Source organism: Sorghum bicolor, chromosome 1, assembly GCF_000003195.3.
Source record: "Sorghum bicolor cultivar BTx623 chromosome 1, Sorghum_bicolor_NCBIv3, whole genome shotgun sequence".
NCBI lineage: Eukaryota > Viridiplantae > Streptophyta > Magnoliopsida > Poales > Poaceae > Sorghum > Sorghum bicolor.
Genome location: NC_012870.2, coordinates 76,074,917 through 76,127,811, shown reverse-complemented (window position 1 = coordinate 76,127,811; position 52,895 = coordinate 76,074,917). Strand labels below are relative to the sequence as shown.

Here is a 52,895-nt window from a genome sequence, read left to right as displayed (position 1 = left end):
CAGACCCATAAACTATCTCATTTTTTGTTGAAATAAGAGAGAGTCTTTTTTACATTTTCTTTCTCTTTCACATTAGAAAAGTGCTGACATATACTATTCCTATAAATTAGCTGAGGTAGTACAAAATTGACAAGGGAAAGGCAGGCTGCAAAGAGAGGAGACAAGCGCGAGAGCGGAACATTGGGGGCGGCGCCGGATGTGAACGGAGGACGACGACAACAATTGGACAAGTGAGGGATTAGCTGAGGACGTAGGTCGGCTGGCGGGAGGCCAGTCACTGTTCCATAGAACAGGCCATCGGAAGGTGCAAGAGAAAAAAAAGGCGTATGAGCCAAATGGAACAAAGCAGTTTAAGGTTTTTTCGATTCTTCTCGCTAAATTTTAACTATTAAAATAAGTTACTTTTGGATAACTAATGAGACTAAATTATTTTAGCTTCTTTTTAGTTAGTGTGTTTGAAAGTTTAGTTACTAAAGTGATTAAAATTTAGTTGGCTAAAATTTAGCAAAAGATACTAAACAAACCTTTAGCATCGTCGTCTAATAGGCTCATAGGCATGATATTTTTAAGCGCCTTATATGTAACATGCCCCTTAGAGCATCTCATAGGGTTCTCAAAAAACTAATTGGTAAATCAATTAGTTTTTCAAGTGGCTAAAAAAGTTGGTAGTATATTTGGGTCCTTATATAATTTTTAAGATCTCGCCCCTAAAAGAAAACAATTTGACAATTTATCCTAACCACTTTTATACTTTGTTTCTCTCTTATACAATTAATATTAGGAATCATGTCTTACTCTTATCGTTCTCCACATTCTTCCACCTGTATTTTATTGTGTGCACAGATTCGCTTGCCTCCTATAAATAAAGTCCTGCAAAGGATCATTAACATAGGGTGTGTTGGGTTCTCTTCCCTAACCAAGCCTCGCTAGTAAATCAAACCAGGCTAGCTCTGGCTAAGTTTAACCAATGTAACTGTCACTTGTTTGGTTGCTTTGGTATAGATAAGCCTATATCGATTAGTTCTTGTTTTGGTTGCCAGACTTATTCGGGTGCATCCACTTCGTCTTTGTATTGGTGAACTCACCTCTGCCTTCTCTGGCTCAAGCATTTTACCGAACATGTCATGAGCACCGATAGCACCACTCCACGAAAACCACAGTAGCACCTGTAGCAGTCGGGCTCGTCTTTGTCTTCTTTCTCTCACACCTGCTCTTCCCGTCCACACTCACGTGCTTCTCCACCTCCTCCGCGCACACGACACACCTTGTGTGGCCCTCTGAGCTCGCCAACACACCATCCTACGATCGCACACCGCTCCTCCCATTGTGCATCGCTCCGCCATATGCACGAGTCGCTCCCATAATGTAACTGCAGGTGGTCGCATCAACGGCGAGGAGGGTCCTTCGAGGCTTCAACGAACTCCGTCGTGTGCGCCCCCACTCCCGTCATGGAAGTCTAGGCGACCGCATCACGGCGGCAGAGGGGTGTGGTCGGTTAGAGTGAGATGCATGCAAATTTAGGGAGGTAATATGATTCGAGCGACATCTTAGCAGTGCATCCAAGAAGCCCCTCAACCAAACAGGCTTATACTTCTCTCGATGTTAATTTCCCTAACAAGCATACGATCCATATACCTACATCGTTAAACACCCACACATACATTCTCATATACATCTTATAATAATGGATGTGTATGGTGTCATATGCCCTTAAGCGAAAAAATGTCTTTAAGAACACATGTTCTCTTGTATATCTATTATTGGATACATGTATGCCATCACTCTTATTTTATTTTGTCACAATTTTTATATCTATCAGTCGCCTGATTTCCTTTAGCCCGTCGTTGAGGATGTCTCTGCAAGGTGACATTGTACATCTTGTGTATAGAAATGTATTGATTGCTTTTGCTGCACTTCGCCATCTTTTGCCCCGCTGTACTAATGACGTCCATCTTGACAACTATCGTTACAACTTACAATGACATGACAAGTGTGTCCGCAGCACTTACCAGCACAGATTAAACTCTGATGACCAGTGGCGAAGCTAGAGCAAATCAGAGGGGGGTGCAGTTAGCTTGTGGGTGCATATACATGAGTTTTAGGGGGTGCATATATAGTAAAATCTTAATTAAATCTATTGTTTTTGAAATTTTTGGGGGGTGCATTTGCATCCCCTACTTACAACACAGCTTCGCCCCTGCTGATGACTCGTCGACCTCTTGTGGTTTGATAGTTGCCTTTATATATTACTCCCTCCATCTCAAATTGTAAGTCATTCCAAGAATTTTAGAGAGTCAAAAGCATTTCAAGTTTGACCAAAATTATAGAAAAAAAATAAAGTTTTATGACATTAAATAGATATACTATAAAAACATAAGTAATGAAGAACCTAATGATACTTAGTTGATATCATAAATGTTATTATTTTACCATATAAATTTGGTTAAACTTGAGATGCTTTGACTCTCTAAGATTCTAGGAATGACTTATAATTAGGATGGAAGGAGTATAATATTTCAAATTTGTCCTTATCCAACTACGAAAACAATTATAAATTACTCATTATATTTGTGTCGATGCAAATAAGATTTTATCAAATTTATGATTTTAAATTATTAGATCCAAAAATTGCATATTATACTATAGAAATTGCAAAGAACTCTGCAATTTTAACATAAAATATATAATAGATATGAATTCGGGCAAAATTTTTTTTGGGTTTTGTGCTATCATTTTGCAGAATAAACTAAATAATATCTTTTTTTTGTAAAATAGTTGTTAATCTATATTTTGTATTTTGATCTTAAGAGACAAAAAAACCCCAAAAGACGGCCAAAAAAAGAGGAAATAAACACCTCAAAAATTTCACATGATATTTAGTTTCATTATTATAACGGAACATTGAAATTTCTCAACCAAACCCGTAAAAGGGCCACGAACCAAAACACATGCGGGCCATTAGCAGGGCGGCCCAAAGTGGTTGGGAGCAGCATCGTGTATTCGTGTTCCTCGTCCGCAATCTCTCGCTCGCCTCAGTTCCGCCTCCCCTGACTCACTAGGAGTCTAGGACTGGCTGGGGATTCGCTGATCAGATGCGGTGTGCGGGGCCTTGCTCAGCGGCGGGGCTGGGAGGTCCGAGCGGAGTAGACGTCGATGGCATGGCGGTTCCTCCGCACAATCCGTTTCCGGTATCTGAGGTAAACGAGCGAGGGCTTTCATCTCACCACCTGCACTGATGTTTCTTTCGCTCTAATTGATTGATTCAATCAATTCCAACCCGGGTGTCAGGCGAGATTCCAAGATTGGAGGCCGAGGGTTCACCAATAATGCCCCGGAGCTGAGTACCAACAAAGGGAGTTTGTTGAGGGATGGAAGCAGCCGCGTCGTGGAGAAGCGGAATTCAATCTTTGCTTGCGCTCCAGAGGATGCTGGCTTCAATTTGGAACAGAAAACTGGAAAAACGTTCCAAGGTGATGCCCATTCTGCACTAAAATCGTGCTCTGGTATTGGGAGTCTAGTTATAGCCAAGTGCTCTCACATATTTGAGAGAAATGGGGACACCTTTGATGGAAAGTGCAGCTTGCAAGATGCTCTTAAGCCTGGTTTATGGCTCTCACCGGAGACTCTCCGCCGGTTTTGGCGTGTCTCTGAGCTGAAGCCTAAGGATTTTCTTGACATTTTGATTGGTTTTGGACCCACTGCAGCAGAAGTGAGAAATGCAAGATTTCTATGGAATTTGTACAGGTGGGCATCACAGCAGAGCAAGGAGTTCCAGCATCTGCCAAGGTCAAATGAGACGATGGTATCCATGCTTGCAGATGCTGATATGCTCAGTCAAGCTGAATCGCTACTGCTCTCATTGGTTGATCATATGGCTCCGGCTGTTTCGAGTGAACTATTCAGTCAGATTATCCAGGCATATTCAGAAGCACGCAATCTTGAGAAATCAGTTGGACTTTATGATTATGCAAGGAGCAAGCATTTGATTCCTTCAGTTTCATGCTATCAAGCACTTCTTCATTTTCTAACCAGAAACAGGAAGGATGAATTGATTTTAAGAGTATATTTGGACATGCTTGAAGTTGGATTCGGTTCTTGCACCAAAGGAGATATTCTTGATTCTGTTGTCATGGCTTTAATCAAGAAAGGTAAACCTTTGCAAGCTCTTGGTATTCTTCGGCAATTAAAGAGTTTGGGTCTTAAATTAAGCAAGGGAGCCTTGTCAAATATAGTTGAAGAATTTAACAAGAAAAAGGATATTGGGGATATGATGAATTTCTTGGAAGAGTGGAGGTGTCTACCGGAGTTGCGTCTTTGCAACAGAATACTTGCGTCTTCGTGCACAAATCTTGGTACTGATCAGGCATGGCTAGTCTTCCAAAGGTTGGAGGCCTTAGGGTTTGCTCCAGATGCTACGACTTTTGGAATTTTCATTTTTCATAGCTGTAGAGAAATGAAACTGAAATCTGCACTTGTATATTTATCAGAGTGCTTCGCTAGGCATGTCGAACCTAGAGTGTGTGCTTATAATGCTATTTTAGGTGGTGTTTTCAGGGAGGGACTATATAGACATGCAAAGTATGTCTTCGAAGACATGGTTGAAAGAGAAGTAACACCCAATCTTTCAACATATCAGATAATTCTTGCAGGGTATTGCAGGTATAGGCAGTTTGATGATATTGAACAAGTCTTGAGGGATATGAAAACTAATGTTGTAAATGTTCTTCCCTCTGGAAACTGTGCACTCTCCAAGGCCTTATCATTCTTGGGGCTAGATCACCTAAGGGTGAAAATCAAGAGAGATAATGCCACTGGTTTCCCAAAAGCCGAGTTTTTTGATTCAGTTGGCAATGGACTGTATTTGGACACTGATTCCAAAATGTTTGAGATTTCATTGGCACAGATTTTGGATAGTGCACTTCACCCAGATATTAACTCAGAGCTAGTCAGGGCATCTCAGCGAGGCGATGTTACAAGTGCTCTTCTTGTGAAAGATGAAGCTTTTCAATGGGGATATGACATTTCACCAGCTAGCTGGTCTGAGCTATTCAAGGCCTTATGTGTGAGCCGTAATGTAATAGATGTCATTGACCTTATGGAGGAGATGCCAGATATATTTTACAAACTTGATGCTCAAAATCTAGATTTGGTCGCCCAAACATTGAGTAGCAATGGGATGTCTGCTCATGCAAAACTGGTTTTAGAAAAAATGTTGAGAGAAGACTTGTCAATCAGTCACAATACATATACTTCTTTAATGATAGGCTTATGCGAAGAAAGGAACATAGCAGGGTTTTGGGAATGTTGGAATCTTGCAACGAAGTACAGATGGTCACCTGATTGCAAGGATATGATGGACCTCATCAGTTACTTGTGCAAATGGGGAGTGATTGAGGAAGCCCTGAAACTTATGAACCTTTTATTTGACTGCTATCATGATCTGTTTTTCAGTGCATATTGTGTACTTCTCAAAGAGTTGTGCAGGACAGGTCATACCAGCATTGGATGTGCAATGTTGGAGGCTCTCAAAGAAAAGGGTGTGGCTGTGGATCGATCATTATTCTTTTATGTGATGGAGGGCTTCCTAAAGGAGCAGAAGACTGCTGAATCAATTGGAATGCATGACATGTGGCTTAGCAAAAGCAAAGAACTAGATGCATTTTCTTACCGATCTGTGTTGCCTTCATTACCATGGCTGGATGCAGATCGAGCCAAGAACTTGGTAGAGTCTATGCTGACCATGAAACTTACTGAATTCCCATATTGTGGTTGCATCGTGAAGGAATTAATGCAAACAAGGAATATAAAGTGGGCCATGCCAGTCTTGCAAGAATCAAGTCCTGGGAAGCTCAGTGCCACTTTGTTAAATTCCTTACTTCAAGTCTATGGTTGGCTAAAAAATTGGAGAAAGTTAGATGCAGTTCTTTGCAAGATGCTAAAGATGCATGACACCCTTTCTATATCTAGCTACCGCTTTCTTGTGTGCAGAATGTGTGAGCAAAGTCGGTTTTCTAGTGCTTCAAGCCTTAGAGCACTGTTCCAATATGCTGACAAGTCAAGAGAACTAATTGCATGCAACATTCTAATATTTTATCTTTTTCAAAGAAGAAACAGCTCACAGATTCATGATTTGCTGAAGGACATGACAGGTAATGGTATTTGTCTCGACAAAACCACCTATGACTTCCTTGTCTATGGATTTCACAAATCCGGGGATACCAATGATTCAGTTAATGCGCTTGATGCCTGTATTGCTCAGGGACTAAAACCAAGCAACCGCAGTCTCAGAATTGTGTTAAGTCATTACTGCAGGCTAGGAAACCTTGAGAAATCACTAGCATTATTTCACTTGATTGAGCGCAATGGATGGAGGCATGGTTTAATCATTAAGACCACCCTCACTTCATGTCTCCTTTCATTTGGGAGACAATTGGAAGCAAAATCATGTCTGAACAATCTGAGCAAAAGTGAGTTTATCGGATGTTCAAGCAATTTTGATGATCTCATCAAGGAATTCTGCATACTAGGAGATTTGAAAATGTCTCTTTATCTGCTAAATACAATGTTAAAGAAAGGCAGACTTCCTAATGAAGCCAGTTACAGTTCTGTTATATATAAACTCTGTATGTTGAAAGAGTTTGATCAGGCACTTGATTTTCTGGCTGAAATGCAGTTTGCAAGTCTAAAACCAAGTGAGATCTCCTGTGATGCACTTGTACGTGGCCTTTGTGCCATGGGAAGAACTTTTGATGCTAGGAAGGTTTTGGAAATGCTAACCACCTTGGGATCTGCACCATCCTATGGCATGTATAAAGTTGTTTTTGATAACTATTGCAGAAGTAGCCATCTACAGAAAGCTGCGGTACTTCTGCATGACATGCAACAAGCAGGACAAGTGCCCAACTTTGAGATGCATTGGTCTATCATAAGCAATTTCAGCAGTACCAATGAGAAAACTGAAGGACATGGAGAACCCATTTTGAAAAACCTTTTTCTTTCCGCAAATCCCCCATAAAGGTCAAAAGGCGATATATGATTTCCAGAAAATGGTGAACTGATGATTGTTGTCAAGTTGAACCCTAGTGGAACTGGTAAAACTCAGTGAAACCAAGGTTATGCAACACTGGGACTAGAACTTTGTACTCTAGGATCGATGGTTCACAGAAATGTGGGAATATGTAGGAAAAACTATGCATCTTTGATTTAAGTAGCAAAAGAGGGAGCTTGAACTCATTACCTGATCCATCACAACTTTCTTCTCTGCAATTTGACTACAGGTTGTGCCCCTGCTAAAGGGATCATGCACAGGTAATAGCATCATCTCTCTTAGAATGAAAACAGTAATATTGAAAAGTTGGCTTTTCATTACTGGCATTGTGGACTACTGTTTTTTGTGTTAAGAAACAACACTGATATTGTCACCCCAGCAAAGGTTTTTGCTCCTGCTTTTTGTTCCTTCAATATACGTATGCATAGTCAGTTGCAGCTGATGTTTCTTTCCCTGTGGTATCGCCGGCAGCAGGTTAGCAGCTGTGAGTGAGAGACAACCATACCACCTCTTCATCACAATTGTGATTTGTGAGGTACTACTTCTCCCTTATAGCAAACTATTGGTGGTATCAAATGCAAGGATTAAATTTTGTGTAACAATTCTGCTAGTGTTAGTACCAGTGCAACTTTTCTGGATTAAAATCACCATTACAACATTATGATCTGTCTCGTTGAATCCTGCATTTTATATAGTATATGATGTGTGTTGTTTTTTTTGGGTTTATTATGTCTTCTGTTGCATTTTTTTGGCTCTAATGTCGTGTAAGGCCTTTCTATTTCCTTTTTATCAATTTTTTCTCCACTAAGTTATAAAACTAGAAATGTAACATACAGGGATGTATGCCTGTTCTGGTCTGTTTGCAGCAATAGGTAAGATTGCCTTGCTGGGTATTCAGGACTCAAAAACTTGGGAGTTAGTTTGTGCTTGTGGTTACTTCAGACTTATGGTGTGCTTGGATGAGGCGGATTGCTTTCAAAATAGGCTCTAGTTAAAATTTGAACTGAATCATAAGAATTTGAATCCTAGACCCTCCCTGAGTCCCTGTTCTAAGTGGATGTTACAGTAGTAATTGGCATGCTCAACTGTTTATGGTACATACACCGTTGGAGACACAGCCTATCCAGCGAATACTCAGTGAGCTCGGCACACCAGACCTTCCATGGCTAGTCATCTTGAACCATTGCTGGACTGTCGACAAGCTGTCCAAGTGCAGGATGGATGCTGGACCTGGCAAGTTGCCAACTCTGCAAGGAATATACATAAAGCATCTGCTGACGACCTATGTGTTCGCGTAACGGCGTAAGAGATCTAGCATCGCCTCTTCATCCGGTATGGCCTCCCAGACCAAGCCTTGCATCGGACAGAAAGTTCGCAGAATGGTAGCACAAGGCTGAACTTATCCTTAGCAAGGAAAAGTGCAAAGGGTTCAATTCGCTGGTCATTTTGGCCGCTTGGAACATTGAGAAGCACCAGAATGACTGTGTGTCAACAATGTCTCACCATCAGTTCAGCGCATCTTGCAGGCGGTGATTCGGTGAATGACAGTATAACAGTGCTGCCTTGCAGGTGCCGAAGGCCTAGCTGTTCTGGTAGGAAGTAGTGGGTAGTTGTAATGCTAAAGGTAGTTCATGATTTTTAACAGGAACAAATGTAACTTAGGAAAACTTAAAGTCAGCTTTAACAAACTCTATTTCATAATCCATTGACATGCAGTTCTTCTTTGTGTTCAAGAAAAAAAACAGCATGTGGTAACTGATAGCGTCATTTAAAATTCTTTGATATTCAAAATTTGTACCTATTTTATGCTTATTGGCCCTCAAATTTTTAAATATAGGGCCATTATAAGCGCATATGGGCCATAATCTTTTGAATACTCAGCTTCTATGCACATACATCAAAACTATCAAACTGGGCAATCTGCAGCATACTGATTTAGTCATTGCTGGGTTCAATGGGGCCATCATCTCTGTCCATTTTCGGTGAAGCATCACTTGCATTTGAGATATCAGTAGGTGGGTCAGCTCTTAAGTTAATATTCGTCCCACCCCTTTTCTGCTGCTTGACTCTCAGTCTGAACCCCATGCTTTTTCAGAGCATCTTTGAACTTATGAATCTGAAATAATATGAACTTCTTACTTCTTAGTTTAAAAATAGCTTAACAGTGTGTATACAGATTCGACCATCCAATCTTACAGTTGAAATTGTGCAGCTGAAGCTACAAATACGACCTTCGGCGCCTCTGTAAAAGCGGAACAATGGCAAGACACAGACATGGAGCCTCTTACAGATATGTGTCTGTTCATTACAGTTGACCATAAGAAATTGCAGTCCTGGATGCATCTCGGCAAACTGATGTACCTTTTTGGAAATTTGACGAAAAGGTATTATGTCAATATTATATTATGTAAGACATTTATTTGTTTCTCCTTTTGATAATTGTAAAATTGTTGAATCTACATGCTTGTCTTCTTTTACCTTAGAGTGTAGGGCCTTGCAAGCTCCACAGCTAGGTGAAAAGAAGTGCACCACTGTGAATTTATCTCTGGCCATCAGAAGCTGTTCATCAAAATCGTCCTGTGATTTGATATTTATCACGTTGTCCTTCATGTCTATCTCCCACCACTTTGTTGTCATACGGAGGTGAATGCCCTAATACCATTAATAAATATCACTGCCATCTTTGTCATGCTTCAGAATGTGTTGTAATGAATGTCTGAGTTATATCATTTTTTAACGTAACTATTAGATTTCTTTGTTTCAATACAAATTTTACAGTAAGGTTAGATAGTGAAGGCATCTTAAACCAACAATTTTGTAGAATTTACTTTTCATTGTGATTTACAATTTTCTCTCCCTGAATGGACAAATGATTATTTTTGTGGATGCTCTATTAAGGAGCAAAGAACCGTGTTGTTGTAATGGTATCCGGCCAATGAGACTGTTTGCTGCGTGAACTGGCCATCAACACATATGTTCGATGCCCCCATAGCAAAATATGACAAAATAAAGAGAACATGATTTTCTCAAATTTAGATCATTTATCCTCTACTTGGAAATGCATTACTTGATAGATTGATCTGGACTGCATAATCTGTATTGCCATTATTCTAGCAGGATAGCCTTTATTGGCACTTTTCTGTTTGTGTGATTCAGTTATCTCCAAGCATTAAAGTCAACATTTTTTTTTCTATTTTTAAAGGTAACATAAGGGCATAGATCATATATAACAATTAGTTCCTTAGCTATAAGGAAATTACCTTCTTGGGATCTTTTGGTACAGCTCGGGTGATCTGCCAACCAGTCAGAGCAACCTTTTCTCTGGGCAAGAACTGCTTCCCCTTGATCACATTGTGGTTCCAAGTCAATACCTTGAAGCAATCATCAGATCTGTTGCTCATGTCATGACGGGATGAACCGCTAACAACCCAATGGTTTGTCAAAGCTGAAGCCATTGACATCATTGAACTAAAACAGAAAGGAACATTTAACAAGTCAGCACCTTAATGAAAAAATGCTACAGAAAAGGGCGCATTTAAAAAGCACAACATGCCTCAAACTAACTGGACAGGCTCTAACAAGATCTGGAATTGTTGTGATGGTGAAATGGGATGGCCCATGCTGAGGTATTTATAGCTGAAGAAAATTTTCTTTCAGAAGGAAAGTATGCCTCATCATCCTTTCGTTTTAATGTTTATCATTCTAAAGAGTGGTTCTTTTGCTTGTCGAAATGCGCATAGGTACAATCAGAAGAAGTGTTGTTTCTTGTGGTCATTTTTGTCTTTGTTAGGGGCTTTGTTTCTTCTGTTACATATCTCCAAGCTTTAGCTTTGGTGCTTGTTACACCCTCTGCCAACTTTTATCTGAGGCGGCACGGCAATGCTCCAGAATGGAGAAGCTGATGTGTATTTGGATAAAAAGATGACCTTTTTATGAACAATACTCATCTCTTTGGTGTCAATCTTCATGCATTGTGGATATATGACTGACAGTCATATCTATATCTAAATGTGCTCTACTGGAATATTGGATTTCTTGCTTAAGTATAAATAACTAATTAAGGAAGTGTATTGTGGGTGAATTCCCTCCCACAGGAGTCGAAACCAAATGTTAGAGGGGCCACTAGTCGTAACCCTAGACTATGAGCCTTTTTTCAAAGTTTCGCAATCTGATAGTGGCAATTATTTGAATCCCTTGAAATGATGCTTTGCAAGTTAAGTGGTATACTCAGCAATTTAGTAATAACCTTAACGAGTAAATAGCTATCGCATAAACTAAAGCAATAATTCCTTCTCTTGCACGAGATAATCATTTATGCCGTTGTATCGCCTGATTTTTGTCACTCCCTTAAGACGACGCAGAACTCCATCCAAAATCCAAACGCATAGATCCTGCACAAACTTTTCTAATGCTTTGCTGCTACATCAGAAGGCCTATGATCATGCCACATTACCCAGCTCATAGTTCTGTGGTTGAGTTCATGCAGGATTGCAGCCACCCAGACCACCTAGAAAGCAGTACAGGTTTGCAAATATCACTTTTCTAATGCTTTGCTGCTACATCAGAAGGCCTATGATCATGCCACATTACCCAGCTCATAGTTCTGTGGTTGAGTTCATGCAGGATTGCAGCCACCCAGACCACCTAGAAAGCAGTACAGGTTTGCAAATATCACCATCACGTTTGAGCTAGTTCTTGAACGCCTCTTTTATGTGCTTGGCTTGACTGTTAACAGCAACATGCATCAGATCATATACAGTGGAATGTAACTGGTTTTCGTAGTATGGTGTACAATATTCCCAAGATCAATGATTTCTGGCTGCGTAGGTTAAAGTGTGTTTTCCTTGCATGATTATTGTGGCTACATAGATCATGGATTTAATATTGAAAAACAAGGATAGCTGAATGCACATGTATTAATCAGACTTACATGCCCTTCTAGTTGGATAAATCTGAAAGAATTCAGCAATGTCTCAAAAACGATTGGACACAACGAGTGATACTGGGCATTTATCTCTTCATTGACAAAAGAGCAGGACGAGGTGTTCAATTTATTTCCCTGTAGCTGGAAGCTTGATAGACAGATGAAAAACTTTTTAAATACAGAATGCAATTAGAACAGTCTACAAGATTGTATTAGTCAATTACATCCTTTGAACTGCCGTCTACAACTGCACAGCCTGCCTCCTTGTTGACACCACTGTCGTCCATCAACTTTCTCATATTCTCTGACCCCAGCCATTCTCCAACTGAAGCATAAATATTCGACAGAAGCACAAAATCCCCACTTGCATCACTCCTTGCCTTCAGAAGTTCCTGATTCGCATGCTCAGCCAGTTCGAGCTCACCATGGATCCTACAAGCCCCAAGAAGGGTCCTCCATATGACAGGATTAGGCTCGATCTTCATTGTGCCTATGAATTCAAACGCTTCTTTGAGCAGCCCAGCACGACTCAGCATGTCAACCATGCAACCGTAGTGTTTGACATTGGGCTCAATCATGTATCTTTGTTGCATCAAGTTGAAGTACTCATGCCCCTTGTCAACCATTCCGCCATGGCTGCACGCAACAAGGACAGCAACAAAGGTGATCTCATCTGGCTTGACATTCCCCTGCAGCATCTTCTGGAACACATCTATGGCCTCTGTGACATGTCCATGCAATGCTAATCCTCCTATGATCGAGTTCCAAGTCGAGACATTCTTATCTTGCATCAACCAGAACACCTCTAGTGCACTCGTCATGCTCCCACACTTTGCATACATGTCGATCAGCGCGTTTCCAAGAACAGTGCTAGGACCAATTCTAGAAAACCTCCCTGACAGAAACCTGTGCAGTCTGCGGCCAGCGTCCATATCACCGGAGTCCGCACAGGCTGACAATAAGCTGAGCATTGTGACAGTATCCGGCTTTTCTCCCATGGCCTGCATCTGCTCAAAGAGCTCCATTGCTTGCTTGTGCGAGCCGCACCTCACGTACCCAGAGATCATGGCGTTCCACGACACAACATCACGATCAGGAGCCCCGTCGAAGAGCTCCCTCGCCGGGGCCATATCTCCCAGCTTCGCATATGCCGTGATCATCACATTCCAAGACACGAGGTCCTTCACAGGGCTCTCGTCGAACAGCTCCCGGGCGGCACCAATGTCCCCTCTCCTCGCGAAGCCGGAGATCATCGCCGACCACGCCACGGCGTCCTCGCGCGCTTCGCCGTCGAACAGCGCAGCCGCGGCACCTAGGTCCCCGCAGGTAGCGTGCATGCCGATGAGCGCGTTCCTGACGAAAGCGTCCGACTCGCACCCAGCCTTGACGACGTGCGCGTGGACCTGCGCCCCGGTTTCGCTCGCGCCCATGGCGGCGCAGGCGCGGAGCACGAACGGGAAGGTGCGCTTGTCCGGCCTCACGCCACCGCCGCAGCCGGCGCTGTGCCGGGCCATGCGCGCGTAGATGGAGACGGCGTCCCGGGGCGCGTAACTGTGCGCGGCGCCGCGGATGAGGGTGTTGTACATGAACCGGTCGGGGTGCGGGATTCGGTCGAACACGAGGCGGGCGTGCGCGGTGCCGCCCCGGACGCCGACAGAGGAGGCAAAGATGAGCTCGCGGAGCGCCGAGGGGTCCGAGAGGAAGCCCCGGAGGACCATGAGCGCGTGGACCTGCTTGATCTGCCGGAGGCTGCGGCATCGCCGCCATAACGCCGGCTGCCGGCGCTCAGTGCCCGACTTGCGCAGCATTGCTGTCACAAGCGCGGCGCAAATGGTTTCAGTGTCTGCAAAGATCGCTCCGCTCTCACTGCTTGTGGGCTTGTCGTCATCCCGAATGACGGCACCGCCCTGATGAGTTGTTCCTCCCCTCTCTCATTGTCACGCGGCTGCGGCCGCTCGCCAATTGTTCGACAAAACGCTGCAGGATGATGCAGTCTTCTATGCCACAGTGTGTTTAGTCCATACCTCTAAAGGACTGTGATCTTTTTTTTTTTTTGATAAGCATACCTATATTAAAGCTAAGGAGAACGTACAAAGACCCATAGAAATACAGGTATGACAGAGTAGGATACAGAGGACAGCTGTCCAAACCTATTTGCACATAGGGACCAAGACAAAATAGAAATTGCAAACAAGCCCTTGAATCCTGTGTTTGTCCTTGCCGCCTGCAACGACCGCCACCGAGCTTCGCCAGGAGCCGCCGCAACCAGGCGCCACCATCCCCAGAACCGAGATGGCCCCATCGCGCGAAGGCTTTGTGTAGAGCCAAAGTAGACACTCGTCCGGAAGAACGAGATGAGCCGCCGTTGAACACCAATCGGCCGGGGCCACGCCCCGAGCGCTCTCGGCCTCGGATCTGAGCTTGTCGTCAGTGACGCCAAACACCACCACGGGGGATTCGAGCACGATCCGTCCTCCACGCCGCCGCAAAACCCACAGCTTCCTCTCCATCCTTGAAAACAAAAAGTCGACACCGTCTTACCTCGGCGAACGCCGAGAAGAATGGGCGTCGACCGAAGACTCCGGTACAAGGACTCCACACAGGGAGTACCACCTCCACGGGCTCGCCGTCGTCGCCGGAGTAGAGCACCAACAGGGCGAGGAAGAGACCGAGAGGACTTATTCCGCCACGACGCCGCCGCCATCGCCTCGTCGACGCCGCCAGGAACCCTAAACCTAGAGACCCTAGGACCTAAACTACAACCTACCCTACTCGCCGGCAAGAGACCAACGGCCTCCGCCACCTCACAACGCCTCGCAGGCTGTCTGAGGCAGAGGAGACCGCCGGCTCCGCCAGCGACACCCAAATCGCCTTGTTTTGCCCTTTTCAACTGTAGCACGACGAGAGCCTTCTAGGAGAGTCGATGAGCAGAGCTAAAGGACTGTGATCTGGGAACAAATAACCAGACAGTCATATGTAAGTCTCAGCGTGGTTTCATATCCCCATTTTCAAGATTATCAATGCAAGGCTTTAGAAAATTATTCTGTTCCATGGAGACATAGGTTTCGTGTGACTACTACTATTTTTCCACTGCAAGCACATACTTTCAACTCTACCACAGTGGAAGCATTTTTCCCCCCCGGGGCTTTTACATATTTACCATCAGTGGCCTCTCACCTGATTCCCACTCTTAAAACACACCATACATATTTACCATCTTTAAATGACAACTCTTACATTTAGACCACATTTGCACATTTGGCAGCCCAGGCTGACTGACATGGTGGTGCTGACTCAGCATGGGCAGGCGAAATGACGACACTGCCCCTGGCCTTATTTTCTTCCAAAAAAACATGGTCAAAAAATTATGGTATCTCTGGTGTTTTTATATGGATTTAACGTTCGAAAAATTATGGTCAAAGACCCACTTGAAATCAAGGGTATTCAGTTGAATACCTATTATTTTTTGCTAATAAAAAGAATCTATAGTGTACTATGCATGAATGTGTTTGTTTTAATAAAAAAAAGTGAGGCCAGGGGTAGCATGCCACATGTACAAATATGGTTGAAATGAAAGAATTGTTGTTTAAAGATGGTAAATATATATGGCACATTATAAGAGTGAGAATCAGGTGAGAGGCCACCGTTATGATGGTAAATATGTAAAAGGCCCCTCACTCTCTTATGTGCTATCATCTCTCTCCGAGGACATAGCAGTCTCTGTATGTCACACTGACACCTATGGAGCACCCAACTTTTGCACTGGTCAGCATTCGAGCCTAGTTAGCCAGACAAAGCCACTAGCAAAGCCACCATATGTTGGCGCTGGCCTAAGTGGTTTGTAGAGGAGAATAATCACGATGGTGAATTGGCGATACAAACAGACTGTACCATGATTTGGGCAAGCATCCGGCGAAGAATGAAAATTTCTTAGTAGGTGTATTCTTATATGATGAACTTGTATGCATAACTTGGCATCTACCCACCATGCACTTACCATGCTCGTTCCACACTTCCACTGAGAATGAAGTACAAAACACTGGTGGTGGTCGATCGTTCTCATGCATGATCCGACGCAATTTTAAGACCAAACCACCAATGAAACCCATCATTTCCCCTTACATGCATGGAAATATGTAACATGAACATTATTTGGCGTGGATTAAGGCATTAAGCGAGTCATCATATATGGCATCAAACGGCCCTGGAGACGCGGACCTTGAGGCCGTGCGCCATGGAGAGGATGGTCATCATGCGGTACTGGACCGGGTGCCCCTCCAGCAGCTGGAAGCTGTAGAAGCGGAAGAGGATGGCGAGCGCCATCTTCATCTGCAGGTACGCCGAGTCCTTGCCCAGGCAGATCCTCGGCCCCGCCTGGAACGCCGTGAACTTGAACGGCGACGCGTTGCGGAACGCGCCCTCCTCGTTGATCCACCGCTCCGGCCGGAAGCTCGCCGCGTCGGGTCCCCAGTTGTACTCCATCCGCCCCATCGAGTAGGGCACGTACGTCACCATCCCGCCGGCCCTCACCTTCGTCCCGTCCGGCAGCACGTCGTCCTCCAGGATCCCCTTGGGGTCCTGCGTCCAAGTGCATTTGCATTGCAGGTTTTCACTCTCACCCAGCAGCCACATCTGCATCGCATTGCATCGGACCGGAGTCCGGTGGTCGTGCGTGCGCGCTCACCTGAGGGACGGCGGGGTACAAGCGGAGCGTCTCGGTGACGCAGGCGTGGAGGTAGACCAGCTTGCCGAGGCTGTCGTAGGTGAGGAGCCCCGCGAACTGCGCCACGCGGGCGGCGAACGCCTTGTCGTCGTCAGGGCCGCAGCAGGGCACCGCGACGCCCTCCTCGCGCGCGCGCTCCGCCTCGAACGCGCACAGCTCGCGCCGCAGCTTCTCGGCCACGTCCGGGTGGGACATGGCCATGTGCGTGAACCACGACAGCGTCGTCGCCGTCGTGTCCCGCCCGGCGATCACGAAGTTGAGCACCACGTCTCGGAGGCTCTTGTCGTCCCCGAAGCCGCCGTCGTCGCCGGCCTCGCCCAGCTCGATGAACCGTGACAGGATGTCGTGCTTCATCTGCCCATTTAATTTTCCCTCACAAGTCACACACATATATAATCAATCAGGATCAGGTTCGTCCCAACCAAGATGGTGAATTGAAGAACGAAACAAGCTAACCTTCTCCTGTTTGCCGCTGGCCCGGGCCTCGACGATCTCGGCCTTCCTCCGGCGGATCACGCTGTAGGTGAACTCGTCCACGAGCTTGATGCTCTGCGCCAGGAGGGCCTCTGAGCCGACGTGGAAGAACCTCTTGACGCGCCACAGCGGGTCGATGAACCGCAGCGTGACGATGATGTTAGCGGCATCGAACGCCTGGGCGAAGCTGTTCTCGGGGAGATCCGGCGACAGCGTGCCGATCTCGACCCCGAACCCAACCTTGCAGATCGAGTCCAGTGTCATCCTCATGTAAAGTTCCTGAATCACAAAGTAGCTCTCGTGTTAATTAGGACGTTTGTCAGTCTCAGATTCACAGTGAGTGAGAGTGCCCAAGAAATCCTCATGCTGGCATTGGCAAGGGAGCAGTGAGTTCACCTGCATGTCAACAACTTTGCCTGCCTTGGATGCCTGACTCAGTATGCCCGACAGCTTCAGGGAGTACTCTCTGAAAACATTGGCACTGAAATCCCTCAGGTTCTTGGAGGCGAACTCGAAACTCGCCGTCTTCCTCTGCTTCCTCCACAGCTCGCCGTCAGCGTTGAATATGCCGTCACCGAGGAGCACATCCATGTAGGATCTGTACACGTCCCCCTGCACAGTGTTCAGGCATTGGAATCAGCTTTCAATTCTGATTTCTGAACCTTTAGCACAGCATCACAGAAGACTGAACATCGGTGAGTTTAGATCACTGACCTTGGGGTAATTGGTGAAGTTAGTCTTGAGGACATGCTCGACATTCACCGGGTCAGCGATGTAGGTGTAGGAAGTGAACGGCATGTCGACGGTCACTGTCTTGTGCCGTGACAGGTACCCAACAAGCCAGTCGTGCATCCGGTGGTAGTTCCTCAGCTGCTCCAACGTGGCGCCAATGACCGGCCATGATCTCGGGCCTTTCTGCTTCCTCAGGCTCCACCTATGGACCAGGGCCCATGAGAGGACAACGAGGAGGATCGCGATGTACTTGTGGAGCCCTGCTAGTGGGAACAATGGTGTCGCCGGCATGAGGTGAGCTTCCTCCATGGTGCTCTTGATGAAGGGTCCAGTCTCCAAGTGATGGATGTTATGTATGTAGTGTTGTCTGGGTTTGTTAGGTGATATATTGGGTATTGCTGTTACCAACCTTGAGAGAGACAATCTTGGTGTGACCGGAAATTAAGATTTCTTTCATTCATATGGTATCCATGACCTAACTCCCGGACAAGTTGGCGCTTAGCCTTTGTGTTCCTTTTTGTGATCTGCCAACCAAGAAAATGAGCCACTCTTATACTGTATTTGCAGGTTATTCATTGTTATTACAATTAGGAGTTGCCAGATTATGTTATCATACTTCGGATCCAGAATGTGATCCATCAGCTTGGTACTGAAAGTCTGAAACTCAGCCTACCAGAAATTGTCCACAATTCTTTAAAAATTTAGGCACAATGATACATTCGTTGTTCCTACATGAAAGTTCAAGTGAAAAGTACATCCTGAACAAGAATTTGTGAGCCCATTGCGAATTATTTTCTTGCAAGTTAATAGCTGATGAAATATAGCCATGTAGTTGCCAATCTACCAAAAAAAGGATGGATATGAGATTTAACGAACCTAACTTCAAAAATTATATGGATCAAATTGATAAAATTCTTGTGAACACTGAAAGAATAATCTGAAACAAAAATCAAGAGAGCATGAAAATACAGCTCTCATGGATGATCTTTGATTCGGATCACCTACTTATTATAAATGTCAAGCAAACAAGAATATTTGCTGCATAAGTACTCATTAACATGAACCTGTTGGAAGTTGCTCAACCAAGGAATAAATTAGGAGTGACAGTATCAAAATCTAGATGTTAATTTTGTTGGTGGCATCCAGTGTAAGTCTGAAGAGATCTCTCATTGCGTGTCTCTTCACCAACTTGCCATAGGTTGCCCTCCCAATCCTCACCACCTTATCCTCCACCTCTAGCCGATTGCCGCAGCCATTGCCATCCCTGGAACCCCTCAGCATTGCTTTCAGCACGCTCTCATTCCCGCTGACCACATCAGCAACAGTCTCTGCTACAAGGGCCTCGCTTGGAACTCGCCTTCCCCATTTCCTCATCAGCTTATCAGAATCATACAAGGCAGAGTATGCGCTCCAGAATGACGCACGCAAGAAAGCCTTTTGCCTTTCCCTCACCACAGACTTCCTCATCTTCTCCTCCAGCCGCACCACCACTGCTCCTATGTCTCCTCCACTGGCCAAATCTTTCTCTGACTTAAGGATTTCCTGCCTAAGAATGGAATCCTCGGCTTCAAACCTGCACCGATCACACTTGCATTCGAATCCCCAAGCTCTGGATGCCTCCCTGCGCTTGCTCACTGGCACAAGCACATCAAAGTATGGAAATGTGATCTCCTCCCCGGCTTTGATGTCCCTGGACGCGTGGACAATGGCATGGTCCCCGATGTGAGTGCGCCGGGCATTGGGGTGGCAGGAATGGTTGATGAACGACGGCAAGACCCAGAGTCCCACGCCGCAGTTGACGACACCATTGTTACCAAGCACATCGGCGGCTGGCGCGTCCTCAGTCAAGCAGTTCACGTCGAGCACCTTCAAGATCCTGTCCACATGAGCAGCCTCCTGTGTCCCCATCGCCCTCGCCGCGCTGGTACCATCACTGAGACTGTCGCCCTCAGTTTCATTCCTGAAAATTACCATGTCCGGGACGACAGGCTCGTCTTGGTGCTCCTCGCCGGTAGACAGAGTATAGATCAAAGCCGCCGTCTTCGGACATTTCTCGGCAGCTTCGAGCACCTTGCCGACAAAGTCCTTCCATACGAACATCTTCTCGTCGCTGTCGGCGGCATCAGGAATCACCCCTCTCCCGATCGCCACAGCCTTGGCGATTATCAAAGTAGCCCCCGCCTCGACGTTCTTCACGGCGAAAAGCCCTCGGCCGCCGTGCGGGGACCGGCGCACCTCCACGGACCCGACGTACTCCGCTAGATCCGGGAACTTCCCGGCGAACCCTGCGAGCACCCACTCGGACAGGTCCACCACCCCGCTCTTCGCCTGCGCCTCCAGGCGCCTGCACTGCTCGGCGAGCTCCCGCGCCTCGTCCGCGGCGGCGCCGCCGCCTGAGGCGAGCGCTGCCGCGCGGAAGCAGTCGGCCGCGGCGGCGTACCGGCCGAGGCCGCGGAGGAGCGCGCCCTTGGAGAGTAGCGCGCCGGGGTGGGCTGGCTCGGCCGCAAGCGCAGCGTCGCAGTCGGCAAGCCCGCCGGCGGCATCCCCGAGCCGCGCGCGGGCGTCGGCGCGGTGCGCGAGCGTGGAGCAGAGCAGGCGGCGGTCGTCTCCGGAGGAGGCGGCGTCGATGATGCGGGAGCAGACGGCGACGTACTCCCTCCAGTCCTCCTTGAACAGCAGCTGCGTCGCGCGGCTCCGCAGATGCTGCAGCGTGTCGTTGTCGAGGCCGTCGTCCTGGATTCCGGCCATATCTCCGGTGCCGGGAGGCTGCGGGGTGGGGGCGTCGTGAGATTAATGCTTTTTTGTTTGGGCTTGTTTGTTGGTGGCGGAGCTGGGAGTGCGCACTCTGCGTGGGCGGCTGGGCTGGCCGCGGCGATGTCGGAGTTCTGTTTCTGGGTTGGGAAAATTTGAATCCGATGGACTGTGCTACTGGAGCTGGAGTAACGGCTATCAGTTTGTCAGTGTAGGTCAGCTCAGTAATGGTGTTTTTTTATTTCGTATTAAATAGTCATTATTATTTCAGGATCTAGAACGATTTGATTTTTATACCGCTGGCAGCAATTGATCGCTCCATTAAACCTGTTTCATCCAAGAGTTATTTTTTAGCTATCTAAAAACTCGATAAAATCTAGTGAATCCTATCCAAAAAGCTAATAGATGAGCTAATTTTGAAACCAAGTCTTCAATTAGTTGTTAGACAATTAGCTAGAAACCACAACTAATCTGGGATTAATTTTTAACTCTAGCTGGGTACTCGCTGCAGCTTGTTTACAGTTGCCTAGAAGACGTTGTAGGCATGGTTGCTCCTCGCGGATGACCACGCCGTTAGGGTGCTTCCATAGTTCCAAGGAGCAAAGAATTAGAGCAAGTTTAATAATACAGCCCCACTTGCTGCTTATAAGGTTTCTTGTAGCCTTCTCCCAGCCCACCCATACAATAGTTAGCTATTCATTATTAATACATGGTCCACTTATCTCTCTCATAAGGTTTTTTGGTTCCGGTGCCTAAGCTGGCTGTAAGCTTACAGCCTGCTTCTCCTCTCTCTCCTCCCTTCTCTCCTCCACCTCAGCATTTAGCCAGGTTACAACCCACTATAATACTTGCTCTTAGAAAGGTGCTAGCAGTGTGTGTTGATAGGGACAAAGGGAAGGTCGATGTCCACAGCTTCTTGGCGGGGGTGATGTGAACGGAGGTGCCACCGATATTTAGGAGCCTAAATCTTTCCAAGATATAGCGAATGATCCGATAGTTAAAGCAGCCTCATCGTCCACCTTCCTCCCCCGCTTCTTTTTTCCTTGTTCCTTACGTCACCATATAAAAAACAAAACATTTATTTTAAATTACTATACTTTATAAACGGTGTGTCTATTTTTAATTCCATCTACACCAGTGTGTTCAACGTGACAAGACGAACAAAAATAGATCCTAATTCCATATATTTCGAAGATTTTTATTTTTAGTAGCAATTTATGTATATTAACTTATAACATGTAATTATGCTCTTAACTTATTCTGCTAAGTTATGTTGCTAACCTATTCTGCTAAGTTGTACTGTGTAACTTATGTTTATGTAGAATTACTTTTATAAAAGCACAACTTTCTATATACACTAATATATTATTTCGGTAACTTATGTACATAAGTTGTATTGTGTAATTTATATACTCCCTCTATTCTAGATTACTACATCCATCTACAAAAGAATGCTAACTAACGTATTTCATTAACTTATTGTACATAGTTATATATCTAACTTGTGTTTCATGTGTATGCCATCTTAACTTTATTTGATGAACTTACTTTATTTAGTTTCATGTGTTATCACATTATATTAGATTATTTGCTATTAACTAAAGTATTTCTTCTAGTCAACTTTGTTATTTGAATTTATTATTTTACACATTATATATTTTGCATTCTTCCAATTAAAAACACATAGATGCTGAAAATCATAGTTGTATAAGTTATGCAAATCTATTATGTAATTTGTTATATAGCTTCGCATTATCTATATGAAAGTTATTGTGTAATATAATGTGTAAAAGTTATTTTTATTTTACTCTTGCACCCTTTTTAAAATCCGTTTTTCTACATTCCTCAATGATTAATTTCTAAAAAAATCCGTTAAAACGAAAAGAGAATACTATTCTCGCAATTGTTTTAATAATATAAATTTTGCGCAAAAAGAGAAAAGTAATGTTATATAACTTAGAACTACTAAGTTAATCTTAAAAGTTATGTTGTGTAACTCAGTTTTCTAAGTTATGTGTGTGGTTTTAAAAAAAAATACGAAAGTGAAACTACCGTCGCTCGTGTGGCTGCACACAAAAAGAAAAAAAGCGCACGCAACGTCTGCCCGAAGGAGTCTGGGAGTCGCATATTTCTAGGTCCGTCTAAAAATGGTATCATATGGGATTAAGTGCTTTTCTAAAAAGGATAATTTGATTGATCGGAGATCGTTCGCTGGATTCATTTTAAATGAACGTTCGTGAATTAGTGTGGTCGATTTATGAGTCCAAAAGGCAGGGACAAATATTTTGAGAGAATAAATCACTTTTTGTGTCAGCCAACAGGCTCTATATCTTTGAAGTTTGAAGTGTACAAGTCAATGATTTTCGAAGAAAGCTGGGCAGTTGCATTGTGCACATGTAGTGATAGTGATTAGCATATAGAGGCACCTTTTGTTTTTATTTGCGTTCATTGCTGGGAAAAGTCAAGCGGACTTCAAAGGTCATTCTGAGATTAAAGCTGTTATTGTCAAAACTCAAATGACGATCTTTCATGCGAAAAATGATCATTGAAGAATACGTGCCACGTTTTTTTTCTGCCTCCAGTTGTTCCTTGGTCCCTAATACTCAGTCAGTCAGTCGCTCGCTCTCGGATGCGTAGGAATGTGACTAGGGGATGTTTGATTGGAGGTGTTAAAATTTAATAGGTATTATAGTATTTTCGTTTTGTATAGCACTGTGACGGAAGAGTGATGGATCATGCGTGGTCCAAGTCAGTCAGAGCAATTCTTCAGTATTTCAGCATGTCGTCGTCGTGTGGTAAGAGCACCAACAACGTAACCGGTTGTAGTCTTAATGAAAAGTAATGCTCCATGTAAGCTCTAGCATTTTAAGACCACTATACCAATAGAGTGTAAGGCCTTGTTTAGTTCTCAAAAAGATTTGCAAAATTTTTTAGATTTTCCATCACATCAAATCTTTAAACGCATGCATGGAGAATTAAATATAGGCGAAAATAAAAACTAATTGTACAGTTTGGGCGGAATTGACGAGACGAATCTTTTGAGCCTAGTTAGTTTATGATTGGACAATATTTATCAAATACAAACAAAAGTGCTACTATTCCTATTTTGTAAAATTTTTTGGAACTAAACAAGCCGACCACTATACCAATAGAGTGTAAGCCACATTTACTATTTTACTGTGACCTCATGTCTTTGCTTTTTCTCAGGCCTTGTTTAGTTTTCAAAATTTTTCAAGATTCTCTGTCATATCGAATCTTGCGGCACATGCATGAAGCATTAAATATAGATAAAAAATAACTAATTATACAGTTTATTTGTAATTTATAAAACGAATCTTTTGAGCCTAATTAGTTTATGATTGGACAATACTTGTCAAATACAAACAAAAATGTTACAGCGAAATTCAAAAAATTTTACCAACTAAACAAGGCCTCACTCCATAAAGTGCAAGCCACATTTACTATTCTATTGTGACCTCATCTCTCTGCATTTTCTCAATCACTTCCATCTCTTTTTCTCTCTCGCAAAACAGCCAAGGTTTGCTTTTAGAAACGAGGCCCACAGCCTCTACAAGCTAATCTAATAATCTGCACGAGCCGGACAAATGCATGGTAGACTTGCTCCTTGTTTAGTTCCTAAAAATTACCAACTTTTTTTAAAAAAATTTCGTCACATCGAATCTTACAACACATGTATGGAATATTAAATATAGATAAAAATAAAAATTAATTATACAATTTAACTATAAATCACGAGATGAATCTTTTGAGTTTAGTTATTCTATAATTAGACAATATTTGTCAAATAAAAAACGAAAGTGCTACAAGAACCGAAAACAAAAAAATTTTGGGAACTAATCAAGGCGTTGGGCATGGCCTCATGCCGTAAGCCTACGGTTGTCCAGTAGTCCGTTAGTCCTGGCTCCTGGGGCAAGGAAGGAACCGGCCACCCGCGAGGCCACGATCCCTTTGACCGCCATGGCCGCGTCGCTGTCACGACGACTGACGCCAAGATGCGCCAGCGCCACCGCCTTGTCGCCTGTATAATTCCTCAGCTATCCAGCCGTCGCTGATTTCCGCGGCAGGCGGCAGCGATGGAGACAACACCGGACTGGGACTGGGAGGAATGCCTCATTTTCTTCCTACACGGCGTGAGCGCCGCGTCCCACCTTATCCTGGCGCTCGCCGTCACGGGGCGCTTGCTCCTTCGCCGCCTCTCAGCCGGCCGAACCAAGGACGGGGAGGTGGGTGGAGGAGATGCTAGCCGCAGTCTTGGCCGGTTTCCGTACTGCTACAGGGTCTCTGTCTGCACCACGTGGGCTCTGGCGGCGTTCGAGGTGCTCCTCGCCGCCTACTCCTGGTACGCGGACGGCGGCGCCGGGTGGTCGGGCGACGCGGTCGCTGAACGGGTGGACGCGGCCGCGCGCGCGGTGTCGTGGTTGCTGCTCGCCGCGTACCTGCAGTTCGATGTCGGGCGGCGTCGGCGCCAGGAGCGGTTCCCCGCGCCGCTCAGGATTTGGTGGGCGCTTTTCACGCTGCTCACCGTCGTCGCCGCCGGCGTTCACGCGGCGACGAGTCTGGACGGGTTTCCCGTGCCCGGTCGGTCGTGGGCGCTCGACGCAATCTCTGTTACTGCAGCGGTGGTTCTACTCTCAGCTGGGTTCCTCGGAAGGAAGGAGGGAAATGGACGCGGCCATGCTTCCGAGGAGCAGGAGCCTCTGCTTAACGGCGCGCACGGGGCGGCCGATGACGACGACGAGAACAGCAGCAGCAGCGCCGCCGACGCATCCTTGTTCACTGGCGCCGGCTTTCTTAGCGTGCTCACCTTCTCTTGGATGGGGCCTCTGCTCCGCGTGGGCCACAGGAAGACCCTCGCCCTGGAGGATGTCCCGGGCCTCGAACCAGGCGACAGCGTTGCTGGCATCCTCCCGCCCTTCAAGGCCAACCTTGAGGCGCTCACCCGCGACGTCAACAGCGACGGCGGCAGGTCCAGCAAGAAGGTCGTCACCGCGTTCACGCTCACCAAGGCCCTGCTGCGCACCATATGGTGGCACGTCGCGGTGACCGCGTTCTACACGCTGGTCTACTGCGTCGCCGCCTACGTCGGGCCGTACCTCATAGACTCCCTGGTGCAGTACCTGTATCTCAGCGGCGACGAGAGGTACGCGGGCAAGGGGCAGCTTCTCGTGCTCGCCTTCGTCGTGGCCAAGGTGCTCGAGTGCCTGTCGCAGCGGCACCTGTTCTTCCGGCTGCAGCAGGCGGGGATACGCGCGCGGTCGGCGCTCGTCGCCGTCGTGTACCAGAAGAGCCTCGCGCTCTCCAGCCAGTCGCGGCGGAGCCGCACGAGCGGAGAGATGATCAACATCGTCAGCGTTGACGCCGACCGCGTCGGCATCTTCTCATGGTACCTGCACGAGGTCTGGCAAGTACCGCTGCAAACAGGCATGGCGATGTTCATCCTCTACTCCACCCTCGGGCTCGCCTCGCTCGCCGCGCTCGCTGCCACCGTGGCCATCAGCCTCGCCACCGTGCCCCTGGGAAGGATGCAGGAGAGGTTCCAGGAGAAGCTGATGGACAGCAAGGACGCGAGGATGAAGGCGACGTCAGAGAGCCTTCACAGCATGAGGATCCTGAAGCTGCAGGGGTGGGAGATGAGATTCCTGTCCAAGGTCATCGATCTGAGGAAGACGGAGGCGAACTGGCTAAAGAGATACCTCTACACGTCGGCCACCATGACCTTCGTCTTCTGGGGCACCCCGACCTTCGTCGCCGTGGTGACCTTCGGAGCCTGCATGCTCATGGGGATCCCCTTGGAGACAGGGAAGCTGCTGTCTGCACTGGCCACGTTCCGCGTGCTGCAGGAACCGATATACGAACTCCCTGGCACCATCGCGATGGTGATCAAGACCAAGGTGTCTCTTGCCAGGATAGCATCGTTCCTGTGCCTCGACGAGCTGCCCAGTGACGCTGTGCAGAGGCTTCCACGTGGCAGCTCTGAGGACTTTGCGATCAGCGTCAGCAACGGGTGCTTCTCATGGGAAGCCTCACCTGAATTTCCAACACTGAAGGACCTCAGCTTCCAAGCTAGGCCAGGCATGCGCGTTGCAGTCTGTGGGACGGTTGGCTCCGGCAAATCCAGCTTGCTATCCTGCATTCTTGGTGAGATTCCAAAGTTATCAGGAGAGGTCCGGACCTGTGGGACAACAGCGTATGTCAGTCAGTCGGCATGGATACAAAGCGGCAAAATTCAGGAGAACATACTGTTCGGCAAGGAGATGGATACAGAGAAGTACGACAGGGTCCTCGAGTCATGCGCGCTGAAGAAAGACTTGGAGATCTTGCCGTTTGGTGACCAGACAGTCATTGGCGAGCGAGGCATCAACCTTAGTGGCGGCCAGAAGCAGAGGATTCAGATAGCACGCGCTCTGTATCAGGATGCCGACATCTATTTGTTTGATGACCCGTTCAGTGCAGTCGATGCGCATACCGGATCCCACCTGTTTAAGGTACATGATTTATTGATTTGTTCAAATGATTATGCTTCGTGTCTTATGTTTATTCAAAGAAGTTTTTTATGACATAACATATTGCTAAGTTCTTACGATTTTTGTTTTGAAGGAATGCTTGCTTGCTGATTTGGCTTCAAAAACAGTGGTTTATGTCACTCATCAGATTGAATTCCTACCCGCCGCCGAACTCATTCTTGTGAGAATTTATTGGTGAAGTTTTAATGTATGACTGTTACCATAAAAAAATATGACTGTTCTTATAAATAAAGCTTGCGATGTAGGTCATGAAAGATGGGAGAATAGCACAGGCAGGAAAATACGATGAAATACTGGGTTCAGGCGAAGAGCTCATGGAGCTAGTTGGTGCCCACAAGGAGTCTCTAACAGCACTTGATGTGATCGATGGCATGAACGAAGACAATGCATCCTCCTCCTCTCCCAGTGGCAGAGAGAAGCAGAATCTGTCCAGATCACTGTCATTAGCTGAGAAGAAACATGAAGCCAACGATGATGAAGGGAATGATGCTCAGAGTGGGCAGCTAGTGCAGGAGGAAGAAAGGGAGAAAGGCAGGGTGGGGTTCTGGGTCTACTGGAAGTACCTCACGCTAGCTTACAAGGGTGCTCTTGTACCCTTGGTGTTGCTAGCACAGATGCTTTTTCAAGTAATTCAGATTGCGAGCAATTACTGGATGGCTTGGGCTGCTCCGGTGTCAAAGGATGTTGAGCCTCCGGTGAGCATGCCGACGCTGCTCAGTGTCTATGTGATGCTGGCTCTTGGAAGCTCGTTGTGCATCCTCGTAAGATCACTGCTCCTTGCAACAGCTGGGTACAAGACAGCGACTTTGTTGTTCAACAAGATGCATTTCTCCATATTCAGAGCTCCTATGTCTTTCTTCGATTCCACTCCGAGCGGGCGCATCTTGAATAGGGCAAGTCATCTTCGTCGGACTCGGATCAAATGTTGTTAGTTCAATTCATTTTCTTGTACTATGCTAATTCATGTATTCAAATTTTTTTTGCAGGCTTCAACTGATCAAAGTGAAGTGGACACCAACATTGCTGACCAGATGGGCACTGTTGCATTTTCCATGATTCAGCTTGTTGGAATTATTGTGGTGATGTCTCAGGTTGCATGGCAGGTCTTTGTTGTTTTCATCCCTGTATTTGCTGCCTGTGTCTGGTATCAGGTAGTATTTTTTTTTACCGATCTTATCGTCCTCCATGTTAAATAAACTGCAGGATCACCCACATCTCATCGTACTTAACTTGTTGCAGCAATACTACATTGACACGGCTAGGGAGCTGCAAAGGCTAGTAGGAGTTTGTTATGCTCCTATCATACAACACTTTGCAGAATCAATAGCAGGGTCAAGTACTATTAGAAGCTTCGGCAAGGAAAATCAGTTTGTGACAACTAACAGTCGTCTAACAGATGCCTACTCTCGGCCCAAATTCTACAACGCTGGAGCAAGGGAGTGGCTATGCTTTCGTCTGGATGTGCTGTCATCTCTTGTATTTGCCTTCTCTTTGATCTTTTTGATCAATCTACCAACCGGTCTCATTGATCCAGGTACATAATTATATATCATGTTAACTTTGAACAATATTTGTAGTTCTACTGGTACTGGATGGATGGCAGTAAACTGGATAGAATTTGATGTTGGTTCTTAAGCAACTTTCAGGTATTGCTGGTCTTGCTATCACATACGGGCTTAGTCTGAACACGTTGCAAGCACAGGTTGTCTGGAGCATGTGCACTTTGGAGAACAAGATTATATCAGTGGAGAGAATTCTGCAGTACATAAGCATTCCTACAGAACCCCCGCTTGTCATGTCAGAAAATAAGTTGGCTCATAACTGGCCTTCAAATGGAGAAATTCAGCTTCATAATCTCCATGTAAATCCCTCATCCTTTTATCGTCATGTTCTATCCTTTTTTTCTCTGTACTAGAATAGTGTTCTAAGAAATTAGTGTGATGCAAAGCAATACTATATATTTTTTTGGTTTGTTGCAGGTGAAATATGCACCACAGTTGCCCTTTGTTCTGAAGGGCCTTACAGTCACTTTTCCGGGTGGCATGAAGACCGGTATAGTTGGAAGAACAGGAAGTGGCAAATCAACCCTCATTCAGTCCCTCTTCCGTATTGTTGACCCTACTGTCGGTCAGATACTAATCGATGGCGTCGACATCTGCACAATTGGACTACATGATCTGAGATCCAGACTGAGCATCATTCCACAAGAGCCGACGATGTTCGAAGGAACTGTCAGAAGCAACCTTGATCCCCTAGGGGAGTACTCTGATGATCAAATCTGGGAGGTAGTTTCACCTCCCAGATTTTACCTAAGCTTCTATGACATTCCATTTTTCTCATAAGGAAAGGAAATAGTTGAAATATCAATGTTTTGCTCTTGATTTCCAGGCTTTGGATTGCTGTCAGCTAGGGGACGAAGTTAGGAAGCAGGAGCTGAAGCTTGACTCACCAGGTCTGAATCTGATATATCCTTACATCGAGTCATGCAGTTCAGAGCTACTACTTTTCTTGTATCTTTGACATGATTTCGATCGTAGTGCTAGTTTTGCCAAAATGATAGAATGGAGGCACACGGTACTTTTTCCAAAATATTTTGCAAAATCGACACTGTAGCTTTTTCGTTTGTATTAGACAAATATTATCCAATCATGGACTAACTAGGCTCAAAAGATTCGTCTCGTCAATTTCGACCAAACTGTGTAATTAGTTTTTATTTTTATCTATATTTAATACTTCATGCATGTGTCTAAAGATTCGATGTGACGTGGAATCTGAAAAATTTTGCAAAATTTTTTGGGAACTAAACAAGGCCTGAATATTCTTGGCTTGGGTTGCAGTTATAGAGAATGGCGAGAACTGGAGTGTGGGCCAGCGTCAGCTCGTGTGTCTTGGTAGGGTAATTCTGAAACGGAGCAAGGTTCTTGTTCTGGACGAAGCTACCGCCTCAGTGGATACTGCAACCGACAACTTGATCCAGAGAACACTGAGGCAGCAGTTTAAAGAGACGACCGTCATCACGATAGCGCACAGGATCTCGTCCGTTCTTGACAGCGACATGGTGCTGCTTCTTGACAACGGTTAGTGCCACAGACAGCAGTTACTACCTGATGCCTTCGGGTCTTCTGTTTGTGATGACGCTGTGCTGTTGCTTGCACTGCAGGCGTGGCCGTGGAGCACGACAGGCCCAACAAATTGCTGGAGGATAAGTCATCTCTGTTCTCAAAGCTCGTAGCAGAATACACCATGCGGGCGGCGCATACATAACATAGCAGACGATTGAAGATGGTTCTTTCGTCTACCCATCGGTTGAGGCATACCAAGTCATCGAAAATGACCAAAATTTACTATTGCCAGATTGCGCTAGTCCAAGCACAACCATGGCGATCTTCTCAAAAGAAAAACCCAACTACAAGCAGCGAGAGGGATTACAGAGCAGATGGGTAGTAGTTATTACCACATTAAAAATAAAACCCATAAATACAGATACTTGGCAAAAAAAAACTATTTTAATACAAGTACATGTTAAATTTCATTTTCAGAAACTATATGCCTTTTCGTCACGTCACAAGTAGTGGCATGACTAAATGAATACTACTACCCTAATTGACACACTAATTATGAACTAATCAACATATTAGCACTTGCCAAAACTATCTTGCATCGGAATAACTAAGTAATAATATAACAACCAATAAGAACCTAAATTTATTTACTAATAACTAAGATAAAAAAATGTGGATGAGATCATCATGTAGACTTTTAGGAGCATGCTCATTCAGCATCTCTAGGGAATATTCCCTCCTGATGGTCGCTCTTGTCTAAGTCACCCGTGAAACAAATACTATTCATCCATACATCGTTATTTTTCATCCAAGGGTGTCCTGCAAACCAAATACACCCTATAGTTCACCCACCAACAAACAGAAAAGATCATGTAATTCAAGAATTGATGGTGTATAGCCACATGGACAAAGAGCAATTCATTGAGGAGGAGGAGGAGGAGGATGGTAGTAGCATGGTGATGATCTCACCAACTCCACAAAGTGATTGAGGCAATTCCACCACGCAATAGATCTAGCAGCATACAAGAGACACAGTAGGCTATGCAGACATAGCCATTCACACAAGAACTTCAAATACTGAGAGAAAACTGCATTGGCAATAATCTTTTCTAAAATTGCACGTATCTTAAAGCAGACCACCTAATTATCTGATTAATCATGTTCTCAATTATTATGGATGAAATTCGCATGGTTCCGGCCTCTGCCAAAACTCATCCACATAGTTGATCCCCTTTGTTCGGACATTTGGTTTGTGTGTACGCGCGTGGTGGCAAAGAGCAGACTTGGTCGACGGCTCATCCACAGCGATACTTTCATCCCCTCTAAACCCCTTTTTGTTGAGTATCGTTCATTTCTCATAACTAATTTATTTATTTATTTCTCGAACATGTATGCCCTAATCGAGCATAGGCAACCCAATAAGGGCTTGTCCAACTTGGCAACGGATCTAGTGCAAACTCATCTTCGGTGCAAACTGTGTAAACTCTAATCTGGACCACAGGATGTTGATCCAAGGGGCGTGGAGAGATTGGGTAATTTTGCACTTAACCGCCCGCTCTTAATCACACTTTTACAAATCCCTCCTTCCACCTCTCTCATGTGTCCCCTTGGATCAACATCCTGCGGTCCAGATTAGAGTTTGCACAGTTTGCACAGGAAATGAGTTTGCACTAGATCCGTTCCCGTCCAACTTTGCCTTTCAAACTGTTAATAACTTTTTGGTGGTATCAGCCTTCTTTTTTTTTAGATTACACAGTCCAATGTTCTGGCTTTAGCAAAAGAACACAATAAAAATCTCAAAACTTATTTGTGTTCACCCTTCTTTGGCTTTAATCCAAAAGGATTGGTTTCAGCTGAAGATTCTGAAAATACGCAGGCTCTATCAGCTAATTTTGCCACTGGCTAAAATTCAGTCAATCGTTACTGCAATACGTATAGTTAAGGCGTTTACGTATTTCTTGTCCTCCCCGCCTTCAGATTCCTTCCCCGCTCCTCCATCTCATCTAACCCGTCCGATAAAGACTCAACGGCCAGATCAACACCATTCCCACGCCACTCCCAGAACTTCCCCACCCCGCTCCTAAACCCGGAACCACGAACGCGATCCATGGCGGCGGCGGGTTGGCTCCGACGTGCGGCGGCGGCGTCGATGCCCCGCCTGCCTTCCGGACTTCCCCTCATACCGCCTCCTCCCCCCGCCCCTCTCACCGAGGCGCAGTCGCTCGTGGTCCCTGGCCTCGGCGCCGCCGCCGGACCAGCCATGGAGCTCATGGCCGTTCCTAAGAAGAAGGTGCGTTTCGGTTCTCACCCTTTACATTGTTTGTGGTTATTCCTGTTACATAGGCTGATAGATAGGTGTGGTCTGTTCTTGGTGGTCATGGGCTCATGGCTGGCTGGCTGGTGATGTGACCTAGCGTGGTGCGCTCTAGACGTTCGTTGAATTGCCTGTGAGCAGAAGGTTGTTTCCTTGCGAAATGTTTTACTAGCGGATCTTAGAAACCAATAGGTGTATCAGTGTATTGCTCACTCTACCGGCTGTGGAGTTTTGATTACTTGGTAGCCTGATAGGAGTGTTGGTAGGGTTCTGCGGTTAGGCTAATACAACGGAAGAACCATTGCACCAAGTATCTTAAGTGGGGTAATTTTATGGGCCAAGTGTCTTAAGTAGGGTAATTTTATGGGCCAAGTGTCTTAAGTAGGGTAATTTTAGGGGCTGGTTAGTTCGAGGTTCTTTGCAAACACATACACTTCTGATACTTTTCCATAACCTACCTGACCAACTGTTTGTTATGCGTTGTGATTGATGATTTGAGCAGTAAGTTGATATGCGTCAAATGTGTGTAACTCATCAGTATACTACTACCCAGTCTGATAAGGTTAATAGATACCAAAGTATGAAGAACACTGAACATGCATTCAGAAAGTATGCTGATTTATGGCAAAAGTTATGATCATATTGCATATTTTATTTTGGTATTTGTATATTTATACTAGGCTGATTTTGTAGGAAAAACATTTACTTATTCTGCATTCTATTCTATCACAACATGTGAATCCAACTGACCTGCTCTATTTTCTTCAGTAAAATCTGCATCATTTCATTGGTGGTATTTTATATGTTTTATTTTGGATCCCAGTTTTTAGAAACTAGTTATTTGGTTTATGCTTGTTACCTTTTCGAGGCAATGATGTTGGTAGATACCCTTATACTCTCATACTATTTCAGGTCTCCAAGTACAAGAAGGGTTTGAGGAATGGACCCAAAGCTTTGAAGCCTGTGCCGGTGATTGTTCGTTGCAGGTACACTAAAAGCTATGTTTGCTAATACCTCTTTTTAAGTTTGGTCTTGGTAATCTTTGTATGCCAAATATTTAGGGATGAATACGGATTTGATACAGAAAAATACTGGTGATCTTGCATTATGTCTCATATCATATCCTGCATTATATCCCATATTTTTTTTCTCGGATCTCAGAACCGGATATGGATCATTTGGCTATTGATATCTATCTCATATACATAATACATATCAGAAATCTGATTTTGAGTATTTGGATTCGGATGCGGTCGGATATTAAATATTTAGATTCGGATACGGACTATCCATATAGTGTTTTGACCCTTTCGGGATGGACGGATATGGGGAAATATCCGTCCCGTTTTTATTCCTACACATTTTATCAACTTTTTTCCTATGCAAGAGTAGTTCTGAATTTTTTTTAACATGGTTGTTGGGCTGATGAGATGAGAAAAACTGTGCTACTATACCTTTTAGCAAGATCCTCACCCTTTAAATGACATGTAAGTCTGTGACCAAGACCTTCAGGGGAGGATTACTGTGCTTTTAACAATATCCTCACCCTCCAGGATGTCCTGTGACTAATAGCTGCAGATAAGGTTTAGTTATTAGACAGTAGTAGGCGATTAATGGAGACATTTGTCATGTCATATAGCAACAGTTTGATTGTGCACTACTGAATATATGATATATCACTGGACATGATATGGAATGTGATTATCACATTCAGTTTCCTGCCTTGACTATCATCATATTTTGTTGATGTTTCATGTGGTTTTCTTTATGTCATTATAGAATAATTAGAGCAAAAACTCCTGAACTTTGTCACATAAAAAGACTTCCATCTTCTGAATGTTCAAAACAGGTACAATTTCATGCTGCACGTGTTACAAATATTCAGAAAAATACTTTTGCAATGGTGTGAGTGCGGGTGATGTTTGTAAGGGTTGTAAACCTTTTTTTCCTCCTTAATATAATGATACACAGCTCTCCTGCTTGTTAAAAGAATGGTGCACATGTTGCCCATCCCTGTTTTGACATATCCCTGTTGGTGGCTTGCAGGTGCTGCGGTCGAGTGAAGCTACCTCACTTCTACTGCTGCAGCGGAGAAAGAGGAAACCCAAGCGAGTCAAGCTCATAAATGTTTTGTTTGCCTACTTTGCGCTCTATGCTAGGTCTGAACTCTGGACATCGTAATACCACTGAAATAAATTCTCAGATCGCATTTGGTATTCACCTATTGTTCTCCTTCCAAGCATTTAATCAATGTACACTTACTCTAGTTTGAATTCAAAGTTCTCTCAGCTCGTGGCAAGAACGTACACGTTCTGATATACTCAGTGTAATGAACTATTGACGTAGTACTAGTTTGAATTCGAAGTATCAGCGTCAAAGTTCTCTGTGCTTGTTGCAGGAGCGGACACGTTCTGATATAAGGTACTATGGCCTTGTTCAGTTTGCAAAAACCTTTGAAAAACGACACTGTAGCACTTTCGTTTTTATTTGACAAACATTGTTCAATTATAGAGTAACTAGGCTCAAAAGATTCATCTCGCGGTTTACAGATGAACTGTGCAAATAGTTTTTGTTTTCATATATATTTAATGCTCCATGTATTCGCCGCAAGATTCGATGTGACGGGGAATCTTGAAAATTTTTGGGAACTAAACAAGGCCTTATATATATCGACGTAGTATTATTGATGTAGTAGCAACCATTCTTATGTGCTATGATCGCCAGAAACTAAGCTCTTTTTCGATTGTAGGAAAAAATATAGGATTTATATTCTTATGATATATATTCCTATCATATTTCTATGTTTTTTTATTCCTGTATTTTTTTCAATCCTGCATTTCAAAGGGGCTTAAAAGAATTCACCGTGAGACCTATAACTATAGCTAAATTTCCTTGTATGATTGAAGCATGGGAGGACATAATAATGTATGAAAGTATACAAAATGTACAATCGCTAAAAGATACGAGGACATTGTATGAAAGTACAAATATACGATCGCTGTTGCAGCATGAGTAGTTTCGTTCCCCGACACCTCCAAAAAAAGATAGGTGGACATTGTATGAAAGTACAAATGCACAATCGCTGTTGCAGAATGAGTAGTTTCGTTCCCAGAGTTATGTCGCGTGGCGGATGAGATCTCACCTCTGATGTTCGTTAGCAGAAATATTTCTCAGGACTCACGTAGTACAGACAAGCCACGAGGACGCCGTGGAAGAAATCGGGAAAATAACAGCCGATGCCCCCGATGCTGGTCCGGTCCATTTCGGTGCGGAATCGTGGGCGGCACAGGCCAGCGCGGCCCACGCCCACACGCCGCGACGGGGGAAGGGAAGAGGGGACCGTCGACCGATCGACCCGGCGCCCGCGGCCGCGGCTGCGGCCGGGCCGGGTAGGTAGACGACGAACCCGCGGTCGTTGGGCTCGGGCGCCGCGCTACCAACCAAACCAAACCCCCCAAAAAAGCGACGAATCGCTCAGGCGGAAGGGGGTAATCGCTGCGATTTCTTGTGGCCCGGCGCCTCCCAATTGCGGCCGGGGCCCGGCTGCCGAACGCCGAGCGGATAACGAACGTCTGGCGGCGGCTCGCGGCGGCCTTCCTCCTCTCCTTCCTCGCATCGCAGTCGCAGCAGGCTGCAGGCAGGCGTAGCGTAGCGTATCCGCCTCACCCCCACAAAACCAAATCGCTTACCGTTTCGGTTCGCATAGCAGAGCTGCTCGTGCAACAGGCCAAACAACCCCAGAGCCGGGGGAGCGTCGGTGGCTGCTACCGCTAGGCAGAGACAGGGGGCAGATTGAGAGAGGTGGGCAGATGGCGACGCCGTCGTCGTCGCTTTGCTCCAGCTTCGCCTCCCTGCGGACCGCCTCCATCGGCCACCGTCGTGGCCTCACCTCCTCCACGCCCAGGTTGGTCCACGCACCTCCTCCCCTTCCCTGGCTTTCTGTTTCGCCGTGTCGACGCCCATACGGAGGTAGTAGCACCGAGCGGGCGGGCTAACCGCCTCTTCGATTCACTCGCATCTCGCTCCTCGTCGGCAGTAGTTTCTAGCGATCCCTTGTCCCGTTGCCGCCCTCGATGCCTCCGTGCGGCGCTGCTGCGAATTGCTTGGTGACCTGCTGCGGAATCGCCGGAGCACAACATGGATTGCAGCTCCCGTGTCTCTCGGTGGGTGGGTGGGTGCAGTGTGTGCTCCAAGTTGCTGGTGATGATCTCTGTACGCTCTCGATCAAATGGCCTGACTGCCTATGCTACTTTGATGTCGCTTATGGAGGAATTTATCACTCTGGAAATGTAATAGATCATGCTTGCTTATGCTTAACAGCTCTCATATCTATATGATTCTCGATACTGTAAGTGATATTTGCTCCGTGTTACCTGTTTGTTAACTAGAGAACAGGGGAAATGGGCAAACAAATCTAGTCATGCCACTTGATGATGCTGTGTAATTTCGTTCATGACTTCATTGGCTCTGAATGATGAGCTTATCACTTTATTTTCGTTTTATGATTTTTTTTTAACAAGTCTGTTTTATGGTTTCTATAGGAAGGGATTCCAAGCGAGGGCATCAGCTCGTGTTGACAAGTTCTCAAAGAGTGACATCATTGTGTCCCCTTCGATTCTATCTGCAAACTTTGCCAAGCTCGGCGATCAGGTCTGTGGAGATACTAGCATCCAGTCATCCACCTTCCGCCAAACTCCATTTCCTTAGATGATTTGCTGCCCTGACGAGTACTTGCGAATATGTACTACACGCATGTAAGGCACTTAGGCTACTATTGAAGGAATAGCTTGGTAATGCCATATTCATTCCGTCAACAAATTCCTGTTCCACCAGCTCATTAGCAACTTTTTCCCAACTTCTTTTACAATAAATAAGGCAATACAGTAAGCACTGGTGTGCATTTTCTTCATGTCAATTGGTGAATATTTTGTATTCATCTTGCCATGCTGTTTATGTATTACTAGGTAAAAGCTGTGGAGGTGGCAGGATGCGACTGGATTCATGTTGATGTCATGGACGGGCGCTTTGTGCCAAATATCACAATTGGACCTTTGGTTGTTGATGCTCTGCGTCCAGTGACTGATCTTCCGTTGGATGTACATCTGGTACTGTTCTGGAAGCCCCAGTCAGGTTTTTATGTGCTGTACTTTCATCCCTGGTTGACCCCTTCTGAACGTGGAGATTTCTTATTTTTATCACAGATGATTGTGGAACCGGAGCAGCGTGTCCCTGATTTTATCAAGGCAGGTGCTGATATTGTTAGTGTCCACTGCGAACAAACATCTACTATCCATTTGCACCGAACAGTCAATCAGGTAAACATCTGTACCACCTTATCTTTACAGGTTAATTCTCAGATAATAGAATTTAGTATGGAACTTCAATGTATTTGGATATATATACCAATGGATGTGGCTTTTTCCTTCTTGCATGGTGCTGTACAACACAAATAGCTTCAATGAATATTTTGCTTAAACCCTTCACTGTATTTTGTTCATTCAGGATTTAGCTAATCATGGACTACTACATATGTTTGTGTCTTTGTTTTCTGAGGCTGAACTATTACTAATTACTGAGCTCCGCAATAGCTATAGGAGCACATTTGCTACTTGCTAGTGTTAGGCCTACATTCAAACACATTCCTAGATGTATTTCAGTTACGATTTAGGATTATTTGGCCCACCAAGTTCCTTTTCAGATCTTTGAATGTCCCAACCATTGGGGTGTACTGTTGTCTTTTATCCTTGTGCATACTGTAAGTTGGAACTGAGTAATCTTTCCATTATCTATCAGATTAAAAGTCTAGGAGCAAAGGCAGGAGTTGTTTTGAATCCAGCGACTCCACTCGCTGCAATCGATTATGTTCTTGATGGTAAGATCATGATGCTCATTTCAGCGTTTATGGTATCTTGACAAAGTTGACATGTGTAAAGTTAGGAAAATCCGTCAATGCTACTATACGGCCTTGTTTAGTTGCAAAAAAAATTGCAAAATGGACACTATAGCACTTTCATTTGTATTTGATAAATATTGTCCAATCATGGACTAGCTAGGCTCAAAAGATTTGTCTCGTAAATTACAGGTAAACTGTGTAATTAGCTATTTTTTAATCTATATTTAATGCTCCATACATGTGCCGCAAGATTCGATGTGATGGGGAATCTGAAAAATTTTGCAAAATTTATAAGGAACTAAACAAGGCCCAGGTTTGGAATGTCAATTATTGCCAGATTAGCTTCCAAATGCCTTGTAATATTCATGAGTGCAATGTATACTTTTGTAGCTAGTAGTTGGTAACTGATAGTAAATGATGACTGTTGAGGGTTGATATTGGAGTAAGTACATACTCCATTCAGAGTAGGCATGTGAAGCATCAACCAGGCTGCTCCTTCCTGTTATTCAGCTAGTGATGTTGATTTTTTATACCAGCATAACCATTGAGGCAAATTGTGCTGCTGCTTGTGATAATTTGTGACAGTTTTGAGCAATGGCACTCTTGACTTTGTTGGCTACACAGCATGTAGTCATAAAGTCTGCATTAAAATATTTGAAGTTGCTTTGGCAGACGTTTGACTACTTTTCTCATCAATTCATCAGTAACGTGATAAGCTCAGATGTCCTGACATTCTAATTACAATACTTCACTTTCTTTCCTTGCAGTTGTTGACCTGGTGTTGATTATGTCTGTGAATCCTGGGTTTGGTGGCCAGAGCTTTATCGAGAGTCAAGTAAAGAAAATTGCAGAATTGAGAAGGTTATGTGCAGAGAAGGTATATCCCCTTGTTTCCTTTCAAGTATTCTCACTCACTGCCCTGAAACCCTTATGTGCATTGAAGTGTTGATCTCTTTCTTTCTTTCTTTCCTTTTTTGTAGGGAGTGAACCCCTGGATTGAGGTTGATGGTGGTGTTGGTCCGACAAATGCCTACAAGGTGACATGTTTAGGTTTTTTTTCCATGCTGGCATTTAACATTAACCTATCTTATGGTACTTGTGTTTAACAATCCTGAACTAATCTTCTAGTACAGTTATTTGCTAATATTTTTTTCCTACTTTAAATGACAGGTTATTGAAGCTGGGGCGAATGCCATAGTTGCTGGTTCTGCAGTTTTTGGGGCTCCAGACTATGCTGAAGGCATGGTTTCTTAGTGTCATTCATGCTCTAAATTTGAAATTCCATATATGTTCCGAATCAAATGTATGATGCCAACCGCTACTAAAGTTTTTATTGATGATCCTCTTGCAATTCTGCAGCTATCAAAGGAATCAAGACCAGCCAAAGACCTGTAGCTGTACCCGCATAAGGAACTGGACGTGTAATCATTTACTCTGTGCAAGTTTACCAGTGTTGTGATTTGTAAAGATGTGTGTCTTGTATTCTTATCGAGCCATACATTATACTGGAGATGAAAGGAGGCGGAGGCAGTGGAGAAATATCATTTTCTTTCTCATTTTCCACGAGGACGCCGTGCACTGCTCCCAGGATGCTCTGTTCAGTTAACGACACACAGGTGGCGCATGAACTAGCTAGAGTAGCTTTATTTTTGAAAAAAAAAGTATTTGAGTCGATGAATCCTCTGGTTTTATTTTTGAGACTCTGGTAAACGATGTAACCATGTTTGATAATCAATAAAGTGCGCTGCATGGCTTCCTCAAAACTGTCCTAGTGATAATCAATAAAGTGCGCTGCACAGCAGCACAGGATCCTTCAGGCCACGTTCGTTTCACCGGGAACGAGCTCCGGGAAGAATTCCTGGCCGGATTGTTATTGTAATTTATATAAACTTTTACTACCGGATTAATTCCTTGCCTGTAAATGCTGTAACCGAACAAGCCCTCACGAAGTCAGCCCATTTGTACACCGGCAGCTGACTGAGTCTGAAGCCCATGTACAGGGCATGGTTGGAATTTTGCCTTAAAACTGTCTGGAATTTTGGTTATTGTACGTTTTATGTAGCCTATGCAGGGCACAGTTTGTTTTTATAAGAAATGTAGAATATAAAATATAGATATAGATATCGTCACAAAAAGTGGCCACAAATATGCGCCTCTCCAAGGATGATGGAAATTTGAGCATTCTTCAAGTTCGTGTTCTGAATATGAATGCCTTCTTATTTTGCGAAAAAATAATATTGCCTTCTATCTAGGGGATGAAACCTTGTGGAAGGAGGGCATTGATAACAAATTATATTCAGCCAATGAGAATAGCACCAACAAAAGTAAAAGGTGCGTTAACTTTCGAGGGCACACCACACTGAGCTTGCTAACTAGTAGTCACTAAGTCTAGATTCGCTTCACTAGATGATCCGCTGAGGTCACAAAGTCCTTCGCATGATCATATGGCACCTACATTATTATTGGTTTAAGTCACAGAGCAGAATATCACTAGATAATCCACTAGGGGGTCAACCCTATCGTCCATGAAAGCTAGCCATTTCATGCATGTCCATGTCTCACTTCTACTCATCTCTTAGATTGAATTCCTTGGACCCCTTGACAGTACCGCCAAAGAAAAACAAAGACTTACTTATACGATACTTGCCAAATGTCCACATGACCGCAACCTATATTCATTCCACAATGTCATTAGTCTTCTTGTTCATCCTATGTGTCATATTCCATCAATCACAAGTCTTGGAGGCCAAATCACTTGTGGTCATTCTCAATGTGACTAAGACTAACTCCTGCATTCCTCACCACAAAACACGCATTAGTCACATATACCTGTTTCATCAATCACAAAAAATTGAAACCCTATGATGTCCACAAAAGATCTCCACAATAGGGCCTAGAAGTGTTCATTGTGGAGATTCATCAGGCCACGAGCGAGGCGGCAGAAGAAAATCAAATGGGAAGAGTCAGTTGTCAGGGCGAGGAGCGCTGCTAGTTCCTCTCTGATTGAGATTAGGGAAGGGCACAAAGGCAGAGGTGGTGGGAGGTAGGTGATCAGGTCATTGATGGCTGTTGACGGTCCTTAAGTACTAAAATTAATAATCAAACAAACATGAAAAAGGATCAATATGAAACAAACATCTAGAATTAGGGTTTTATCTGACAGAATTCCACGAGTTTTGGTGTTTATCTATTTCTGCAGGGGTTTATCAGAGAATATGGAGAGAAGGCCCACATGTCATGTTTACAACGAGATAATTACGTGCCGCGCAATTTTCCTCAATCTAGAAGAGTCCAGAAGCCACGGGAACGAACGAGAAGGGATTCGGGCTCGGGGGCAGGGCGGCCGCCCACCCCCCTTGGGCGCCCGCCCAGGGTTGGATCCCAAACAAGGCTCTACTTCGGGGCAAGACTCCACCGACCTAAAGGATCAATCTAAACCATACAATCTATGTCGGTTTGATCCGATGGCTCACGTTCACTTGAGGGGACTATAAAACCAGACCCCCTGGCCCCTGGAGGAGAAGAGGAGAAATCATTATTCAGAGGTAGCCATCAAAGTTAGGGTTTAGAGCTTCTCTCCCACAGAGAATTAGAATTAGCTACTCCCTAATCCTTCAAGTTTAGAGGTTTGATTAGATAGCAATTAGAGAAGTAGAGCACTACGCTCTGGATTCGGATCTTCGGTAATAAAGATTGGTATTATTCAAATCTTTCTCTAATTCTATTGTTCTAATTGCATTATGTCTCTAATTATTATGTTCTTAGTTTGCTCTAGTTCTATATTTGATATAGTTCTAATTGATAATGAGTTTATGTATAAGTTTGCAAAGCGCTTAGCTCTTGACGCGAGGGAGTTAGGTGATAGATCACATGTGAGCGTGGTGCTTAGATGTTATTTATCTGCAAATGTATCCTATTGGCCGGGTCGTGTGGTAGTTCACGATAGTGACAGCTTCGTTGATTCTTATATAGTCCACCCTCCGTTGATAGGACAGGCAGAACCGGTATTGTGGAGTAAGTCATGCGATGCTCTGATTTACTTTATCAATGTTCCTTATACATGAATGAAGAGTCTTTTATGCTATATATGATCTTGTAGATAACTAGAGTAGATTATGACTTTGTAGTTAGTAGATAACTTAGAATCCATTCTCTAACTAATCCGACATCACCTATATATATGAGGAGTAGTCTATTTTCTAATCGCTGTGTTATCTACCCATGAACTTATAATTCATTATCATTATCTTTATGGTTTACCCCCTGCTAAAGTATGTGACTGTGTGACGAGTTTCTCATTAGTAATCATGTTCTTGCAAGTTTATCTCTAGTCTATGCCTTGATAGATTTTGCCCCTTTGATTTAATTTCATCTTCATGAGATCCCTTGAAGCAAAATTATAAATAACGATACCTGGAATACTTATCCTGGTGAAATGCTACAATGAGGTGTTTTATCTGTGCGCTTGCGGATAGAATAGATTATTTTCTAGAGAGCCTTTACATTTATAAATACCTTTGTACACTCTGGCGCCATGCTAGGGATGACAACCTAGTATCTAAGTGGTGTTAGCTAGTGTCAACAAGCATTTCTGGCGCCGTTGCCGGGGAACTTATAGGAATTTATACGAGTCTCAGGAATAAGTCATAAAAGGGAACAAAAGGGTAATGCCTAGGAAAGCCAGAAAATCAGTCAAGGTTATTCATATAAAATATTAGACTAGACTATAGAGAAATAATTGCATAAAAACAGCTACTAAGTGAGAAATCATAACAAGGCACCTCTGCTTTGGCAGGTTCACCCTGTTGTTTTTCTATGTTTATATTTTTATACAGGGTATAACAGGATTGACTTTGGGTACATTCAACTCTTCATCATCAGAACCAAAGCAATCAAGAGAAGAAGAAGCTAGCTACCAATTGCTGAAGCTATGGCACAAAAGACCTTGCAAGAATTCTCTGCTCCAAGTCTTGACAACATTCGAACCGGTCCAAGATTTGCAGTAGAAGAAGGAATACCCGAGTTTGAGCTCAAGTCAAGCCTCATCAATTTGGTGCAAGCTACACAATTCAGTGGAAAGGCACATGAAGATGCTAGTGCACACTTACAGAATTTCTTAGAGATTGGAAGCACAATCCACATCAACGGAGTTGACAAAGACGTCATACTACTTCGTCTTTTTCCATTCTCACTAGAAGGAAAAGCGAGGAAGTGGTTCTACACTCATCAAGATAACATCAACAACTGGACGAACTTGTCAGATGCCTTTCTATCAAAGTTTTTCCCAATAGGCAAAACAACTGCCTTAAGAGGAAATATTGTCAGTTTCCAACAACAGAAGACAGAAGCCATTTCAGAAGCATGGGAGCGTTTTCAAGGATACATATCAGATTGTCCTCACCATGGAATGGCCACATGGTTACTTATGCAGACCTTCTACCATGGATTAACCCAGAAGGCTCATGAGTGCCTAGATGCATCTGCTAAAGGATCATTCTTGGAGCTTACAACTGGAAAAGCAGAGATACTTTTGGATAAGATAGCAGAAAACCAAAGCTGGTTCCAAGATAAAGCTCAACAATGTCATCAAACTGAAGAAATACCAGAAGAAGTAAATGCATTATCAACTAAGATGGAAAATTTGCTCCATTGGATTGACCAGAGGGCCAAGTTCAAAGAAGATCAAAGGGCCATTGAGACAGCATACAAATATCAACCAACTTCGAGTCAACCCAATAGCAAAGGTATGAATTCAGGTAATACTGTCAAACAACTTTCATTAAAAGAGATAATTGCTCAACAAACCAAAATTAATGATGAAGTTAAACAAAGGCTAGATACAAATGAATCATCTCTAAAAGATATATACAATAAAATGGATTTTCTACTAACTGCCTTTGATGAGCAAAACACTCTTAATAAAAGGGTAGAGCTTAAATTAATAAAATTAGCTGCTGCACTGCCTGTTGCTACTAACCTTGAGCAGGTAAAGAATATAACTACTAGAGGAGGCAAAGCTACCAGAGATCCACCATACCCAAGAGAGAACAAAGAACATTAGCACCAGTGCAACCAGCAGTGATAGAAGAAGAAAGCCCAGTTGGAGCAGAAGATCTGCCACAACCACCAAGAACTGGAGAAATGAGGAAAGATTTTTACGACACCAACTATTTGCCATTTCCCAGAAGAAACAGAGGACTGCAGTCGGATGAGCAGTTTGGTAAGTTTGTAGAGGTCATTCAGAAATTATATGTCAACATACCTCTGCTCGATGCCATACAGGTACCTACATATGCAAAGTACATCAGAGATATTCTTAACAAGAAGAGACCACTGCCCACCACTGAGGTTATCAAGCTGACAGAAGAATGTAGTGCAGCCATCCTCAATAAGCCACCAAAGAAGAAGGAAGACCCCGGATGTCCCACTATTGATTGCTCGATCGGAAACCAACACTTCAACAATGCACTTTGTGATCTTGGAGCAAGTGTCAGTGTGATGCCAGCATCAGTCTACAAAAAGCTTGAGCATGCGACCCTAAAACCAACATCAATGTGCCTACAACTAGCGGATCAATCGGTTCGACACCCGTTGGGCATCACCGAGAACATTCCAGTCAAGATCAGAGATTTCCTTGTGCCAGTAGACTTCGTAGTACTGGACATGAGTCCTGACTCAAAAGTGTCCATCATCCTTGGAAGGCCATTTCTGAGCACTGCCAATGCCCACATTGATGTCGGGAAGGGAAAAATCAAGTTCAACATAAACGGTCAAGAAGAACACTTCACATTCAAACCCAGACCAGAGAGAGACTCTACAGTGAAGGAAGTTCATGAAGAACCACTGGAGACACCATCTCCAGAGGAAGGTAACTCAGAAGATTAAAAGATTTGGAGGCCCAGCTTGGGGGACCTAAAAATCCCAAACCCTCACCGGGAGGTAAATCAGTAATTATCCGCATTATTAATTTTCTCATATTTAAATTCTTGCATAATTAAATCTTGCATTAGTCATATTTATTCATAGCATTATTATAATAATGAAAAGCCCCATATAAATAATATTCATGGTGTGTAACAACCCATATTTATTAATTATTGTGGAGGCACAAAAATATTTTCCATTATCATTTTAATTAAGTTTTAATAGAGTTTCCTACATTATATTTAATTATATTAATCTTCTAGAAGCATGACCCACACTCCTTGGGTCCCACATGTCATACACCACACCTCACATACATCCCATCACATAATTACATCCACCAATATGTTTCCACTCACCTGACATCTTTCCACCGACCAACCACCACCAACACAACATTATTCTGCGTAAGATCAAAGCAAGGAAGCAAGTGGAGGAGGCACACTCAGGATGGACACCAGGAGTGGGCGCCCGCCCACCTACCAAGGGCGCCCGCCCTGCTCCCTCTTCCTCCTATAAAAGGCCACCTCCAGCTCCCCTTCTCTTCACACAAACACTCCAGAAAACCACACAAGCCTCAGTTTCCCGAGAAGGAGTTCTTGTAGTGAAGAGAAAAGAGTAGAGAGAAAGAGAAGAGTGGAAGAGAAGGTTGGGAGTTCTTTTGATATAGAGTGAGTGTCACCTAGTAAGTAGTTGTCTAAGCGGAAGTAAAAGTTGTTTAGGGGGAGGCTCTACCAAAATAGAAATTTGTCTTGAACGATTAACCCCTGGACTACTGACATTTCGGACAGCTGACCACTAACATTTTCTCTCACATTTTCCACTAGTTGTGTTTTTGCCAACTTTTGTTTGCAGGATGTTTAAGAAGGTGAAGAATGCAGGAAAGGCTATCAAGAACCTTGGTACAAGGAGTTCATCCCGACACTCCTCACAGCCATCAGAGATGAGCGTCGACCCGACACCCACACAAGCTCCATCATCTTCATCAGGTCAGCAAGTTAAGGTCCTTCTCAAGATAGGAGACCTTGGACTGAAGACTCGAAGAGAGAAGGAAGTCTATCAGCAATTGAAGAACAAAGATTTCATTCACACCCCTACTATCGATCCAATCTTACTACAAGAAACAGGTATGGACACTGAATTCGACTTAATTTTTCAAATGATGGGTTGTGTAAATTTTTGGAATATAACTGAGCTGGGTTCTCATCTTCTCACCCTCGAATTTCTTTGCACTTTACAATACTATGAGGGGGAAATTGTTTTTCGGATGTTTAAACAAGAAATTATGTTATCTTGGAGAGAACTGAGCGACCATCTTGGTTTCTCTTCAAGATGCATCCTGAACATTGACTCCGATTTACCTAACTTTGAGAGACACCAGTTTTGGAGAGAAATATCTAGAGATAATTTTTATAGTCAAGCCCGAACCAGTGACATGGAACACCCTACTCTTAGGATGTTCCACAAATGGCTTGGGTACAATCTTTTCTATCGTGATGATATTAGGAAAGTAAGAGTAGGAGATTTACAACTTTTATATGCTGCTATTAGTAAAATACCCACTTCACCTGTTACACTATTAGTTTTACATTGGCTTAGTATACCTAGTCTTCAGGGACCAGTAGGATGTACTTCACTTATCACTCGTCTAGCTTCTAATCTTCACTTACTAGAAAACTCATCGTTGGATTTCATAGAAGAATTAAGAATTTATCATGGCTATGACACATTTAGACAAACTCGGATGTTAAAGAAAGAGAGAAATATAATGTATATGCTATATGATGATAAAGGCAAGATTCGGTTACCTAACCCGAACCTTGGCCTCTACGTTGTGCAAAATTTTTTGATTGAGATTACAGCAACACCAGTGAACCAGAGAACTCCACAGCGAGTGGCTTCTGAAAGGATAACCACTCACCGAGAACGCACCTGGTATGGAGCTGACCCTGGATCAGAAGAAGCAGCGCACCTGCATTATTGCGATTACAACCCCCGAGTCCTTCGAGACCTATGGGTTCGACATGCGCAACCACAAGAGCCAACAGAGGAGACATGGCCGGAGAGCCAAGATCACCAGTGGACAAACCCGCCTTTCCATACGAGGAGGTACTCCACTGATCCATACGGAGCTTCAGGATCCAGACCTCCGCCCCAATTTGATGCAGGACGATACTCCGACGCCTCCTACACTTTCACAAATGACTACTATCAAGAGGCCGGTGCTTTCTTCACTCGTACCGACAACACCCTCCTCGACATCCAGAACACGCAAGCAGAACATGGAAGACTCTTGGAAGAACAACAAAAATGGAACTAGGACCACACAGCTGCAGTAGAAGAGCTGAGACAAGATACAACAACAATGAACGACAACATTACAACCATGATGCGGTTCTGGAACATCGGGTAAGACCGACGGTAACATCCAGCTTGGAGGAGTTCCTCCCAAATTTATCAAGTAAGTTTTTATTTGCTCTTCTTATTTATTCTATTCTGTCTTAGTATTTAATTTATCTTAAAAGGAAAAACTTAGAAAACCAAATAAATATTTTCATGCTTTAATTTCCTGCATTTTAATAAACATAAAACAAAATAAAAAGAGTGTGTAGATAAGTGTGCTTTATTTCCTGCTAAGTTTAATCTCTAGAAAAATAAAAAGACCAAAAAGATGCATGATGAAAATGATGAACAAGTTGCTCTGTTTGCTTACTTACAAGTACCTACCTTTTATATTAGAGATCTTCCAGGAATTACTAAAACTGAAATTACTATCTTTGGGATTTGGGAAGCATAAAACTAAAGTCTAGGTAAGAGGAAGGCATGATATAAAGTTGAGCTACTATTTATCTTGTTCCTACTACACTAAGTTCTGGAGATTTATTTTGAAAACTTACAAATCACATGATGAGTTCCTAGCATAACAAAACTATCTACCACAGCCATATTTGCTATAACATCTTTTACTATATTCACATTGAGTTTGATCGAGCTGTGTAGACCCTTAGGAGCTTTTCATATGGTTAAATTAAGATATTCACTTGCACACATCTACCACAGCATCCATCACCAATCATTAAAATTGCTAAAAATATTATCACTCACTGTCCCGAATATTGTTATTCTCTCTCTCTAAAAAGATTCAATGCAGAAGAGGTATGGGTTATGCAAAAATATGCGAGGAAATAAAAAGGGGCAAGTGCCCGGAACCTCGATAAAGAAAGAAAAAGAGTGAGACGAGAGGTAAAAATGGACAAGTGTCCGAAGTAGAATTAGGGGTACAAAGATGCCCACTTGAGCGGAAAAAATGGACAAGTGTCCGACAGTAGAATTAGGGGTATCTACTACCCACCTGAAAAAAAAGAGAAAAAAGAAAGAAAAGATAGCCCATGTTTTCCAAAAGCAAAGATCAAAGAAGAGAAGAGGTAGCAATATGAGGAGCAATGAGAACTAAGTTTTATTAACACTTATACATTTTCACCATCACTATCATTTACTCCACCACACATGCACATCTTGATTTAATTATATGTTGAGTTCCTTTGGATCCATGGCTCGATTAGACAATATATGTATGAGCTGTTTTTCACTCCTATGAGCTCCACTTAAACATTCCATTAGCTATAGGTAAGTGACATTTTGGTAAGGATCCACAAATACCACATATAGAGAGATTTGAGAGAATCATTGCTGGGAACTCTGAGTTTTATTTTGAAAACTTATAAAAAACTCTAGAACAAAGGTGAAGTATAGACAGGAGGGATAGTGCTTGACTTAACTATTTTGTCTTTCGATTACTTAAGACTTAAGTGCAGGTTCTAAACTCCATAACACTTCACTCTAATCTGGAAGAATTTTATGTAAAAGCATGTGTGCCTGTCAGGAAAGAAAACATCGAAGCAACTCCTGATCTGTCTGAGTTTAGCTGTTTGCTCAGGGACGAGCAAAGGGTAAGCTTGGGGGAGTTTGTTGACGGTCCTTAAGTACTAAAATTAATAATCAAATAAACATGAAAAAGGATCAATATGAAACAAACATCTAGAATTAGGGTTTTATCTGACAGAATTCCACGAGTTTTGGTGTTTATCTATTTCTGCAGGGGTTTATCAGAGAATATGGAGAGAAGGCCCACATGTCATGTTTACAACGAGATAATTACGTACCGCGCAATTTTCCTCAATCTAGAAGAGTCCAGAAGCCACGGGAACGAACGAGAAGGGATTCGGGCTCGGGGGCAGGGCGGCCGCCCACCCCCCTTGGGCGCCCGCCCAGGGTTGGATCCCAAACAGGACTCTGCTTCGGGGCAAGACTCCACCGACCTAAAGGATCAATCTAAACCATACAATCTATGTCGGTTTGATCCAATGGCTCACGTTCACTTGAGGGGACTATAAAACCAGACCCCCTGGCCCCTGGAGGAGAAGAGGAGAAATCATTATTCAGAGGTAGCCATCAAAGTTAGGGTTTAGAGCTTCTCTCCCACAGAGAATTAGAATTAGCTACTCCCTAATCCTTCAAGTTTAGAGGTTTGATTAGATAGCAATTAGAGAAGTAGAGCACTACGCTCTGGATTCGGATCTTCAGTAATAAAGATTGGTATTATTCATATCTTTCTCTAATTCTATTGTTCTAATTGCATTATGTCTCTAATTATTATGTTCTTAGTTTGCTCTAGTTCTATATTTGATATAGTTCTAATTGATAATGAGTTTATGTATAAGTTTGCAAAGCGCTTAGCTCTTGACGCGAGGGAGTTAGGTGATAGATCACATGTGAGCGTGGTGCTTAGATGTTATTTATCTGCAAATGTATCCTATTGGCCGGGTCGTGTGGTAGTTCGTTATAGTGACAGCTTCGTTGATTCTTATATAGTCCACCCTCCGTTGATAGGACAGGCAGAACCGGTATTGTGGAGTAAGTCATGCGATGCTCTGATTTACTTTATCAATGTTCCTTATACATGAATGAAGAGTCTTTTATGCTATATATGATCTTGTAGATAACTAGAGTAGATTATGACTTAGTAGTTAGTAGATAACTTAGAATCCATTCTCTAGCGAATCTGACATCACCTACATATATGAGGAGTAGTCTATTTTCTAATCGCTGTGTTATCTACCCATGAACTTATAATTCATTATCATTATCTTTATGGTTTACCCCCTGCTAAAGTATGTGACTGTGTGACGAGTTTCTCATTAGTAATCATGTTCTTGCAAGTTTATCTCTAGTCTATGCCTTGATAGATTTTGCCCCTTTGATTTAATTTCATCTTCATGAGATCCCTTGAAGCAAAATTATAAATAACGATACCTGGAATACTTATCCTGGTGAAATGCTACAATGAGGTGTTTTATCTGTGCGCTTGCGGATAGAATAGATTATTTTCTAGAGAGCCTTTACATTTATAAATACCTTTGTACACTCTGGCGCCATGCTAGGGATGAAAACCTAGTATCTAAGTGGTGTTAGCTAGTGTCAACAATGGCTAGGGTGACAATTGAGACGATCACAGTGAGACATGGTTAGAAGGAGGAAGAGAAGAAAGAAGAAAACAAAGGTTGCAGAATGGTGGGGCTACAACTGTGGTGGTAGTGGGGTTGGGTGTGCAAAACGCGGCCGATGACAAGAACATCATTGGCCTAGGGTGGGAATGGAGGAGGCAGGCTTTAAAAACACGTGCGCACACACAGTTTATTCTGTGGTTTCATCCCCGCCTTTTGTTTTCCTCCACACGCTCTCCGCCATAGCCGCCTCCACCTTAGCTGAAGTTGTTGACGACCTCACCATCCACCCCCGCACCAACACCGCCATTGCTCCACCCTCCGCTAGCTTTGCACTCATCGTCCCCCGTCGCCGACTCCACCTAGGCACCTAGCGGTTGTCCTCCACTTCTCGATAGGCACCGCTGCTGCTACTGTACTGCCTCACTGCCCTTCAATTGCTACCACCGCTAAGTCAGGCATTAGAGAGCTCCCAAAGTCTAAACATGAACTCTAATCCTAATCCCCTTTGCATCGCTCGTTAGCCAGCGGCGGGCACACCGCCGCACCGCTCCATCCCTTCTCCTAACCATCTCTTGCCCCCACCTCCCTCCCCTAATAGATCTAGCCACAAAGATGTTGTGCACCGTGTAGTTAGCAATGCGTGTCAAACAAGAACTTGTTAGTACCCATGCAAGTGCATGAGTGCAGGTTAAAGTCTCTAATTTTATATCTATATCTATATCAGTAACAAAACATTAACAAGTGAAAGTTGTGGTGTGCCAAACTAGCAATCCACTTGCACCTCCGGGGAAACAATCCCTTTGTGTAAAGTCTAGGAGTGAACCCTATTGCCAGTTGCCACTGCACGCCCCCCCCCCCCGCCGCCACCTTCGACTCACGCCTGATGGCAGGACAAGCCTGCCAACTAGTCACTAGGTCTACATTAGCTTCACCAAAAAAATGATCCATTGATGTCATAAAGTCCTCCATTGGATCATATGATACTTACATTGTTAATGGGCTAAATCACCGAGCATAATCACTAGAGGATCCATTGGGGGTCTACCCTATCATCTGTGAGAGTTGCCCATTTCATGCATCTCCATGCGCTCACTTCTACCCTGTTAGGTTTAATTCCTTGGACCCCTTAATAGTACAAGTACAACCAAAGAAAACAAAGATCTACTTATACACTACTTATCGAATGTCCACATGACCACAACCTATATTCGTTGTTGTCCCTAGTCTTCTCGTTCATCATATGTGTTATATTCAATCAATCACAAGTCTTTGGAGCGAAATTACTTGTGACCATTCTCATGTGACTAACTCAACTACATTCTTCCCTACAAAACACTTGTTAGTCACACATACTTATGTTCATCAATCACCGAAATCAAAACCCTATAATGTCCACAAAAGATCTCCACAATAGGGACTACAAGCGTTCATGTTGGTGGTTCGAGTGATGAATGAGGGGACAGAAGACAAACAAATGGGAAGAGTTAGCCATGGGGGCAAGGGTGCCACTGATTCCTCTTGGATAGGGATTAGAGAAGGGTGAGGTGAAGACAGTGCATAGTGAGATCGCCGATGGCCATGGTGGTTGTCGAGACGGTGGCAATGAGGCAACATGGTGAGAAGGAAGAGAAGAAAATGGAGGTTAGAGTACGGCGTGGTTGTAGTTGTGATGGCGGTTATGTTGAGTGGTGGATGCCGCAGCCGGTAACAAGAACATCATGGGCCTAGGATGGCGACGGAGGGAGTAGGCTTTTATGACGCACACACCTCAGTATAAAAAGCAACATGTGATTTATCATCTTTTTTCCATCCCCACCTTTCTTCATCCTCCGCACCCTCTATCGTTGCTGCCTCAATCATCACCAAGGGCCATCGATGACCTTACCTCCCACCGCGCACCAAGGGCCATTAGCGATCTCACCTCCCACTGCCACCGCCAGAGCACTGCCCTTTGCTAATGTTGTGCCCATCACCCTCGCCGCCGACCACACTCATCAT

General features: G+C 44.1%; 8 protein-coding genes across 15 annotated transcripts; 4 read left to right on the top strand and 4 right to left on the bottom strand.

Annotated features, from left to right (window-relative positions):
• LOC8082131 (pentatricopeptide repeat-containing protein At5g15280) lies at positions 2,963 to 12,184 on the top strand. 6 transcript variants are annotated; one of them, XM_021447874.1, is made up of 7 exons: positions 2,963 to 3,197; positions 3,289 to 7,308; positions 7,523 to 7,583; positions 9,261 to 9,432; positions 9,532 to 9,691; positions 10,251 to 11,571; positions 11,709 to 12,184. In XM_021447874.1, exons 1-2 carry the CDS (start codon positions 3,154 to 3,156, stop codon positions 7,013 to 7,015), a joined length of 3,771 nt encoding a protein of 1,256 aa, XP_021303549.1. In that variant the 5' UTR covers positions 2,963 to 3,153; the 3' UTR covers positions 7,016 to 7,308; positions 7,523 to 7,583; positions 9,261 to 9,432; positions 9,532 to 9,691; positions 10,251 to 11,571; positions 11,709 to 12,184. The 6 variants fall into 6 exon arrangements, with proteins under 6 accessions (XP_021303549.1, XP_021303558.1, XP_021303547.1 ...); XM_021447883.1 differs by lacking the exon at positions 11,709 to 12,184 and having other exon boundaries at positions 10,251 to 10,674; positions 10,789 to 11,009; XM_021447872.1 differs by lacking the exon at positions 11,709 to 12,184 and having other exon boundaries at positions 10,332 to 11,009.
• LOC8082130 (thioredoxin-like 1-1, chloroplastic) lies at positions 8,723 to 10,674 on the bottom strand. 3 transcript variants are annotated; one of them, XM_002465753.2, is made up of 5 exons: positions 10,602 to 10,674; positions 10,309 to 10,516; positions 9,527 to 9,700; positions 9,245 to 9,409; positions 8,723 to 9,164 (listed from the first exon to the last, which is right to left on the bottom strand). In XM_002465753.2, exons 2-5 carry the CDS (start codon positions 10,510 to 10,512, stop codon positions 9,081 to 9,083), a joined length of 627 nt encoding a protein of 208 aa, XP_002465798.2. In that variant the 5' UTR covers positions 10,513 to 10,516; positions 10,602 to 10,674; the 3' UTR covers positions 8,723 to 9,080. The 3 variants fall into 3 exon arrangements, with proteins under 3 accessions (XP_002465798.2, XP_021303572.1, XP_021303576.1); XM_021447897.1 differs by having other exon boundaries at positions 9,527 to 9,673; positions 10,309 to 10,655; XM_021447901.1 differs by having other exon boundaries at positions 9,245 to 9,400; positions 9,527 to 9,673; positions 10,309 to 10,655.
• On the bottom strand, positions 11,955 to 13,998 carry LOC8082129 (pentatricopeptide repeat-containing protein At5g15300). Its single transcript, XM_002465752.2, has one exon. It carries the CDS (start codon positions 13,778 to 13,780, stop codon positions 12,185 to 12,187), a length of 1,596 nt encoding a protein of 531 aa, XP_002465797.1. The 5' UTR covers positions 13,781 to 13,998; the 3' UTR covers positions 11,955 to 12,184.
• Positions 15,884 to 18,210, bottom strand: LOC8082128 (cytochrome P450 704B1). Its single transcript, XM_002465751.2, has 5 exons — positions 17,884 to 18,210; positions 17,566 to 17,781; positions 17,152 to 17,448; positions 16,657 to 17,049; positions 15,884 to 16,550 (listed from the first exon to the last, which is right to left on the bottom strand). The coding sequence occupies exons 1-5, from the start codon at positions 18,208 to 18,210 to the stop codon at positions 16,167 to 16,169; spliced, it is 1,617 nt and encodes a 538-aa protein (XP_002465796.1). The 3' UTR covers positions 15,884 to 16,166.
• Positions 18,847 to 20,962, bottom strand: LOC8059826. The gene has a single exon (XM_002465750.2). The coding sequence runs from the start codon at positions 20,647 to 20,649 to the stop codon at positions 19,018 to 19,020; it is 1,632 nt and encodes a 543-aa protein (XP_002465795.1). The 5' UTR covers positions 20,650 to 20,962; the 3' UTR covers positions 18,847 to 19,017.
• LOC8059825 (ABC transporter C family member 3) lies at positions 24,510 to 30,812 on the top strand. The gene is made up of 10 exons (XM_021455612.1): positions 24,510 to 27,158; positions 27,271 to 27,357; positions 27,443 to 28,090; positions 28,184 to 28,348; positions 28,437 to 28,731; positions 28,844 to 29,058; positions 29,177 to 29,482; positions 29,586 to 29,649; positions 30,035 to 30,274; positions 30,358 to 30,812. The coding sequence occupies exons 1-10, from the start codon at positions 24,747 to 24,749 to the stop codon at positions 30,459 to 30,461; spliced, it is 4,536 nt and encodes a 1,511-aa protein (XP_021311287.1). The 5' UTR covers positions 24,510 to 24,746; the 3' UTR covers positions 30,462 to 30,812.
• LOC8059824 lies at positions 32,292 to 34,951 on the top strand. The gene is made up of 3 exons (XM_002468392.2): positions 32,292 to 32,549; positions 33,486 to 33,559; positions 34,620 to 34,951. The coding sequence occupies exons 1-3, from the start codon at positions 32,367 to 32,369 to the stop codon at positions 34,696 to 34,698; spliced, it is 336 nt and encodes a 111-aa protein (XP_002468437.1). The 5' UTR covers positions 32,292 to 32,366; the 3' UTR covers positions 34,699 to 34,951.
• LOC110433451 (ribulose-phosphate 3-epimerase, chloroplastic) lies at positions 36,066 to 40,229 on the top strand. Its single transcript, XM_021455617.1, has 9 exons — positions 36,066 to 36,477; positions 37,115 to 37,223; positions 37,538 to 37,678; positions 37,775 to 37,888; positions 38,367 to 38,445; positions 39,234 to 39,343; positions 39,447 to 39,503; positions 39,637 to 39,706; positions 39,826 to 40,229. Exons 1-9 carry the CDS (start codon positions 36,383 to 36,385, stop codon positions 39,873 to 39,875), a joined length of 825 nt encoding a protein of 274 aa, XP_021311292.1. The 5' UTR covers positions 36,066 to 36,382; the 3' UTR covers positions 39,876 to 40,229.

What these genes read in the sequence shown, in the direction of transcription:
- LOC8059826 (XM_002465750.2), bottom strand. Translation starts at nt 20,649, where the DNA reads ATGGCCGGAATCCAGGACGACGGCCTCGACAACGACACGCTGCAGCAT.
- LOC8059825 (XM_021455612.1), top strand. Translation starts at nt 24,747, where the DNA reads ATGGAGACAACACCGGACTGGGACTGGGAGGAATGCCTCATTTTCTTC. An exon ending in AACCGGTCTCATTGATCCAG is followed by an intron (nt 28,732 to 28,843) that starts GTACATAATTAT and finishes AGCAACTTTCAG; the next exon opens with GTATTGCTGGTCTTGCTATC. An exon ending in TTCAGCTTCATAATCTCCAT is followed by an intron (nt 29,059 to 29,176) that starts GTAAATCCCTCA and finishes GGTTTGTTGCAG; the next exon opens with GTGAAATATGCACCACAGTT.
- LOC8082130 (XM_002465753.2), bottom strand. Translation starts at nt 10,512, where the DNA reads ATGATGTCAATGGCTTCAGCTTTGACAAACCATTGGGTTGTTAGCGGT. An exon ending in GCAAGGCCCTACACTCTAAG is followed by an intron (nt 9,410 to 9,526) that starts GTAAAAGAAGAC and finishes ATTTCCAAAAAG; the next exon opens with GTACATCAGTTTGCCGAGAT. An exon ending in TCAGCTGCACAATTTCAACT is followed by an intron (nt 9,165 to 9,244) that starts GTAAGATTGGAT and finishes ATATTATTTCAG; the next exon opens with ATTCATAAGTTCAAAGATGC.
- LOC8082128 (XM_002465751.2), bottom strand. Translation starts at nt 18,210, where the DNA reads ATGGAGGAAGCTCACCTCATGCCGGCGACACCATTGTTCCCACTAGCA. An exon ending in ACTTCACCAATTACCCCAAG is followed by an intron (nt 17,782 to 17,883) that starts GTCAGTGATCTA and finishes AACACTGTGCAG; the next exon opens with GGGGACGTGTACAGATCCTA. An exon ending in TGTACCCCGCCGTCCCTCAG is followed by an intron (nt 16,551 to 16,656) that starts GTGAGCGCGCAC and finishes ACTTGGACGCAG; the next exon opens with GACCCCAAGGGGATCCTGGA.
- LOC8082131 (XM_021447874.1), top strand. Translation starts at nt 3,154, where the DNA reads ATGGCATGGCGGTTCCTCCGCACAATCCGTTTCCGGTATCTGAG. An exon ending in ATCCGTTTCCGGTATCTGAG is followed by an intron (nt 3,198 to 3,288) that starts GTAAACGAGCGA and finishes CCCGGGTGTCAG; the next exon opens with GCGAGATTCCAAGATTGGAG.
- LOC110433451 (XM_021455617.1), top strand. Translation starts at nt 36,383, where the DNA reads ATGGCGACGCCGTCGTCGTCGCTTTGCTCCAGCTTCGCCTCCCTGCGG. An exon ending in TTCCGTTGGATGTACATCTG is followed by an intron (nt 37,679 to 37,774) that starts GTACTGTTCTGG and finishes TTTTTATCACAG; the next exon opens with ATGATTGTGGAACCGGAGCA. An exon ending in AATCGATTATGTTCTTGATG is followed by an intron (nt 38,446 to 39,233) that starts GTAAGATCATGA and finishes CTTTCCTTGCAG; the next exon opens with TTGTTGACCTGGTGTTGATT.
- LOC8059824 (XM_002468392.2), top strand. Translation starts at nt 32,367, where the DNA reads ATGGCGGCGGCGGGTTGGCTCCGACGTGCGGCGGCGGCGTCGATGCCC. An exon ending in TGGCCGTTCCTAAGAAGAAG is followed by an intron (nt 32,550 to 33,485) that starts GTGCGTTTCGGT and finishes ATACTATTTCAG; the next exon opens with GTCTCCAAGTACAAGAAGGG. An exon ending in CCGGTGATTGTTCGTTGCAG is followed by an intron (nt 33,560 to 34,619) that starts GTACACTAAAAG and finishes GGTGGCTTGCAG; the next exon opens with GTGCTGCGGTCGAGTGAAGC.
- LOC8082129 (XM_002465752.2), bottom strand. Translation starts at nt 13,780, where the DNA reads ATGCTGCGCAAGTCGGGCACTGAGCGCCGGCAGCCGGCGTTATGGCGG.